The 72,089-nt window shown below is 36.6% G+C and overlaps 3 protein-coding genes, 1 long non-coding RNA gene and 1 pseudogene across 5 annotated transcripts; 3 read left to right on the top strand and 2 right to left on the bottom strand.

Moving 5' to 3' along the window:
• Window positions 1-464: 464 nt before the first annotated feature.
• On the bottom strand, window positions 465-8,800 carry LOC311091629 (uncharacterized protein). Its single transcript, XM_084127630.1, has 5 exons — window positions 8,247-8,800; window positions 6,686-7,707; window positions 6,538-6,607; window positions 5,239-5,413; window positions 465-869 (listed from the first exon to the last, which is right to left on the bottom strand). Exons 1-5 carry the CDS (start codon window positions 8,431-8,433, stop codon window positions 710-712), a joined length of 1,614 nt encoding a protein of 537 aa, XP_083983756.1. The 5' UTR covers window positions 8,434-8,800; the 3' UTR covers window positions 465-709.
• Window positions 8,801-34,907: 26,107 nt separating this feature from the next.
• Window positions 34,908-38,386, top strand: LOC311091626 (uncharacterized protein). Its single transcript, XM_084127628.1, has 4 exons — window positions 34,908-35,113; window positions 36,478-36,606; window positions 37,197-37,301; window positions 37,652-38,386. The coding sequence occupies exons 2-4, from the start codon at window positions 36,548-36,550 to the stop codon at window positions 38,004-38,006; spliced, it is 519 nt and encodes a 172-aa protein (XP_083983754.1). The 5' UTR covers window positions 34,908-35,113; window positions 36,478-36,547; the 3' UTR covers window positions 38,007-38,386.
• On the bottom strand, window positions 37,829-38,787 carry LOC311091627. Its single transcript, XR_014608131.1, has 3 exons — window positions 38,617-38,787; window positions 38,475-38,539; window positions 37,829-38,302 (listed from the first exon to the last, which is right to left on the bottom strand). It is a non-coding gene; the product is annotated as an uncharacterized lncRNA (long non-coding RNA).
• Window positions 38,788-38,950: 163 nt separating this feature from the next.
• Window positions 38,951-71,432, top strand: LOC311090436 (NACHT, LRR and PYD domains-containing protein 3-like; the record flags this gene model as incomplete). Its single annotated transcript, XM_084125693.1, has 14 exons — window positions 38,951-38,956; window positions 39,002-39,073; window positions 39,338-39,533; window positions 39,628-41,458; window positions 43,649-43,819; window positions 47,895-48,068; window positions 48,749-48,919; window positions 66,227-66,400; window positions 66,663-66,836; window positions 67,238-67,411; window positions 67,681-67,854; window positions 68,255-68,428; window positions 68,592-68,753; window positions 69,543-71,432. 14 exons carry the CDS (start codon window positions 38,951-38,953, stop codon window positions 69,628-69,630), a joined length of 3,741 nt encoding a protein of 1,246 aa, XP_083981819.1. The 3' UTR covers window positions 69,631-71,432.
• On the top strand, window positions 56,005-61,297 carry LOC311091257 (putative inhibitor of apoptosis; annotated as a pseudogene). Its single transcript has 2 exons — window positions 56,005-56,161; window positions 59,618-61,297. The product of its transcript is annotated as a putative inhibitor of apoptosis (transcript).
• Window positions 71,433-72,089: the final 657 nt, after the last annotated feature.

The following is a 72,089-nucleotide window of genomic DNA, read 5'->3' as shown; positions in this document are numbered from 1 at the left end:
ATAAGGGAAGTGAAGAAAGAATATTGGAGAGCATATTGTGAAGAAATTGGGAAAAATACTCCAATTGGGGAAGTATGGAGTATGATTAAAAAGATGAGTGGCATTAGAAGAGAATATGAGTATCCTGTGTTAAGTACACTGTAAAAAATTTCCTGTAGAAACTACAGTAACTTACTGGCAGCAGTTTGCCAGTAACTTACTGTAAATTAAACTTACAGTAAAAATACTGTATTCATATTTACAGTACCATTTAACTTGCTGTAAATTTATTTACAGTATAATATATTTTTACTGTAAAACAATGATAAAAAATTCTCGTTATATATTTTAATACAATAAAAATATTACTTTACACTGTGAAATTTACTGTAATTTGTTGTCCACTTTTACTATTTATTGTAAAACTGTACAAATTATTGTATTTCAACAGGTTAAAAACTAGTAAATAACTATAAGAAACAAAAGACTGTTTAACTTCTTTTATTGATTTAATTGTTCAATTGTAATACTTGAAATAACATTTTAATATTCTTGCAGATTTTACATTCAGCTTTCCAAAAACTTGAAAACATTTAATTTATACATAAAAGTTTTATATTAAGAGCATTGTAAAACAATTCATGAACAGATTCAGTCATAAGTCATTTTCAGTCAAAAAAATTTACTAATTCAGAAAACTCCTGTGTAGAATGTATTTGCTCTTAGTAGCTTAATAGTTTTGCCAGCTGAAATCCAGAAACTCCTTAATGAAGGAGGATACATGAGGGTTCAGGCCAGAGTTCTTCCTTTGCACCATCTTCCCACTTATTTTGCTGACCTGGAACTTTGAGGAGCACTTGCTGTTGTCAGGGTTAATCCTCACAATGAACCTTTACATAACAGAAAAAAATTGTTAGATCTTTTGATGTGTAAAAATGTCTAACAACACAACCAAATACTCACAACACAACCAAATACAGAAATGCGCTGCAAATGGCACAGAACACAATGGAAATATTTCCAGGGGACCCCAATAACTGATGAACCCGGATGGGGCATGCTTAGTGCTCAATGTCTAGTTTTTTTTTTTTCTTGCAAAACATACAGAGATGACATGTTTATGACATACAACTTTGTATACAATATACAACATTTAAAAAGAACATGAGGGTAAGATATTAATCTATACATCAGTAACATTGTAAAAAAAAAAAAGTAATGTTATGTTTAAATAAGTTTCATAGGTAAGAAATGTAAGGTAATGTAGGGTCCAAAGATGAAACAGCAATTTTTAAAGTTGAGACAATCACACAAAGATAAATAAAGCATATTATGAAAACTTTTTTGTATAAAATGTATTTATTTGCAACAGTTAAGTTAACAGCAATAATAAGACATTTAAGTCCTAAGAACAGCTATTCAGCTGATAGACACCATGCTGTTTTGTCATAAGAACAGCCCAGGTGAAAATAATGAGGAAATTACTTTGGCTAAATCCGAAATCGCCCCCTAAACACTCATTCACTCATTTCTACATTAGTCCACTAATACAGTTCACTTGAAGCAGTGAATGAAAACGAGTGAGTGAATTCGGACAGCCGTTAATTGAACATTGGCTGTACACAGCCGGGTTCGTCAGTTATTGGGGTCCCCTGAAAACATTTCCATTGTGTTCTGTGCCATTTGCAGCGCATTTCTGTATTTGTTTGTGTTGTGAACTTTTGCAGTGCTATGTATTTGGTTGTGTTGTGAGTATTTGGAGCACACGTGTTGTAAAACTGATGAAGATGTTTTCTTAATTTGCGGTTGTATGGAAGTAAAATAATGGCAACTGTTAAATAAAAAATGTCAACTGTGAAATAAAAAAGCCTGTTGAATTGCACTGGTTGAAAAAAATATGCATTGCATTAACCATGCTTGCATTTTAATGCATTGTATTTTTAGGGCTTGCATTTTTATGGGCTGAAATTCAACATGGTTTTATATTTAAGCTGTGAATATTTAAATTCAAAACATTTCAAACACATTTTCATTAATTACAATTCAATAATCCATATTCCTCTTCATATTTCACTTCCAAAATATTCAAACTGTTTAAATAAACAACCTATAATATTCAACTGGCAATTTCCAGTCTATTTTATTTCGCTTTACAAATTCGCTTCCACAAATTCAGTGGTTCAAATTTGACAGTAGATTCAACATTGACATCCAGGAAATGCAGGAAAAGCAGTAGATTACCGAGCATACTCTCCATCTGCTGTCGACCTCACCAGCAGGGGGTGCAAGCATGTGTTGTTGACAAAGACCAGAGCAACAGTTAGAGCAAGCCATTCATTCTTAAAAACTGATTTATAGAAATGTAAATGTATTTGTGATTACTATGAGGGCTGTATTCATGTGTAATTCAGTGTCTTCACAGTCCCTGTGTAGCCACATCTTTCTCTACGTGAACAAGATTATAATGTTATTCTCCCGATGCTGATGTACAGAACAAATGTTACATTTGAAGTAGACATATTTTTCTCTTGGTTGTTTAGTTGCCTTAACTTTATATCACGGAGATGTGCTGCAGTACTATTCCATATTCCATAAATTGCAGTACCACTACTCAGCGTGAAACTTTGCGCGTTAAGTTCATATTCTGTGTCCATCTGCTTGCCTATTAGCCATTTAGTACAGCCTTCTGAATAATGTGTGAGTTTGGTCTTTTATATCACTGTATTAGTCCATTAAACTACGTTAAGCGTTTTATATGTCCAGAAATCCTAAATTATTAAAAGGAATAGTACTGCAGCACATATATCCGCGATATAAAGTTAAGGCAACTTAACAACCAAGAGAAAAATATGTCTACTACAAATGTAACATTTGTTCTGTACATCAGCATCGGGAGAATAACAATATAATATTGTTCACATAGAGAAAGATGTGGCTACACAGGGACTGTGAAGACACTGAATTAAACATAAAAACAGCCCTCATAGTAATCACAAATACATTTACATTTCTATAAATCAGTTTTTAAGAATGAATGGCTTGCTCTAACTGTTGCTCTGGTCTTCGTCAACAACACATGCTTGCACCCCCTGCTGGTGAGGTCGACAGCAGATGGAGAGTATGCTCGGTAATCTACTGCTTTTCCTGCAGTTCCTGGATGTCAATGTTGAATCTACTGTCAAATTTGAACCACTGAATTTGTGGAAGCGAATTTGTAAAGCGAAATAAAATAGACTGGAAATTGCCAGTTGAATATTAAAGGTTGTTTATTTAAACAGTTTGAATATTTTGGAAGTGAAATATGAAGAGGAATATGGATTATTGAATTGTAATTAATGAAAATGTGTTTGAAATGTTTTGAATTTAAATATTCACAGCTTAAATATAAAACCATGTTGAATTTCAGCCCATAAAAATGCAAGCCCTAAAAATACAATGCATTAAAATGCAAGCATGGTTAATGCAATGCATATTTTTTTCAAGTAGTGCAATTCAACAGGCTTTTTTATTTCAAAAACATTTGGCATTATTTTTCTTCCATACGGTTGTTTTTTCTATATGCATGTGTTTTCTTAAAGGGATAGTTCACCCAAAAATGTAAACTCTGTCAGTAATTACTCACCCTCATGTTGTTTCAACCCCGTAAGACTTTCGTTCAACTTCGGAACACAAATTAAGATATTTTTGATTAAATCTGAGAGCTGGCTCACTCCTCCATAGACTTCTATGTTATTCCACCCAGAAAAGTTAGTAAAAAATCATTAAAATAGTCCAAGTGACTATAGTGGCTCAACCTTAAGTTTATCAAGCGACAAGAAAACTTTTTTGTGTGCAAAAAAAAATAAAAATGACGACTTTATTCAATTATTACTTTTCTTCAGTGTGGGCCTCTGAGTGAGTTCACGAGAGCAACTTCTCGCATGTGTTGTGGCGCTCACTTGAACTCATGTCAGAGGCCCACACAGAAGAAAATTAATAGTTGAATAAAGGTTTTTTTTGCGCAAAAAAAGTATTCTCGTCGCTTGATAAACTTAAGGTTGAGCCACTGTAGTCACTTGGACTATTTTAACAATGTCTTCACTATCTTTTCTTGGCTGGCAGAATGAAATTACATAGAACCCTATGACGGAGTGAGCCAAATTTCTCAGATTTCATCAAAAATATCTTAAATTGTTACGACGATGAATGAAAGTCTTACGGGGTTGGAACAACATGAGAGTGAGTAATTACTAACAGAATTTTCATTTTTGGGTGAACTGACCCTCTAAAGGAGAACTTGGTCAATTTTAACATTGAGCTCATTTTTTGTACATTTGGAGTGCTGTCAGTACAGAGAACAACGACAAAAATCTGTGTTGCCTACACCGAGTTATCTTTTTTTTTTTTTATTTGCACCCTGTTGACTTCAATAGGGCATGTTATAAACCTGCTTTTAGCCTCTTAACATCCTTGATGTGTCATTACAAGTGCACAGCCAATGTGAGTGATTCCTTCAGAGTGAACGCGTGTGAATCTGACTGCAGTAGATGTGAAAGATATGAATAAAAATGATAATAATTCAGCCAGCGATCATACCTGTATTTACATCCTGTTTTCGGTCGAAGTCCACAGTAATCGGTTGTCGAGTTCACGCGCATGATCATAGGTACTAAACCAATGCGCGTGAACTCGACAATCGATTACTATGGACTTCGACCGAAAACAGGATGTAAATACAGGTATGAGTGCTGGCTGAATTATCATTTTTATTCATATCTTTCACATCTACTGCAGTCAGATTGACCCACGTTCACGCCAAAGGAATCACTCACATGACCTGTACACTTGCAATGACACATCAAGGATGTTAAGAGGCTAAAAGCAGGTTTAAAACGTGCCCCATTGAAGTCAACAGGGTGCAAATTTTAAAAAGAGGATAACACAGTGTAGGCAACACCGATTTTTGTCGTTGTTCTCGGTATTGACAGCACTCCAACGTACTTACCACCTTCACGTCTTTCCTAACCTGTATGTTCTTCTTACTTTAGTGGAACACAAAAGAAGAATGTTGGTGACCCAACATTTTCTGTCCCTGTTGACTTCCATTATATGGACACAAAAAAACAATGGAAGTCAACAGAAACGAAAGCATTGGGTCACCAACATTCTTCAAAATATCTTATTTTGTGTTCCGCTGAATAAGTAAGTGATGACATAACTTGGGTGGATTATCCCTTTAATGTTTACCTAATATTATGGCATATTGCAAGATGTACTTACCTCTGAATGAACTCCAAAGTAGTGGCTGCTTCCACTTGGTACTCGATGTTAAGCACATAATAGCAGCCGAAGAGAACAGCAAACGCAGAGGAAAAATCTGGCAGGTCAGTCTTAGGAAAGAGGACTTTGCCTTCAATTGACAGCATCCATTTTTTGCTGAGTAGAACTGAATCCCCTAAAAAAAATTATAATAATAGTAATAGTAAAAAATAATAAATAAATAACTTTGCAAAAACATTTAACATTTGATTTTGGTGTCAGTGAAAATATGTAGATGGAGCTTTTCTTATTAGTTTAAAAGGATAGTTTACCCAAAAATGACAATCATCATTTAGTCACCCTTGTTATTCAAAACTTATTTGAGGAGATGTTAAAGGGTTCACCCAAAAATACAAATTCTGTCATTAATTACTCACCCTCATGTTGTTCAAAAACCGTAAGACTTTGTTCATCTTCGTAACACAAATTAGGTTATTTTTGATGAAATACGAGAGCTTTCTGACCCCTCCATAGACGGCAACGTCATTGCTACTTTCAAGGCCCAGAAAGGTAGAAAAGAAATCGTTAAAATAGTCCATGTGACTCCAGACTTTATTCAACAATTTCTTCTTGTCTGTGTCAGTCTCCTACACTGTTTATGTTGTAAATACAACACTTTCGGGTTCTATGTCAGAATGCCGGCTCACCATTGGCTAGCTCCTGCATCAGCATCACACACATGTGTTGTCGTGCCCAAATGAACAGCGTCGGCCAATAGTGAGGCGCCGTTCTGACGTAGAACCCGGAAGTGCTGTATTTACAACGTAAACAACGTAGGAGACTGACACAGACAAGAAGAAATTGTTGAATAAAGTCTGGAGTCACATGGACTATTTTAACAATGTCTTTCATACCTTTCTGGGCCTTGAAAGTTGCAATGACGTTGCTGTCTATGGAGGGGTCAGAAAGCTCTCTGATTTCATCAAAACTATCCTAATTTGTGTTCCGAAGATGAAAATTTTTGGGTGAACTAGCCTAACTCTTTAAGCAAAATGTTAAACATGGAGATCTAAGAATAAAGCAACATGTTTGTTTTTAAAAAACATCCTAGAGCTGCACGATTTTGGATAAATTGAAATGCAGTCCATTTAAAATGTTTTATGAGACGATGTCTCAATGTCCATTTAAAAGACGAATCATTGACATTTATTTATGAGATTGTGTGGGTGTCTGAATCGCGATCACAATCTTTTAACGATTAATCGTGCAGCTCTAAACCATCTCTTAAACATTGCTAAATCATGTATTAAAGGATCTTACCAAGCATGATCAGCCTTGGAGTAGAAGGAAGTGAAAGCCTGGTCTCTGCATCTGTTGGAGTTGTTGTGACCTACACACACACAAACACAAAAGTTTTACTAACTGTCAGTTACATACATTTTTGAATATATAAATGGAAAATACTCACATCGGCTAAAAGGAACAGTGATTCCTCCTTTTCTTTGAAGTGGGCCATCATCAACAGGACCGCTGCAAGGCCTGGGTCGACATCTCTGCCCTCTCTGTCAATGTCTTTGAGGACTGCTCTAACTTCTTTTCCCCACCTGGACTGAAGATTTTTGAAGAAGCAGATAATCCTTTCCCCTTTGGTGCAAAGGGAGTCATTAAATCTGGTGTCCGGATCAATCCCAGTCAGTTCCTTAAAATGAGCGCATAAGAATCTCTTTGTAAAAAGAAAAGGCCACCTTGCCTGAAGATCTGAGATACTGGGTGGAGGGCTGGCATTAATGCTGTGACGTTGTGCAATGAATGTAATTTTCATTAATTCCTGGACTTTGCTGCGCTCGGCTGCACGGGGTCCTTCTTGGGAAAATAGACTAAGAATCTCCTGTCTCTTCATCTCTAAAGAATCAAAGGTTTCCCTTTCAGGAAGTTCAGTAGGGTTCCAGTTCACACAACCATAGCTATCCAGTTTAGCGGATTTAGATGTTGAAGGTTGGCTATCATCCACTTCGTCTCCTGTTCGTTTAGGTTTTCTAAGTCGAGCCATTGTATTGTTCCGGTTAAGATGTTCCACCCTTGTCTTCAACTGACACAACAAAGAGTAGTAACCACAACCAATTAACTCTCCTTCCTCTGTTTTGTCACTGAAACTGTTTGGATACTTATGGATGATTGACTGTGCAACTTCTGAACATTGGCGCTTGGTTGGATTTAAACACACCTCTCTGATTGAATCCACAATCACCCTAACCATGTGTCTCCTATCTGAGGCTTCAGGTCGCTTTCCTTGTGCAAGACATGTTCTTAAATTTGGTGTCATCTTACCCCAGGGTATTTGAAAATCTGACACCCATGCTGCACTTTGAACTGGGACTGGAGTGGATATTGGACTCAGATTTGTAACTTGACTGGATCCATGACACTGCACAGAGAACGTTGAAGAGTTTGGACGGTTGCTTGGCTGAGAAGCTAGAATATTTTCATTACCTAAATGAAATATTGAACATAAAAAAATGAACATAAAATTTGAACATATGTAGTGTAGAAACGTGAAATTATGAGAATTCACTAACAGTAAATTAATTTTTTGACAAATGTACATATTTCTACTTCATAGATCATGCTTAAAACCCACATAAGCCGTTTTTACTACTGTATATTACAAACCTAAACGGAATATTGAACATAAAAATCAAATTTAACAGATGTAGTGTAGAAACGTGAAATTATGAGTATTCACTAACAGTAAATTAATTATTTGATAAATGTACATATTTCTACTTCATAGATCATGCTTAAAACCCACATAAGCCGTTTTTACTACTGTATATTACAAAACTAAACGGAATATTGAACATAAAAATCTAATTTAACAGATGTAGTGTAGAAACGTGACAAAGTATTTAATAACAGTAAATTAATAATTTAACAAATATACATATTTCTACTTCACTGATAATGAATATGGCTTAAAACCCACATAAACAGTTTTTTTACGATATACATATTATATACAAATGACTAACCTCTGATTTTGAAATAATGAATCAGTTTCCTGCAGTCTATTGGTGAAAGGAAGTCTTTGAGGTCATCTGAAGTTAAATATTGGAGGTCATCGTCTGTTTTCACACCAATTCTAGTCAATTCTGATATCAGGTGGTTAAGTTGATCATCATCCAGCATTGGGAGAACAACTCTAATGACGGCTTCCATCTTTTAGCTTCTCACCTAAGACAAACAGAGTGGTGAAGTGCAACAAAATTAGCATCAAATCGTTTGTATATTGGCAGAGGGTAATAGTCAGCTAGATTCTCTGCGTTTACACATAAATAATGGGGACTGGACTCTTGTTGCAGAAAGTGTAAACCCAGATCAACAACTGGCACTGATTTACACTTTTCAACAACAAAGAATAATTTTGAGAAGTGTATCAGAATCATTTCAATTTTTCCGAATGTGTATACATCATCAGTTTGATCTACCACAACAACCATTGATGTCTGGTACTTGGTTCCTTTGTATGTAGCAGTTAATGTTACAAAGGTGGAGTCATGAATGCCTTGCATCCTTACAGCTTCCTGAATGTGGGTGTTGTATAAGTGACTGCGAAACTCATCTGCTTCACCTACTTGCAAATTTGGAGGAAAGATGGAGCCAGCACTCAAATAGGCTTGCAATAGCTGATGTCTTTCAGCTAGTGTACTCCCAAGGTTTATGAAATTTCGTAATTTTCTTGCACATTGTTTAAAATATGTGTGCTTGCTTTCAAACCGTAAAGTCCATAGTCTAATCAGTGGTCCAAATTTAAGTGTGAGTTCAGGGTAGTGAAGTAAAAAATGATGTTTTGGTTTCAGTGGTGCATCTGGAAACAAGGTAGCTCTTAAGTGCAAATATTCTTCAATCAGACATTTCATGTAGGCTACTTGATCATGATGAATTTTTGGTGCACATATCATTTCAACAAGCTCCCTTAACTTCAAGCACAACTGCCAAATTTCATCATCAAGTGGATTTTTTATTCGATCCCCAATTAGTAATGGGAGCAATCGAAGCAGACACCAGTTCTGAGCTGCATGTCCTGTCAACTTTCCACCATCAGGTTTTATTTCACATGGCTTATTATTCATGTCACTTCCACAGAACTTAAAGCTAGATATGTTTCTGTTCAGCTGAACATAGCTGAAGTGTTTCCCTACAGTGACAAGCTGTTTTATGTACAAAGCCAGATCTGTTGAAACAACTCCCTCAAAAAGATCATGTGCCAAACACGGAGGAAGCCCAGGATCACACACATGAAAGTGTTTTAGGCAGTTAAACACAGAGTCGAACTTGACACCATCACACATTTCTTGCCCTTCAGACATTGCCACACTGTTTTGGTAACTCTGTTTTGTTCTTGTTGGACCTAAGTCTGTGCCTTTGCTTTCAAACATGTCTCTGTTTATGAGACAGTAACGGCAGAAATGTCTACTCTTACTGAAATTCTCAGTAAACCCTCCGATGCTATGTGACCCCAAATTGTCCCCAACAATGGCAATCACTGCTCCCCTCACTGTCTCTCCATTCTCCAGTACAATTCCAAATTCCTCCATGTCCTTGAGATCACTCAAAAGAGGTGTGAAAACTTGTTGCTGCCCAAAAAACTTAAAATCTTCCTCTCTGCAAAGCATGACCAATTGCATAGGATCAATAGATGATCTATTATGGGGACAGATTTCTGAAAGTGTCAAGTACACAGCAACTAGTTTGTGTTTTTTTCTTCCAGAGCCAAGAGGATTAACTACCTCGAATGCATCTTGATATAAAATTAGAGACACTACTGATGAAGACTCTTTAAAAAGAGTGTTTTCTTTAAAATTTCTCCCATCCCTTATATCCTCAAGTACATGGGGATTTTGTGATGTTTGTTCCTTAGCCTTATCATACTGCTCTTTAACAGATCCATTGTTCAGAAATGCCTTCAAAGTGTCTTTCACTGGTATGTACTGACAAAAGCGCTCTTTTCCTGATGCATCACAGCCTAGGTACACCTGCACAGGCTCCACATAATTGAAATGTTTTTTGAAAAAGGACTTCCGAGTCTGATCTGACTTAAAATATCCCTCATTATACATCTTAAGTAAGTTTTCTTTAGTTAACCCACTTATCATTTCATTTATTTGACAGTCTGGAATTTTTAGCTTTGTCAATTCTTCATTAACTTTGGACAAGGTATGCGTCATGCTATTTGTATGCACCTCCATGAACTCATCAATTAAAATCTGAATTGTTGTAGCTGGCAGAATCATTTCTGACTGCATCCTCAAATAGAATAAAGCCAAATTTGTCAGAAATTTGTTTTTGTCAAGCTGAATGGCTGAACTACTGTCTTGAAATTCCACATCATCAAAGCCTTCAATATTCACATCTGGCACAGCAACAGAAATCTCAGTCATAGGCCTATATGCACTTGCACAGACAGATTTCTCTACATGGGTTTTATGTTTTCTACTGAGGTGTGCTGAAAATGTCGACTTCACTCGAAAATATTTTTTACAGCCAGTAATTGGACATTCAATTTTTTTGCCATCACGAATATGCCATTTTAGATGTTCACAAAGACTGGCGAATTTGGTCGACACGAATGTACAGCCTTCAACACTGCATATAAAATTCAGATCGTGGTGTTCTGATCTGTCTGGGTTTTTTGCGGCCTTTCTGTGTTTGCGGTACATGTGAGACTGAAGGGCGGAGAGTCTCTGGAAAGTGCATGGGCATTCAGGAACTGCACACGAAAACCTGAAGTTCGCCTTGTTTTTATGCCCTTTGGCATGATTAATAAAGGCGTATAATGTCTCCACAGAGACGCCACAGTGTTTGCACAAGAACATTGCGGGTTTTACTCTAGCACTATATGACGTGCATAATGCATTTGTATGGGGTAATCGGCACGCGATAATAGCGGGAAAAAAAACGACTGACTTTAAACTAAATCCACAAAAGCTTTGTTGTTCGGCCAACAGTTCACATGAACACTCACCAGCTCCTGACGTGGTCAAACCCAAGGCAGAGACCCGTTAATGTCCATATTTTGACGGTGAAACGTTCAGAAAAGGGAAAGAAAGGAAATAAATATGAATGTTTGCACAGTGTCAACACAACTCTTTCTAGCTCTCTTCACAGCATAATGTGAGGTGACTGCGCGCCGTTAAGTGGCAGTGTTTTTTTTTTTTAGTTAAACCAAAAATATAATAGCCTATATGTAAAGTAAAATGAGGAATATTTGTACACACCTTTGAATCTGGCTGGTTCTTCTCGTATCTGTGCGTCTTCGTTTTCTTCTTTCTCCAAGCGGGAAATAAAAGCTTTTCTGTGATTGGTCAGGTTTCGCGCTCATTTTTTTTTTTACTGTATTTAGATTTACAGTAAATTAAAAATACTGTATTTTAGTGGCGCCAAGGGGATATTTTTCAAAATGTAACTTTAAAATACAGTAACATGCTGTATAATTGTCCTACAGTAAAATACAGTTCATTTTACAGTTAAATACTGTGTAATTTACAGACATTTCTAACAGTGTAGTGGGGAAGAAATAGCAATAAGTGATGAGGAGAAAGCAGAAATGTTTAGGAAAGAATTTTCAAAAATAAATAGTTCGAATAATTTGATGAAGGAATGTAAGGAAATGAGGGAGAAGTTATTAAAAGAACATCCATTTATTTTAGGGAAAAAAAGAGTAACAAATAGTATTCTAGATGTGCCTTTTTTATATTCAGAATTAAAGAGGGCATTAAAAAATACAAAAGCGTCAACTCCAGGACAGGATGAAATTAGCTATGTAATGTTAAAAAAGTTAAGTGAAGAATCTCTTAAAGTCATTCTAGAGTTTTACAACAGGGTATGGGAAGAAGGGGCGTTACCTAAGAATTGGAAAGAAGCTGTAATAATTCCTATTAGAAAACCAGGTAAAGATCCAAGTATTCCACTAAACTACAGACCGATAGCGTTAACAGCACATTTAGGTAAAGTAATGGAAAAAATGATTACAGATCGTTTAATGTATCATATGGAGAAGAATAATTTTTTTTCCCCATATCAAAATGGTTTTAGACAGGGAAAAAGTACAATGGACTCAATTATTAATTTGGAGTCAGATATAAGGAAAGCTTTGATAAATAAAGAAACTCTAATAGCAGTTTTCTTTGACGTAGAAAAAGCATATGATATGCTATGGAAGGAAGGGTTATTGATCAAATTAGATCAAATTGGAATAGACGGAAAATTATATAATTGGATTAAAGAGTTTTTAATGGAAAGAAATATTAAAGTAAAGATTGGGGAATATATATCAAGGAAAGGAATAATTGAGAATGGAACTCCGCAGGGTAGTGTCATAAGTCCTTTGTTGTTTATTATTATGATAAATGATGTATTTGCAACAATAGATAAGAATATAAATAAATCACTGTTCGCGGATGATGGAGCGCTGTGGTTTAGAGGTAGGAATGTAGAGTATATTGTTAATAAAATGCAAGCAGTGTTAAAAAGTGTTGAGAAATGGTCTTATAAATGGGGTTTTAAATTTTCAGTGGAGAAAACTAAATATATATTTTTTACAAATAAAAGGTCAAGTATTGATTTAAAGATGAAGTTATATAATAAAGAAATAGAACAAGTTAAAGACATAAGATTTTTAGGTATGTGGTTTGATGCCAAAGCTACATGGAGTGTACATATAAACAAGATGGAGGGAAAGTGTAAGAAGATATTAAACGTAATGAGGTGTATTTCAGGACGAGAATGGGGGGCTGACAGAGTGGCATTAAAAACAATTTATTCAACAATGATAAGAGCAATATTAGATTATGGTTGTATTGCATACGGAACAGCAGCTAAGTCACAGTTAGGAAAGTTAGAGCGAATTCAATCACAAGCGTTGAGAATATGTTGTGGAGCTTACCCTTCCTCTCCTGTTTCAGCGTTACAGGTGGAGATGGGGGAGATGCCAATTCACTTCAGAAGGAAGCAATTGACACTGGCATACTGGGTTAATCTAAAAGGGCAGAAGGATAGTCATCCAACAAAAGGTATACTTGAAACATGTTGGGAACATGGGAAAGGGAAAGTTAACAGTTTTGGTTGGATTATTAAGGATTTAGTTCAGGATATGAAATTAAATGAGTACAGTGTTATTCCAGCAGTAATATTACCAACAATACCATTATGGATATTACCTCAACCTAATGTAGATTTATTCTTATTGGAATCAAGGCAAGATAAAAATCGGAGGATGTTGGAGGCAGAGATGACAAAAGAGTATATTGGGAGTAAGTATGAACAATATGTACATGTTTTCACAGATGCGTCAAAGGATCCACAAAAGGGACAGGTGGGGGTAGCGTACATCATACCCAGATTGAAAGTGGCGAGAGGGGAAAGAATATCAGATCATGTATCTGTGTTTACAGGAGAGTTACTAGCAATTATGGTAGCAATTAATAAAATAAATGAAATGGGTTTAAGTAAAACTTTAATATGCTCAGATTCAAGTTCTGCCTTGATGTGCCTGGAAGCTCAGAAATCAGATACTAGACAAGATATTGTTTTGGAAATCCTACAGATATTGTTCATGATGCAACAGGAAAATAAGATAGTTCAGTTTTTATGGGTTCCGGCACATACTGGAGTAGATGGAAATGAAGTAGCAGACAAGTTAGCAAAACAGGCTATGGCAAAAGAAACTATAGATATGGAAATTAAATATAGCAAATTAGAAATCAAATCAATAATTAAAAGGGAGATAAATAATAATTGGCAAATGTACTGGGACAATGAGGAAAAGGGTAGACATTTACATTCAATACAACCAGTGGTAGGTAGAGGAAGGAAGTCAAGTGAAAGAAGGAAGACAGATTGTATTATTTCTAGATTAAGATTGGGACATACAGGACTTAATTCAACAATGCAAATAATAGGGAAACATCATACAGGTTTGTGTGAATGGTGTGGAATAAGAGAAACAGTGGAGCATGTACTAATTAAGTGTAATAAATATTCAGAGGAAAGAAGTAAGCTAAGAGAAGAACTGCAGATGGAAGGTAATCAGCAATTAACATTAAGGATAATTTTAAATTCAGTAGAAGGGGGTAGGTTAATAATAAAGTTTTTAAGAAGAACCAATTTGATCCACAGAATATAGAAGGGTTATAAATGTATACAATTTGTTTTATACAGTTAAAATTATTATACTACTATCATTTTTTTTTTTTTTTTTTTTTTTTTTTTTTTTTATGTAACAGCATCCCTCTCTGGAATGAGATGGACTTTGGCCGTAGATGGAGGAGCTGAACACGCAGCAACATTGAAAGCACGAGTCCTGATTGTTCTGGTAGAGGTGATCTAGTAGTGTATCTTGTCTCTGATCTATTACCCACAGTAGATGGCGGTAATGCTCTTTTTAAGAATGCGAACCGCCAAATAAGCACAAAGAAGAAGAAGAAGAAGAAGAAGAACATGATCAAGAAAATGGATGGTAATAGAAGAGAGTGGAATTATCCAATCCTTTTAGATGGTGAACAGGTGGCTATAACAAACTTAGAGAAAGCAGAAATGATGGTGAATACACTGAGAAAGGTACATAGTTCCAGTAATTTATCAGAAGAAGAAAGAAGGGGTAGGGAAGAAACAAGGAGTTTATATGCTGGGGTTATTCAAAAGAAGGGAAAAATAGAGGATAAATATAATGTTCCATTCACAATGAGAGAGTTAAGAAATGCGTTGGATAAGTGTAGGAATTCAGCTCCTGGTAAAGATGAAATTTGTTATAGCATGTTAAGAAAGTTGAGTGAGAAGGGAATTCAGAAGGTTTTAAGTGTATTTAATAAAGTTTGGGAGGAAGGAAAGATTCCAGCAGGATGGAAGGAGGCAGTTATTATTCCAATAAGAAAACCGGGGAAAGATCCTAGTAATCCAGTAAGCTATAGACCAATAGCGTTGACTTCTCACTTAGGTAAGTTAATGGAAGATTGGTGAATGAAAGGTTAATGCACTTCATGGAAGAAAGGGGGCTGATGGTTAGTTGTCAGAGTGGTTTTAGAAAGGGGAGAAGCACTATTGATTCTATTATATGTCTTGAGGATGATATAAGAAAAGCACAGTTAAAAAAAGAGACTGTTGTGGCAGTATTTTTAGATGTGGAAAAAGCATACGACATGTTATGGGTAGAGGGTCTTTTAATCAAAATGCATATGCTAGGAGTTAGGGGAAATATGTTTAACTGGGTAATGGACTTTTTAAATAATAGAAGTATCCAGGTGAAAATAGGGATGGAAACATCTAGAAGATGTTTGGTAGAAAATGGGACACCTCAAGGTAGTGTCATTAGTCCATTATTGTTAAACATAATGATTAATGATGTTTTTTCTAATGTTCAGCCAGAAATTGGAAAGTCACTATTTGCAGATGATGGTAGCATAATGGAAAAAGGGGAGAAATGTGAAGTATACTGTGAAGAAGGTACAGGAAGCTCTAACCATAGTGGAGGAGTGGGGAAGGAAATGGGGTTTTAGATTTTCTATTGAGAAGACTAAGGTTATGTTTTTTACTAGGAAGAAAGTTGATGAAAGTATACAATTGGAGTTGTATGGTAGGAATTTGGAAAGGGTTAAAAGTTTTAAATTTCTTGGGGTGGTCTTTGACACTAGACTTACATGGAGGGAGCATGTCTCAAAAGTAATAGAGAAATGTAAAAAGGTAATGAATTTAATGAGATGTCTGGCTGGAACAGAATGGGGAGCAGATGTAGGTTCTTTGAAGCAAATTTATATATATTTAATCAGAGCAAGAATTGAATATGGGTGTTTGGTTTATGGATCTGCAGCCAAGTCAGTTTTAGCTGAGTTAGATATAGTCCAAGCTAAAGCATTAAGAATATGTACAGGAGCTGTGCGATCTTCTCCAGTATGTTCATTACAGGTAGAGATAGGAGAAATGCCACTCTTTTTAAGAAGAAAGCAGCTGCAGGCTAATTATTGGATCAACTTGATGGGTCAAAGGATTGATCATCCAGTTAAAATAGCATTTCAGTCAAGCTGGGAGAGAGAGGTGGCAAGACTTCCTAGTTTTGGATGGACAGGTGAGGCATTGGCACAGGAAATGTCTATACATGATAAGAATTTTTGTCCAGGAGTACTGTGGCCTTCAGTTCCTTTATGGCAGATGGAGGTTCCAAAGACTGACCTAGAGATACTTGGGATTAAGTTAGAAAATCCAGAGTCAAATTTGGTACATGAGTTCCAGCATCATATAAGAGAAAGATATCAGGAATACATATTAATTTTCACTGATGGGTCTAAGGATCAAGAAACGGGTGCTACAGGAGCAGCTTTTGTTGTTCAGAGGTGGAATGTCCAAGCTTTTAAGAGAACATCAAATTTTCTAAGTGTATTTACAGTTGAATTATATGCAATCTTAATGGCAGTACAATGGACTGAACAGATTCAAAATCAAAAAGTGTTAATATGTAGTGACTCTGTGTCAGCTATTAATAGTATTGAGAAAGGATCATCAAAGAGTCGGCAAGATCTTGTGTATGATATTCTTTTGGCAATTAGAGATGTGAAAATTAGAGGGGTAGAAATATCATTCATATGGGTCCCAGCTCATGTAGGTATTGTAACAAATGAAAAGGTTGACAAGTTGGCCAAAGAAGCTGCTCAAAAGGAAAATATAGATGTCAATATAAACCTATCCAAGGGGGAGGGTAAAAGTATTGTGTGGCAGGAAACAATTTTAAAATGGCAACAGATCTGGGAACAAGAAAACAAAGGGAGGCACTTATTTTCATTGTCTAGTAGGGTAAGTGACTCAGTTAATGTTTTTAAAAGAGAAGGAATGAAACGTAAAGAGCAGGTGATATTTTCCAGAATGAGGATAGGTCACACGTTGCTAAACAGCACTTTATTTATTTTAGGAAAACACCAGAGTGGCTTGTGTTCATGTCAGGAATCTGAGACGGTACAACATGTTTTGATGTATTGTAGAAATTATGATCTCCAAAGACAAGTTCTTATCAGAGAATTGTGTGAATTTGGTTTAAAAGAAGTGTCTTTGAAAAGTTTTTTAGAAATAGGGTCAAGTGGGAGGGGAAAACATTGTTTTTTAAAAATTTTATTAGACACTGGGCTTTATAGCCGAATATAGTACGCTGAGATATTAGTCCCATAGATGGCAGCAATGCAACTTTTTTGGATGCCGGCTGCCGTAAAATCCCAAAGAAGAAGAAGAAGAAGAAGAACACTAAATGTTTTCTTTTCTTTATTTGAGCTGAAAAGAGCGTTGGTAGGAGCCAGAGCAACATCCCCTGGTAAGGATGAAATATGTTATAAAATGGTTGAAAACTTAAATCATCAAGCACAGTTGGTGATCCTGAAGCTATATAATAAGGTATGGGAGTTAGGGGTATTGCCGTCAGCATGGAAACACTCTGTTGTTATCCTAATTGGGAAACCAGGGAAAGATAAAGGCGAAACAACTAGTTATAGACCTATCGCACTAACATCTAATTTATGTAAAATAATGGAACGTACGGCCACTGACAGGTTAACTTACATATTAGAGAGTAGGAATTCGCTAATACCACAACAGAGTGGGTTCCGTAGAGGGAGGTCAACTATGGATCCGGTGATATGTTTGGAGGATGAAATTAGGAAGGCTCAGGCTAAAAAGGAACTGGTAGCTGCTGTCTTCTTTGATGTGGAGAAGGCCTATGATATGTTATGGAAAGAGGGTCTTCTTATTAAATTAGAATCCATGGGAATTGGTGGAAGAATGTTCAACTGGATTATGAATTTTCTGAAGGACAGGACTATAGAGGTAAGAATTGGAGTATCTTACTCCAATGTTTACTCTATAGAAAATGGGGTACCACAAGGAAGTGTATGTAGTCCTATTTTATTTAATATCATGATTAATGAGTTTTTTTCAGAGGTCGATGCTAGCCTTGGGAGGTCTTTATATGCAGATGATGGGGCAATATGGGTAAGGGGTCGTAATGCAGCATTTGTTGAAAAGAAGCTACAGACAGCAGTCAGCACTGTTGAGAACTGGGGAAACAGGTGGGGTTTTCGGTTTTCTGTGGACAAGACACAGGTTATTTGTTTCTCTAAGAAGCGTAAAAATCCTGCAATACAAGTTACTCTTTATGGGCAATCAGTCAAGCAGGTTCAAAATATAAGGTTTTTAGGTGTGTGGATGGACCATAAGCTGACATTTGGACATCATATACAGAAAAATGTTACCAAATGTAAGAAGGCAGTCAATGTTATGAGATGCCAGGTAGGAAGTGGTTGGGGTGCTAGTATGAACTCTCTTAAACATATTTATATTGCTTTAATTAGATCAACTTTGGATTATGCATGCATTGCATTTAGTTCAGCTGCAAAATCTCATTTGCAAAAGCTTGACCTGGTCCAAACACAAGCCCTCCGCCTATGTAGTGGTGCAATCAAGACTTCTTCAATCCCAGCTCTCCAGGTGGAGGTTGGGGAGATGCCTTTATCTCTGAGATGTCTTCAGCTTGCCATGGTATATTGGGTAAATTTGCAGGGGCATAAGAAAGGTCATCCAACCAAACCAGTGTTGAACGCATGTTGGGAACATGGAAGGAAGAAATTTAACAGTTTTGGATGGGTGGGAAATAGACAAGCCAAGAAACTGGGACTAGTTGAACTAACTAACAGCTGTACAGTGGCGTTACCTGCTATTCCTCCTTGGATATTTCCATTACCAGTTGTGGATCTTGAAATCGCAAAGATATTAAAACAATGCAAGGAATATGGTGGGATGAATGATCTGGTAAAACAATATCTATGTCTCAAGTATAATAATAGTATTCAAATATTTACAGATGGCTCAAAAGATCCAAATACAGGAAAGACGGGAGCAGCAGTATATATACCACATTTTCAGAAATCAATACTAAAAAGAACTTCAGACCATTTAGCAGTTTACACTGTGGAACTTTTAGCCATTTTACTAGCACTCACGTGGATAGAGGAGTTGGGTCTAATCAATATATCATCTGTTCAGATTCAATGGCATCATTATAAGTATTGCAAATTGCAAATCTGTTTGTAGGCCTGACTTGATTTATGAAATCTTTCATGGTCTATATAGATTACAAAATCTTAATATTAAAGTGTGTTTTATGTGGGTCCCATCTCACGTTGAAATAGAGGGTAATGAAGCAGCTGATCATTTTGCTAAAAAGACTCTTAAGTCAGACCTGCAATGGACAGTTACATTGAGTAAAATGGAAATGAAAAGTGTCATTAAAACAGGAATCAATAGGTTATGGCAAGGACAATGGGAAAAGGAGACCAAAGGTCATTTTTTATATAAAATACAGAAACAAGTGACAACAAGGAGGCAGGGTGGTTGGAAGCGAAGGGGAGAAACAGTGATCACAAGGTTAAGAATTGGTCATACAGGTCTCAATCATAATCTCAGTCGTTTAGGGAAACACGCAACAGGACTATGCATTAACTGTGATAAGAGAGAAACTGTAGAGCATGTATTACTAGAGTGTGAAGCATACAGCACAGAGAGAACTATACTGTTAGAACAAGTCAAAGAATTAGGTTATACACAATTATCAGTAGAGGGTTTACTTTCTTTTTCTACATCAAAACCATCAGCATGGCCAGCTATCATGAGATATTTAAAAGAAACAGGTTTATTTGATCGAATTTAAGAACAACCAAGAATACATTTTTTATTTTTTTATTTTTTATTTATATATGTTAGCATATACATCCGCATTGAAGCTCCACACCCCAAACAGTTGGTGGCGGTAATGCACCAAATTGGTATGCCAACCGCCAATAAATTTAAAGAAGAAGAAGACATCATTTAGAGCAAGTGGATTCCACAGTGTAAGCAAGGGTAAGTTTCTCTCTTCTTAAATATTCTATTTTTCATGTTTTATCAGGGTTGTTAGAGAGGGGTCGACATACAACATCAGTCCTGTTACTATTTTTTAAAGTGTACATATAAACAATTATTTATTAATCTTGATATTACCAAAATCTAGAAGTAATAACATTTCAAATTACATACCATGTGCCTTTCTGACATTGACCTGTTAGCTAGAAATTAGCACATTAGCATCAAATCATCAGTCCTGTTACCATCAGTCCTGTTACCTATACCAGAGCAATAGGGGGCATAGATTCTAGCCAAGCTGGATAACTAGGTCATAGATGGTGTATTTGTTAATTGCAGGGGAAAACATTCAAATGCAATTTAAGGATTAGGACAACAACTCAGGGACATAGACATTTATAAAGGTTATTTTGTGTGTTTTTGAGCTAAAACCAGTGACATATGAGTCAGCAGCATATGAGCATCAAGCACATGCCGCTTAGTTACCATTGTTTGTTTCTGCATTATGTTACAAGCCTGGCTCAAAGCAAGCAAGAGAGTAAGGGAAAGACCACACATGGAATTGCGATATATATTAGATTTTATTAAATAAACAGAATTTAACAGAATAGATGTTATACAATCAGTAATGAAGTTGGCTTTGAAAAATAAAAGCAATCAGTGTAGTGCGGTGCAGTGAATAAACAAAACAAAATCCTAAACGGTGCGGGAGAGATGGAACGGCGGCAGGGTCTCTCTCCCGATCTCATCTGAAGCGTTTTTAAAGGCCTAGACCAGGAACTGATTAGCACGACTCCAAACACCTGTGCCCAGCTCACCTGTAGGAGACAGACGCAGCACACAGACAGGAGGAGGAGCCAGGCAAAGCCGTGACAATTGTTTTTTTATTTGTATACTTATGCACCTTACTTTGTACTTTGCCTTATTTGCATTTAATTAACATCACTTAATTTGTTATACACTTTTACAGTTGTTGGGAGCATGTCATTAACTGCAGCTGAGAAGCAATGGCGCTATCGCGCTTGTAGAGACCAGGATCCAGGGATCAGGAGGAGAGAACGTTTTTATATGTCCAAAGTTGATTTGTTTTAATAAAGATATGTTTTCTTCTATCATTGTATTTTTCTATATACAGTACTGCACTAACTTGTACCCAGTATCACGCTAAAGTATGTAATAGTCGATCCTGAAATATCGATACTGGTGTTGTATCTATTCTAAAGGATCTATCCACTCATAAAAAAATGTCGATCCTAAGGTGTTTTTTTTAAACCAGTAATTTTATTTATTTAGCACAAATTTATTTTATTCATTTTAAGTATGCATTAAATTGATTAAATGTGACGGTAAAAGCTTTTACATTGTTACAAAAATATATATATTTCATCTAAATGCTGTTCTAATAATTATGATGCTGAAAATTCAGCTTTGATCACAGGAATAAATTACATTTGAACAAATTCAAATAGAAAACGGATCGCCTGTTTTTAATTGCAATAATATTTCACAATATTTGTTTTTACAAAGATTTACTGTATTTTTGATCAAATAAATGCAGCCTTGGTAAGCAGATTAGACTTCTTTCAACATTAAACATCTCACCGACCCCAAACTTTTGAAAAGTAGCGCACATGTAACATTTACTATAATTATGCTAGTTTGTGCAATTAAATTTATTTTGACTGATCGTTAAAGTTCAAATGGACTGTGTTAATAAATCTGTCAGAAGAAAATGTGCAAAAGTTTTACCTATTGGGGTACAACAGTGGCAGTTTTTAAAAAAAATGAACAATGGTTTTACTACGGTAACCATACACACGACTAATTACAGGCGCATCGAGAGCACAAATCACAAATTATTTTAGAGGTCATGAAAATGTATTCAGATTTAGCATATTAAGGATGCATTCACCTCATATATTATCATGACACACTGCTTTCCCCTAAAGGAAAGTACATTTAAATCCAAGTGCCTGCTTTTAAAAGTAAAAAGTATCGGTATCTGCGTTATTGAACCCTGTATTTACTTGGTATCGGATCAATACCAAATTGTGCAGTATCCAGTGTACTCTGTTCTGTGGTGCGCAATCTCCACTATCTCTCTCTCCTATTTTATGCAGTCCTACAACATGCTGTCGTTAATAACATGGTCACATTGTCTTCCTCTCTTCCAGAAGCCTGGTGTCTTCAATTAAGTATTGCTTTTTTAAATTTAAAACTCGTACTGTTTTGTTTGTGTGAAAGAAGTACTTCTCAAAATCTTTGTGTGTCTCTGTCACTCTCTCCCGCTTACTCTATCTATGATAGAAATGACAGGCCAAGGGTCAACAAGGTGAAATTGTATGGTTTGCCATACAGAAATTAATGTGGCCTGCAAAACTTGCAACACATGCAAGGAAGAACAGCCACATAAGCTGAGGCTAAAAAAAATTGATCAGAAGAGGGAGAGCTGGGTGCATATGCAGAAAAAACATCGGACCTACCATTGGGCTGGACTGGGCCCAATAGGGGGCCCCGCTCATTTACGTTTGATTTTTTTCAATATGTCAGTCATTTAATTTTTCATTTAAAGTTTGTTGATTGGTCTAGCATTGTTACCTGGCCCTGCCCTGCATTGAAAAATGTCATTTAATTAGCTAAATTAAATGTCAGTGATCTTGAGGTTTGCTGATTAGTTATTGGCAGTTACGTAGTGCCTCGTTTACTGCCGCTGAAGAAACCTGTCTGCATTAGGCCTGGTTCACACCGGACGCCAAAGCGACGCGTAAGCAGCGCGGAACGGAGGCCGCTTCCTTTCGGCGCCCATGTTAACCTATGGTGTCGTTCACACCAGACGCGGAGCGCCGCGGCGTGCCGCGGCCGGCCCGCGCCGTGAAGCGCCAGTTTCGGCATCTGGTCTATTTTTTGCGCGAGCCGCGAGTGATCCGCGTCAATTCCGGCAGGAAGTCACACCAAGAAACACGAGACAATCCGGTCAATTGTCAAAATATAAGCAATTTTCAAAAATTAAAATACCGCGAGTGACAAATGCGATCATATTTGTGTATCTAAACAGACTAGAAAGATGAAAACAAACAAAGAAAAAACACAACAAAATAGATTTAATAAATTTGAAGAGAGGATGTATATTTCAACGGTACTACTGTCTTTCAACGGTACACTACTACTGTCTACCATATTCTCTCTCTGGCTGCGTGTGTGTCTCGACAACGGATTAATAAAAGAAGTGAACAAACTTCTTGGTTACAGAAACATGGTGTATTCATTTTATAAGGTTATTTACTTACCCATGATGTAAAAAATAGCTCTGAATAAACAACAACTGAGCAGAAGCGCTTGTCGATCGCCGCGGAGAATACGCGTCTGGTGTGAACAGGCAGGCGCCGAACCGCGTGTGATTTTCCGTTCCGCGTCGCTTCCGCGTCCGGTGTGAACCAGGCGTTAGACAGTGATGTAATGGCGGACAAACGGTATCAGAGTGGCGCGCTTAAAAGAAAACTAAAGAATGAAAGACAGCAACGCAAAAAGGAAGTTCTCAGTAAAATGAAAAGGATTACTGGATTTTTTACACCCATGACACCACAGCCTGATGTGCAAGCGGAGAATCCAGAGGACAACAACCCGAACCCGCTGGAAGAAACGGTTGGAGACGATTTGAATTCACGAGCAGGGCAGCCCATCAATGAATCATCATCTCTTCAGTCAGAAACAGCGACCGAACAATGTCCAACTACAGATTCTTTATCCACTGATCCTGCTCGCTGGGGTAAAATTGATGGTCAATCCCTTTTTGAGTCTGGCTATAATGGCTGGAAACATGCAACCAGACGCATTGCCGAGCACGAGAATAGTGACAGTCATAGAGAGGCTATGTTTAATTACAGCAACAGAGCAGCAGCTGACGGAGTTATAGATTCTCAACTTAAAAAGCAGTTCGAGTCGCAATGCAATTATTGGAGTGAAGTTTTGCAAAGAGTGGTTGCAGTTGTAAAATTTCTGTCAGAGAGGGGATTGGCTTTCTGAGGCTCCAGTGAAATATTTGGTCGAGCTGACAATGGGAATTACATGGGAATCCTGGAACTGATCAGTGAATTTGACCCATTCTTGAAATCCCACATACAGATATATGGCAATGCTGGGGTAGGAACCCCCTCATATCTCTCATCAAAAACATGCGACGAATTTATCGAGCTAATGAGCAATAGAGTGATTTCTGAAATCATTGCTGAAGTGAAAGTGACACAGTACTTTTCCATTTGCATTGATTCAACTCCTGACATGACGCACATTGATCAGCTTACATTTATCATAAGCTATGAAGAGCGATTCTTAAAATTTCTCCCTATATCTAGCCACACAGGGAAGGCACTCTGTGATGCAGTGCTCACAGTTTTACATGAGATGGACAAAGATATCAGTAACTGCCATGGACAGTGCTATGATAATGCCGCAAACATGTCAGGAGTGTACAACGGGCTGCAAGCTCACATCAAAGACATTAATCCACTAGTAGAGTGGGTGCCGTGCGCCGCGCACACGCTTAATCTGGCTGGAGTTTATAGTGTAAACTGCTGCACAGAGACCGCCGATTTCATTCAGACTTTGTTCAACTTCTGCTCGAAATCCACAGCTAGATGGAAGGTATAGGCAGGTTTGCAGCCTAATGAAAACCGCATTGAGACACTAAAATCTCTCTCTGACACCAGGTGGGCTGCGCATGCACAGGCCACCAAGGCACTGTGCAGAAATTATGCCAATATTCAAGAGTCACTGATGAACATTGCAGAAGACAGCAAACAGAACCCAACAACACAAAATGATGCTTGGTCACTGCATAAAAAAATGAACAGGCTTGAGACTGCTTTTCTTTGCACTATGTGGAATTATGTTCTCCAACGCTTTCATGGGACAAGTGTTGCACTTCAAGCTGTGGATCTGGACCTGTGGAATGCTGTTGATTTGGTGAGGTCACTGCGGGAATATATTGTTGGTTTGAGAGATGAATTTGATGTGTTTGAAGACCAAGCAAAAGCAATGTCTCCCACCGTTTCAGCAACATACAAACAACACACAAAGACAAAGAAAACGCAAGACTCAAGTGGGTGAGACCTGAGGTTCACTCGTCAGGAAGAGAACGGTTCTCATCTGGTGTGTTTCTAGTTGTGATGGATAGGCTGCTGGCTGAACTTGATTGCTGTTTTCAGTCCTATAATGACCTCAACAGCACTTTTGGTTTCCTGAACAACATATCTACCCTCTCTGCAGAACATCTTCATAAAAAAGCAGCAGATCTACAGAAGAGATACCACACTGACCTGTACAGGGTTCCCACTCTAAACCAAATGTCAAATTCCAACATTAAACATCTCACCGACCCCAAACTTTTGAAAAGTAGCGCACATGTAACATTTACTATAATTATGCTAGTTTGTGCAATTAAATTTATTTTGACTGATCGTTAAAGTTCAAATGGACTGTGTTAATAAATCTGTCAGAAGAAAATGTGCAAAAGTTTTACCTATTGGGGTACAACAGTGGCAGTTTTTAAAAAAAATGAACAATGGTTTTACTACGGTAACCATACACACGACTAATTACAGGCGCATCGAGAGCACAAATCACAAATTATTTTAGAGGTCATGAAAATGTATTCAGATTTAGCATATTAAGGATGCATTCACCTCATATATTATCATGACACACTGCTTTCCCCTAAAGGAAAGTACATTTAAATCCAAGTGCCTGCTTTTAAAAGTAAAAAGTATCGGTATCTGCGTTATTGAACCCTGTATTTACTTGGTATCGGATCAATACCAAATTGTGCAGTATCCAGTGTACTCTGTTCTGTGGTGCGCAATCTCCACTATCTCTCTCTCCTATTTTATGCAGTCCTACAACATGCTGTCGTTAATAACATGGTCACATTGTCTTCCTCTCTTCCAGAAGCCTGGTGTCTTCAATTAAGTATTGCTTTTTTAAATTTAAAACTCGTACTGTTTTGTTTGTGTGAAAGAAGTACTTCTCAAAATCTTTGTGTGTCTCTGTCACTCTCTCCCGCTTACTCTATCTATGATAGAAATGACAGGCCAAGGGTCAACAAGGTGAAATTGTATGGTTTGCCATACAGAAATTAATGTGGCCTGCAAAACTTGCAACACATGCAAGGAAGAACAGCCACATAAGCTGAGGCTAAAAAAAATTGATCAGAAGAGGGAGAGCTGGGTGCATATGCAGAAAAAACATCGGACCTACCATTGGGCTGGACTGGGCCCAATAGGGGGCCCCGCTCATTTACGTTTGATTTTTTTCAATATGTCAGTCATTTAATTTTTCATTTAAAGTTTGTTGATTGGTCTAGCATTGTTACCTGGCCCTGCCCTGCATTGAAAAATGTCATTTAATTAGCTAAATTAAATGTCAGTGATCTTGAGGTTTGCTGATTAGTTATTGGCAGTTACGTAGTGCCTCGTTTACTGCCGCTGAAGAAACCTGTCTGCATTAGGCCTGGTTCACACCGGACGCCAAAGCGACGCGTAAGCAGCGCGGAACGGAGGCCGCTTCCTTTCGGCGCCCATGTTAACCTATGGTGTCGTTCACACCAGACGCGGAGCGCCGCGGCGTGCCGCGGCCGGCCCGCGCCGTGAAGCGCCAGTTTCGGCATCTGGTCTATTTTTTGCGCGAGCCGCGAGTGATCCGCGTCAATTCCGGCAGGAAGTCACACCAAGAAACACGAGACAATCCGGTCAATTGTCAAAATATAAGCAATTTTCAAAAATTAAAATACCGCGAGTGACAAATGCGATCATATTTGTGTATCTAAACAGACTAGAAAGATGAAAACAAACAAAGAAAAAACACAACAAAATAGATTTAATAAATTTGAAGAGAGGATGTATATTTCAACGGTACTACTGTCTTTCAACGGTACACTACTACTGTCTACCATATTCTCTCTCTGGCTGCGTGTGTGTCTCGACAACGGATTAATAAAAGAAGTGAACAAACTTCTTGGTTACAGAAACATGGTGTATTCATTTTATAAGGTTATTTACTTACCCATGATGTAAAAAATAGCTCTGAATAAACAACAACTGAGCAGAAGCGCTTGTCGATCGCCGCGGAGAATACGCGTCTGGTGTGAACAGGCAGGCGCCGAACCGCGTGTGATTTTCCGTTCCGCGTCGCTTCCGCGTCCGGTGTGAACCAGGCGTTAGACAGTGATGTAATGGCGGACAAACGGTATCAGAGTGGCGCGCTTAAAAGAAAACTAAAGAATGAAAGACAGCAACGCAAAAAGGAAGTTCTCAGTAAAATGAAAAGGATTACTGGATTTTTTACACCCATGACACCACAGCCTGATGTGCAAGCGGAGAATCCAGAGGACAACAACCCGAACCCGCTGGAAGAAACGGTTGGAGACGATTTGAATTCACGAGCAGGGCAGCCCATCAATGAATCATCATCTCTTCAGTCAGAAACAGCGACCGAACAATGTCCAACTACAGATTCTTTATCCACTGATCCTGCTCGCTGGGGTAAAATTGATGGTCAATCCCTTTTTGAGTCTGGCTATAATGGCTGGAAACATGCAACCAGACGCATTGCCGAGCACGAGAATAGTGACAGTCATAGAGAGGCTATGTTTAATTACAGCAACAGAGCAGCAGCTGACGGAGTTATAGATTCTCAACTTAAAAAGCAGTTCGAGTCGCAATGCAATTATTGGAGTGAAGTTTTGCAAAGAGTGGTTGCAGTTGTAAAATTTCTGTCAGAGAGGGGATTGGCTTTCTGAGGCTCCAGTGAAATATTTGGTCGAGCTGACAATGGGAATTACATGGGAATCCTGGAACTGATCAGTGAATTTGACCCATTCTTGAAATCCCACATACAGATATATGGCAATGCTGGGGTAGGAACCCCCTCATATCTCTCATCAAAAACATGCGACGAATTTATCGAGCTAATGAGCAATAGAGTGATTTCTGAAATCATTGCTGAAGTGAAAGTGACACAGTACTTTTCCATTTGCATTGATTCAACTCCTGACATGACGCACATTGATCAGCTTACATTTATCATAAGCTATGAAGAGCGATTCTTAAAATTTCTCCCTATATCTAGCCACACAGGGAAGGCACTCTGTGATGCAGTGCTCACAGTTTTACATGAGATGGACAAAGATATCAGTAACTGCCATGGACAGTGCTATGATAATGCCGCAAACATGTCAGGAGTGTACAACGGGCTGCAAGCTCACATCAAAGACATTAATCCACTAGTAGAGTGGGTGCCGTGCGCCGCGCACACGCTTAATCTGGCTGGAGTTTATAGTGTAAACTGCTGCACAGAGACCGCCGATTTCATTCAGACTTTGTTCAACTTCTGCTCGAAATCCACAGCTAGATGGAAGGTATAGGCAGGTTTGCAGCCTAATGAAAACCGCATTGAGACACTAAAATCTCTCTCTGACACCAGGTGGGCTGCGCATGCACAGGCCACCAAGGCACTGTGCAGAAATTATGCCAATATTCAAGAGTCACTGATGAACATTGCAGAAGACAGCAAACAGAACCCAACAACACAAAATGATGCTTGGTCACTGCATAAAAAAATGAACAGGCTTGAGACTGCTTTTCTTTGCACTATGTGGAATTATGTTCTCCAACGCTTTCATGGGACAAGTGTTGCACTTCAAGCTGTGGATCTGGACCTGTGGAATGCTGTTGATTTGGTGAGGTCACTGCGGGAATATATTGTTGGTTTGAGAGATGAATTTGATGTGTTTGAAGACCAAGCAAAAGCAATGTCTCCCACCGTTTCAGCAACATACAAACAACACACAAAGACAAAGAAAACGCAAGACTCAAGTGGGTGAGACCTGAGGTTCACTCGTCAGGAAGAGAACGGTTCTCATCTGGTGTGTTTCTAGTTGTGATGGATAGGCTGCTGGCTGAACTTGATTGCTGTTTTCAGTCCTATAATGACCTCAACAGCACTTTTGGTTTCCTGAACAACATATCTACCCTCTCTGCAGAACATCTTCATAAAAAAGCAGCAGATCTACAGAAGAGATACCACACTGACCTGTACAGGGTTCCCACTCTAAACCAAATGTCAAATTCCCTGACTTTTCCCTGACTTTCACTGACTAAAAAGATGAATTTCCATGACCTATAATGAACGGCAAAACAGGCTGCTGTTTTGCGGAGCACCGAGCTGTTTTGTTTTGTAGAAAGCCTTTCTTTAAAGTGAATTTCATTTTGTATAAATTGTATCTTAATTTTAATAATTTTTTCATCAACCAATTGCCTGTATTTAATAAATGAGAAGCAAATATATAGCAGACAATATAATCCTGGAGGCGCCGGCGCGGTCACATGCATTGCATGTGAAATGGAGCGCATCTCATCATAAATTAACCGAAACTCGGTGTATGCCTCACATACATGAGAAATACACCTGAAGATAGCTTGGAATGTCTTTAAACTAGGGCTGTCAACTTCGGTTGATGCCATCTTGGTCGACTGACATTATCATTGGTCGACCAGTCGCATAATTTTTTTTTCACCAATAAAGAAATTTTCATTGATTTACCCCTTGATATTTATTCCTTTATATGCAGTTATATATTACTGTATTCTAAATATAATCAGCCTATGTTTTATCCCCAACTTTAAATGCTTTAATTTAGGCTATTTTGTAACAGCGCCACAGTTTAGAGCACCACGTAGAACACTCGGGAACCGCACCTGTGGCTGGCTGCACTGCTGCTTCGCGCTCAGTAAGGAATATAGGTAGTAATCTCTATGTGTTTGTCTGTCCATTTGCATTTTGATTATTTCGAGAACCGTTCATCCAATCAACTTCACAAGGGAGTGCAGTGTCGCATTTGGTGCAATATAGACAGACACGAGAGACGCGACACATTCAGAATTAATAGTAGGCTAAACAGTGCGAGCAGGAAGCGGCGCACCTCATGAGAGCAGGGCTATATTCTCCGAGAACGGACACTGCACTAGTGATATAAAACGCACACAGTCTGTTAACTTAAGCAATACTTTTAAGGTAGTCTAATATTTTTCTGACTAACAAATTACTGACACAGTAAAGGGTAGATTTAAATAAAGAAAAACTAAATTTAAATAAAGAAAACCGAAATTTAAATAAAAAAAAACGAAATTTAAATACAGAAAAAATTAAATTTAAATAAAGAAAAACGAAATTTAAATAAAGAAAAACGAAATTTAAATAGGCCTAAAGAAAAACTAAATTTAAATAAAGAAAAAACGAAATTTAAATAAAGAAAAACGAAATTAAGTTAGCCTAAATTAAAAAACTTTAGATTGATAATAACAGGTAAAAAGTCTAATACATTTTGTTTTTATTATTCTATTTTCCACAATGTCAAAGCAACAGCAGCAATACAAGCTCAGACATGCACTTTGGTCCATACAAACTCCGCTATTCTGCGCTCTAGCCAGAGAACACTCCCGTTGCTGGAACACTCAGGCGTCGGTTCTATTTCTAGCATGCACGCGTTTTCCACATTTTGATAAATGGAAACTAAAATTTAAAGCAACAAACTAAATTCCCTGATATTCCATGACTTGGACAAAAAATATATAAAATTCCCTGACTTTCAATGTCTGGAATAGACCTTTTAAAATTCCATGACATTCCAGAAATTCCATGACCCGTGGGAACCCTGCCTGTAAAATGAATTTTGTGAAGAAATCTTCCAGTTCAAAGAATTCATCTGCCATGATGAGCCATCATCTAGAAAACTACACACCATCTTCCCAAACGTGGATGTCGCTCTCAGACTTTACCTGACATTACCAGTCATAAATGCAAGTGGGGAGCGCAGTTTGGAGAAACTGAAACTAGTAAAAAATAGACTAAGATCCACAAATGTACAGCAGAAATTAAATCATCTCTGATGTCAATTGAGAGTGACCTTCTACGTAAAGTGGATTTGACTGATTTGATCAAAGACTTTGCTGCAAAGAAATCCAGAAGATGCCACTTCTAAATAGTACTATGTTAATATCTTTAAAATGAGATGACATACATGAAGTCATAACCTGATTACCTTTCTCTCTCTTTCTCTACCTTGCCTGTTGTTGTTTTAAATGATCAGCCTCTGGATTCTGTTGTTGATGTCATGCTTTCTTAAGATATGATAGTGTACTATTTTTATTTTATTTTATTGACTGTACATTTCTAATTTGTGTGCATAGTTTAGATTTTTCACTACAACACTCACCTACTCTCTTACGTACTACACACACACACACACACACACACACACACAATTTATCTTGCACTTTGTTCAATTAGTTATTTTGCTATATTCTTGCAATTGAAGGCACTTCCTATATTATAATTGCTATCTTATATTAGCCTACCACAACATTTTAACTAAGTTAGGCATGTTCTATGAGTTTTTATTTATGTATTTTTGATAGAGTACTAAATGACATCAAATGATCTTTAAAATGCCATGGTAATGAGAAAATGCTTATTTAATTTTGTTATATATTATACTCTAAGATTGTAATTTGTGATGTAGTAGACATACTGTAGGTCAAAGTCTGCCTAACACTACCTATATGTACACTGGAGATGTATACAATCTATACAATATGTCAGCACTTACCAATAAGTTTTTTTTAAAGATTTATACACTCATAGATTTAGCTATTTATATGTAATACAAATCATTTGTTATGATTGCAACCTTACAAGGCATTTGTTTGTTTTTCAATATGTTTTCCAGGTAAATAAGTGTTTTATTCTCATTCTGACCAAGACATTTGTGCATTGCAATAAACACATGATCACTTTGAACTTTTTTAATCATTATTTATTTATTGGAAAAAAAAATTCAAGCTTCAATCAGTGGTCATATAAATAAATTATTACGTTTTTTTAACATGTAACACTGTCTACAGTACCAGTCACCTTTTGAAAGTAGCTTTGTACTTCAAATAACGATTGGATCGATTATATTGTTACGCCACCAGATGACGACAAATAACTTTTAAAAAAACATTTGTCATTGAATCGTTCATTCAGGAGATTCGTTCAAAAATGCTGTTTCATCTATGAAACAAGTGTATTTGATTGAGGAATTGAATCATTCATTCAAACCCAAGTTTTTTTTTTAAATAATTAAGATTAATTAAAACATTTTTAATAGACTTCAGCAATTAACATAAATTGTTATTTTGTTTAGTTGTTTGTTCAGAATCGTGATCTCTATTTTTATTCTCAGTTTATCCAGAATTGTGTAGCTCTAATACATAGCTTGTGTGTGTATCATTTTGTTCTATTTAAAGTAATGTATAGAAGGTAGGGCCCGAAAGTGACCCAAGCCCAAGGGCCCCCACCACCCTAAGTATCAGTGGACTACACAAAAAATCACATACTCAGAATTATAAACATAAGTATTTTTATAAATCAATAATTTCAAACAAATCTATTGTATTGGATTCCACATAAACAAAACAACGACACTCACATTTACACTCCAGTTCAAAACAAAACAGTAAACACAATGTTTAAGATAGGGTCATGCAAGAAATCAGTTCCTAAAGAAACCACAAATCCAAACAATAATTGTTCAAATATATGACAGCAAAAATGTTCTATTCAAATGGGCTTCTTTGCAGTAGCTTGCTTGATGTAGTTTTTCATTGTTGCATTTTTTTCTTGCATGATGCATCTCACATCTTGCATGGTGATGTCAGGGAACTTTGACAGAGCATAGTCTGTGAGTTAAAACACACACACACACACACACACACACACACACACACACACACACACACACACACACCAGCATCTGCAGTCTCACTGTATGAGGACAATCCACATGATCTTCATCTCCAGAGCTGCTCTTCAGAGTCACTTCACAAGCTTTTCCCCGTTTCATCTGAGGAAAACTACTGTCAAATACACACTGAAACTAATTGATTACATTTAAAAGAAAGTTTTAATTCATTTCAAAAGACGCCATATTTGATGATACATTTGTATTACAGTTTTTTCGATTGCTAAACGACAGTGGGCACAACTGGAGTCACATGTGCAAAACTCTAACTACAGTCTGCACAGCAGCAGTTCATGTGGACCAGACTCTAGTTCGTTTTTCATTGCTTGAACACAGTTTTCAAAACTCTACACACTTATCCCATGACTTTAACCACAACCTGCACAACACTGTGGATTTACAGCACTTTGTTCAAACGCTAACACACTGCTGTCAAAACTGTGAACCACACATTCAAAACAGAATAGATTTCAGCCTTGTGCCTTTCAAACACTGCTGATTGCAATTTCAGCTGAAAGGCTCCCATACACAAAATAAATATATTTGAAATATATTTTTGGAATATATGCAAATATTCTAAATTGGCCCAATAAATATATTTTAGTTAAATATATGTAAATATATTTCACACTTACTGTAACATCATATTTTTGTTATATTTCAGAATATATTTCAAAATGATAAATATAAGTGACCAACAATGCAAATATATTTCAATGTATTTGGAATATATGCCACATATATTTTCGACACTTTACGTAAAATATATTTCAATATATCGTTTTTCTGTATGGGTGGAGGTGGAAAGTGTTTGGTCACCACCCACATGACCAAATGTCTCTTTTGGAAGCCATGCGTGCCGGATGTGAGGACACGACTGCCAGGGATGGATAAGGCACTCCAGAAGGTTCTTCCCCAGGTGCATGGCAAGAGAGAACATTAGATGTGATGTTGATGAAAACCTGTGGCCTGATGCTAGAGAGAGGCAGGATTAGCCCCTCAATTATTTGTTTGAATTACATTACATTACATGTTCGTATGTACTTTTAGTTCCTACCTTTTTTTTTCTCATTACTGTAATTCCGTAAATTACTACAGACTATTGAAGCAAACTGCTTATTTTCATTTACCTTAAAGAATTGTTATGTTCTAAAAAATTTAAATAAATCATGTGAAAGAATGTCACTCTTTTCTTTGAAGGAAATATTACTTTGTATGAAGTCATTGAAATTGTTCAAAATGTAAAGATGAAAAGTTTGTATTTTCTGTATTGGTGTTTGATGCTAGTGTTTTTACTCTCAGTGTGTTCTGAGTGACAGTGTGTGTTATCTCAGTGAGGGTTGTGCAGTGTTTGAGCTGTGTGTTAAGAGTTGTGTTGCTTGGAGTGAGTTTTGCAGGTGATGTGAACTGTTTAGCTCAGGTGACTGTTGGTAGTGCAGACTGTAGTTAGAGTTTTGCACATGTAGCTCCAGTTGTGCTCACTGTCGTTTAGCAATCGAAAAAAACTGTAAAACATATAACATAGAATCCAGAAAAATATAATAAAAACACGCTTTAGGGAAAAATAAAAAAAAGTTGGGCCCTAAATTAAAAGGTAGCTTACTCTGTGGAGTTTAATTGTGAACAAACAAATCATGATGGTATTTTTGGCCATATCGCCCAGTTCTAGCTGTGAATCATGAATCATTTGTGTCCTAATACAAAACAAAAGGATTGAATGTATAATAAATGCAAACCTCAGGATGTCAGTCATATACATTATCCAGCATCTTAGATAATAGTCCAGAAACAGGGAATATAACAGATGCACTGCTGAAATGTCTATTTAAGAGGTTTTAAACAGGATTTAGAGATGTGGTATAATATCCCGCTCCAGTGCAGTAGGTGTCGGTGTGCAACTGTTCAGCTGTTCCAAACCCTCCTGTAAAACACACGAAGAAGAGGAAAACGAAAGTAACAACACCTGTTGACACCTAAACCTGTTGCTGACTAATAACACTCGCGGCCATTTATGTGTTTAATCCACAATCCATCGAGACCAAGAAGAGATTCTGAGAACGACGCGCGCGGACTGACAACAAGCATTACTGAGTTTAAAATACTGATGAATTATCTTCTTAGTGGACAAGACTGCAAGTAAGTTTAATACATTCTCCATTACAGTCATTTGTAATTATTAGGAACTTTATATTGTATATTAAGCATGATTTAAATGTGAAGTTACCAGGGCTGCCAACTTTTGAGTTTAGCTTGGAGTAAAAATATGATAAATATGTAATATAGTGCTCAGCAAAATCTCCTCTCTAGCTATTTTTTCTATTCAATTAACATGCTATGGTAATTAAATGGCTTTCCTGAGGTAAATGTAACGTTATGTGTGACATAATTGTTCTCCTGCTGTTATATTGACCTCTTTCCGTGGTTGAAAAACACTAACTGGTCGATATTATGTATACTTTAGGTAAGTTGTACTGCGTCTTTAAATAAAAAAGTAACAGATGATCGGTTCACGTGCACTTGAACTGAGGCGCTCAGCGATCTGTCACGTCACATTTACAAGCGCCAAACGTATTTTTGTCTGAATTTCGTAATAAAATTGACGGAATCTAAGAGCTGAGAAGTAGTTTAATATTAAAAGTAAGTTACCTCTTTGCTCCGCAATTTTTCTGTGCGTGAGAAAATGGATGTGTGGCGTGAGAGCGTGTGAAAAGTGTCAATTGCGTGAGTCTCACGCTCAATGCGTGAGAGTTGGCAGCCCTGAGTTACAGAAGGCTGTTCTTCTGCTACTCCGAACAGACGAAGAATCTGCCAGAAATGACAATCGTTTGAAGTTAAACCACAAAAAACGTTATTGATAAAGGGTTATTGAAAACAAATATGTTTTTGAAAGTTCTTACATTTCCTCGTTTTTGTTGTTTTTGTGATGTGAAATGAAAGTATTTTTGAAGCAGACATTTACAGTAGACAGACAGATGAAGCCTGACGTCAATGAACAACAATCTGCTGTTATTAAACTGAATATTTCAGTTCATATATAGCAATTATGATTAGTAGTTATACAGTATTTATTTTATAATTTTAGTTACTTCTACTTAATCGGATATTTTAGGATCATTTGAAAGTAATGAAATCAACCATCATTGTGAACTTGAAGTAATGATTAAATGACAAACGATTCAACAATTAATAAAGATTGTGTAAAAATGATTGTAAAATGATATTATATTGTAATAGAGAATTCAACAAATTGGGTTCAGTTTTCCCAGCACAGTGTAAATTTCTGTTCCCCAATGAATGTATATTTAGAGTCAGTTAAACTCATTAAACAATCAGAAATGATTAAGTCCATTCGGTTATTTTACACGGCAATATATTTGTCTGTAACTCACTTTATTTTATAGATTGTTTTTGCTGTTGCTGTTGTTGCTGATAACTCCGCATTCTTCATTATTGTCTTAGATAAGATGTTCTTCATCTGTGTAAAATGGTGTCATTTCCAGGTGATGCTGAAGGATTGAGTGTTTCCAGAAAGCAGTGCTGATCAGTTTTCAGTGTCAGTTTAGCTGCAGTATGTCAGAGGAAAGAGGAAAGGACTCTCTCTCTCAGATGAGTCTCTCAGAGAAACACAGGTAAGACTGCGTCTGTTTTCATCAGTTTAAACTCGACTGGACTTTGTGTTTTCCTGTCAATAACCAAACTTTAAGAATTGTTCTATATTTGCAAATGCTTTGCACAACTTTTGAACTTCTTAAATTAACACTGGAATTATCTATAAAGCCCTGTTTGCTCTATAGAAAATATCACAGTTAATAATTTGTTAATAACCTTCTAGACGTTGAATTAATCCAAATAAATTACTTTAGTTTTTAGATCATAAAATTATTGATAGACATTAGAAAAACAACTATATTTTTTTATTTATGTAACTATACATTTCTGCTCTCTTTTCTGTCAATAAACAAAAACTTGACATGTTTTCATAAATGATGGTCAAGTATCTTTTAAATCCTCAACATATTTAATCTCACTCATGTATATTAAATAAATTGTTCAACTAATGTGAGCCAGTAAAATAAAATTATTGTTAACTATAAAACTGTTGATTATGTGAGTGTGTGTATTTCTGTGGAGGATTAGATTAAGACACAGATGTGTTTCACACACAGTAGATCCTCCTTTACTGAAGTGTTTTCTCTCTCTCTGTTCTTTGTGTCATCAGTGTAAGATCAGGCTCACATGTGTCCAGCTCTGTGTCTCTGAAGAGTGATCGGTCTAAAGGAGAACCACCAAACTTCAGTGAAAAAATACCATCATCTAATAAAAGGTATTTTGTGTGTTTACAGTACATTATATTGTTGTATTATTTTCCCACAGTGGTGTATGTGATTGAACTTGACTGAGTAAAACTACAAGTCACAATAAAACTCAATTCCTGGGAATCTTATGAAACTCATTCCAGTAACACAATTACACAGGCAGCCACAAGGAGGCATAAATTCACTATGGAAAATAGATCATGCAACTAAACATGTCCATCCATCCAAACATGGTCATAAATGGACAAATGCACAGCTATACTGCATTTGATTACTATTTGCAGCATTAAACCTTTTCAAATGAGACTAAAGTATCTCCTGTAGTAAAGTGTTTTCTCTCTGTTCTTTGTGTCATCAGTGTAAGATCAGGCTCACATGTGTCCAGCTCTGTGTCTCTGAAGAGTGATCAGTCTAAAGGTAGACCACCAGACTTCAGTGAGAAAACACCATCATCTAATAAAAGGTATTGTAACCCCATCATCTCACAAGGGATGAGGAGAACTCAGAAAGGGCCACAACCACAGTGTGTTTTGTTGCAAAATATAACAAAGTTTATTATACAAGATTCACAAAAAGCACATGGGGTAATCAGAGATGGCAAAGAGAATAAAAAAACAAACAAACAAAATTGTAACCGTTACAGACAACAGGGTTCCCAATCCTATCCAATGGAAATTGCTCTGAAACTATGTGCACACTCACAAGATCAATAAACACACTTTCACTCCAACCTCCACAAGTGTAAAGTAAATCAAAGCACTACCATCTGTTCCCAAAACCTTACAGAGTAAATCACATACCAGAAAATGGGAACCCCACCGTCAGTTGTAGGTCCACAACAAACAAAACAAAAACAAAATAAAACAAAAACAAAAAACAAACAAAGACAATTAAATTAATCCCTTTACCACTTCCATACACAAGACCCAATTCAACATTAAAGTCATCTCTTCAGACACCCATTAAGCCACCAATGCTTTCAATAAAGTAAACGGCAATCATGCATCATCTGTAAAGAAAACAAAGAAAGAATACACATTGATATTTGCCCTATAAAATATTTACAAGGATTAAATAAAACCTTAAAACCACTAAAACATAAAAAACAATTTACAAATATAAAATAAAAATAAAACTTAAAACCAAATCTCCCTATTAAATAATTCAATTAATATCAGTACCTGTATTCTCAAATATATCTGCTTAATTCTCTGAGGCACCAATCAACACCATTCCCAAAAGAACACTAAAACAGAAAACAAATACAAACATATTAAAACTAGACAAACTCACTATGGTCTCATAAATCACAACAACCCTTACCTTCCCACTTCAGTTCTATAATCAACTTGGTTTTTCATCTGCTATTACACAGCCTTGAAAGACACCAAACAGCTTTTCCTGTTTGCCACATGGTACCACAAAGAGGAAGTCTAACCAGTTTGGTTTCCCTTTATAGTGTCTTAATTCATGGGATTTGTAGTCCATCCAATTTGTAGTCCTTCTCCTACCCTATTACAGTATTTTGTGTTACTAATTTTTTGTCACACATTGACTGTGTTTAAAAGTTGTATCAGTGAATACCAATCATGAAACATGTTTAGATCAAATATTTGTCAGAGTATTCACAGCTAATGCTTATTTCTCTTTCTGTAAAATGTCAGTTAGTATTTTATTTTACTAATGTGATTACAGGCTTCAATATGAGACATTAAACTCAGACGTTCAGACTCACGGGAACCACAAGAATTTCAAAGACAATCTTCTAGGAATCTTCCAGGTAGGAAAACACTTTTTTATAAGTGTTTAATATTTCTAACTAACAAATATGTTATTGAACAAAGAAATTTAATAATTTTTTTCTTGATCACTTATTTTTCCTTTTAAACACATTTTAGCTCAACATTGTTAGCATGTTAGTCTTTTAAATGGATTTTTTATGTACATGTATTATAATTATTGAATAAATAGTGTTGACCAAATGTAGATGTACAATTTGCCTTAAATTGTGTTACTCTGTCTTTTCTCTTACTTTTGTTTGTAGGATCTTGAGAGAAAAATAATCACATTTCTGAAGAATGAGCTGGAGAAGTTTAAGAAAATATTACAAAAAGAGAACACACAACACTTTGTGAAGGACTTTAATGAGAACAGATCCAGTATCAAAGAATCAGCTCTTGATCTCACACTACATTACCTGAGAGAGATGAAGCAAGATGAAGCTGCTGATGCTCTAGAAGGTTAGAGACTCATGATCATCTGTCTGATTTTCTTTTATAAATGTAGGAGAGAAAATGAAGACTAAAACTATCTATTGTCTGTTCCTGTGTTTAGATGAGCTGTTCTTCATTCCTCAGCTGAAATGTGGCCTAAAGAAGAAGTATCAATGTGTGTTTGAAGGAATTGCGAAGCAAGGTGACTCCACACTTCTGAATAACATCTACACAGATCTCTATATCACTCAGGGCGGCAGTGAACAGGTCAATACTGAACATGAGGTGAGACAGATTGAAGTTGCTTCCAGGCGTCATGAAGCACAAGAGATACAGGTTGAATGCACAAATTTGTTTGAAGCTCCTGAACAAGACAAGGAGATCCGAACTGTACTGACAAAAGGAGTTGCTGGCATCGGGAAATCAGTCTCTGTGCAAAAGTTTGTTCTGGACTGGGCTGAAGGAAAAGAAAATCAAGATATCCGCTTCATATTTCCTCTTCCATTCAGAGAGATGAACTTAAAGGAGAAAGAAAAACTGAGTTTGATGGACCTTATAACTCAATTTTTCCCAGAGACAAAAGGACTGAACCTTACAAGAAGGAATCAGTTCAAAGTGCTGTTCATCCTTGATGGACTGGACGAATGTCGCCTTCCTCTGAAGTTTGATTGTAATGAGACGTGGCGTGATGTATCGTCACCAGCCTCTCTGGATGTTCTCCTAACGAACCTCATGAAGGGAAATCTGCTTCCTTCCGCTCTCATCTGGATCACCACCAGACCAGCAGCTGCCAGTAAGATTCCTCCTGACTGTATCGACCGGCTGACAGAGATACAAGGATTCAGTGACGCACAAAAGCAAGAGTACTTCAAAAAAAGATTCACTGATGAGAATCAGGCCAACACAATCATAGATCATGTTAAACAATCAAAGAGTCTCTTTATCATGTGCCACATCCCAGTCTTCTGCTGGATTTCAGCCACGGTTCTCCAGAACATTCTGGAGGAGAAAAGAAATAATGATGTGAAAAACACTCAGGCTGATGCGATCTCTAAAACACTGCAGGAATCAAACACTGAAGACGCTCCCAAGACTCTGACACAAATGTACACACACTTTCTCCGCTTTCAGATCCAGCAGAGCCACCGAAAGTATGATGGAGAATACGCACCAGATGTTTCCTGGGATAAAGACGCCATCCTTTCACTGGGGAAACTGGCATTTCATCAGCTGGAAAGAAGCAACCTGATCTTCTATGACACAGACCTGGAAGCCTGTGGTATTGACGTCTATAAGGCATCAGTGTACTCAGGCATGTGTACCCAGATCTTTAAGGAGGAAACAGGGATCGTTCTTGGTACCATGTACTGCTTCGTTCACTTGAGCATTCAAGAGTTTATTGCAGCCCTTTATGCACATCTGTTTCTAGACATCAACAAGACAAGTGTGTTTGATCATGAGTCTACAGAACAGGAAAACAGAAATGAAACCATGATTGATTTACTCAAGACTGCAGTGGACAAGGCGCTCGAGAGTGACAATGGACACCTGGACCTTTTCCTTCGCTTCCTCCTCGGTCTGTCACTCCAGTCCAATCGACGACTCTTACGAGGTCTGTTGACACAGCAAGACGGCAATGACCAGAGCAACAAGGAAATAGTTCAGTACATCAAGCAGAAATTAGAAGATGATCTTCCTGCAGAGAGATCCATCAATCTGTTCTACTGTCTAAATGAACTGAACGACCAAACTCTGGTGAAAGAGATTCAGTCCCACCTTAGCAAAGGAAGTCTCTCATCTGGTGACATTTCACCTGCCCAGTGGTCTGCTTTAGCCTTTGTGTTGTTGACATCAGAGGAAGAGCTGGAGGAGTTTGAGCTTCAGAAATTCAAGAAATCAGACGAGTGTCTCATTAGATTATCGGCAGTCATCAAAACCTCCAGAAGAGCTCTGTAAGTCTTTTAATATACTTTCTCATGTTTAGCTCACATCTGAAAAATGCATTTATCTACATTACTCTATAGTGATTCCCCATCATAAACATGAACCTATACCTGTAAAGCTTGTGTGTGTGTGTGTGTGTGTGTGTGTGTGTGTGTGGAGACAGTTTATCAAACCTTAAAGGGGTGGTTCAGGATTTTGAACATCGGACCTCATTTCCAAGTTAGCCTGTGTGTTATTTATCAGTGGAGACAGTTTTCAAAAATGTTCACCCAGTCCTTCCAGTTGCATAGTTCGCCGGTGCTAGGCTAGCGCGATTCAACGGTATATGCTAGCCTGCCATTAAAAACAGTTTTACCCACTCCACAGTACACCAAAAGCAAATCAGTTATAACGCCAGACTACCAATGTAAATGTCTGTTGAGAGAATAATGTTAGAAATCAAACTACCCTTTCATCGCATTGCAATAGTTATACATTGTTCCCGTATTTATTAGCACAGTCTACAGCAGCGGCAGAGTGATATTAAGTTACCTAGGCAACCAAGAGAGCCGGTTCACATGACAATCTCGCAAGTGTATTTACCTGTTGTGTTTACTTTTCGGGCGCAGTACTACTAACCGGAGGAAAGTAAAATTCCGCCGCTGCTGAGAAACTAGTCCCTGTAAATGTAATGCGATCATTGAGATGCAAGAGTAGTTTGATTTCTAACATTATTCTCTCAACAGACATTTACATCGATAGTCTGGCGTTATAATTTATTTGCTTTTGGTTTACTGTGGAGTGGGTAAAACAGTTTTTAATGTCAGGCTAGGCAGATACCGTTGACTTGCGCTAGCCTAGCACCGGTGAACTATGCAACTGGAAGGACTGGGTGAAAAATGTTGCAAACTGTCTCCACTGATAAATAACACCTAGGCTAACTTGGAAATGAGGTCTGATGTCCAAAATCCTGAACCACCCCTTTAAGACAAAATATAAAATACCATGTAAAAATGTTTGCATGTTTGTTTTGTATCATATGATACACCAGACTTGTATGACTTATATAGAATTATATATATTAGCTCATACTCATACTTGTGGAAGAAAAATACATATTTTATTCATATACCCAAACTGGGGGGAAAAAATGTAATTTGGTACAGATGTTATTTATATTGCCAAAAAGTAAGATGAAATTCTGAAAGGTTATAGCATAAAATATTGAGTTTTTTATAATACAACCTACTTAAAGTACATATATATTACCACATCATATATTAGTTGTCTTTCTGTTTCACCCAGTAATCTGATATTTTAAATGCTTATTTCTATGAGTAATTCTGTAGTTTAATGTAATAATAATGTAATGCAATATGTAGATTGAGAGATTTACAAATAAAACATTTATCAAAAGCCTGTTGTATCATATTTGATGTACACATTTTAAGATGTTTTTTCAGCAAAAAAGTTTACATTTTTTTATCGCTCTAAATCTCTTTTTTCATAAAATTTTTTAAATATATATTTCTAATTTAGTAATTAAGTAAAATAACTATAAATTTCACATCAGCAATTGTTATGGATGCTTTTTTACTATCTTTAAATTAATGATATATCACCCATTGGCCACCCTGCTCTCTAAGATATCGGCATCAGCCATCGGTTGACCTTAATCTTGAAATATTAAAAACAAATAACATTTCTTAGGTCCTTAGGTTTAAGTAATCTTAGCTTTACTTAAATCATTAAAGATTTTATGTCAAAAAGACATGTACATGTGAATGAAGGTGCATGTACATTTTTAGAATTATAGTGAAAGGCCTTTAACTTGCCATAAAAGTGTGAACTGTCTCATATAATGGTGTCGGTGCAGTCAAGTCAATAATACTGTTGAATACTAAGTGTCCCCAACTAAGCAAGACAGAGGCAACAGTGGCAAGAACCTAAACTCACTCAGGTGACATAAATACTAGATATAAAAGCTTTACACAAATATTTTTTCAAACATGTTTAATTTTATCTAGGATATTTGTCACTGAATAAAAAACACTAATGTACAGGAAATAGTAGTTTGTGAAGATGAATGTTAGTTTAACTCAGCCTCTTTGCTGTATGTGCTGTTTATGTAAACAATAAATGGAAAATGTATTTAATATTTGTATATAGAAAATGTATTGTGTGTGTTTCATCTAATTCTGTGTTGTGACTCATTGTAGGTTAAATGATTGTAACTTAACAGACAAAAGCTGTTCAGCTCTGGCTGCAGTTCTTGGATCAGATACCAATCTGAAAGAGCTGAATATGAACAATAATATTCTGCAGGATTCAGGAGTGAAGCTGCTCTGCACTGGACTGAAGAATATAAAGTGTAAATTGGAAATACTGAGGTAAGTTGAGCCACGGGAGTCACATGACTGGAGTGAGGTGCGATGACTGACAGGGCGATGTCGGAGGCAAAAGCACGAGAGAACTTTTGTGAAAAATTCAAAGATCTTTTATTTATTTGTTACAACGTGGGTATACCATATCAATCCTGTCATTGTGCTATTTTATTGTTGTTGTGTTTTTTTACATTGAGTAATATTGATGTGACATTCAATAAAAAAAAGGAAAGATCTAACATTAAATAGCAGAATAAGAGCTACAGATCTTGAGGATCATTGGCAAATATCTTTTCTTGTAAAATAAGTGTTCCACACGGCTCTGGGGGGTTAATAAAGGCCGGAAGCTAGTTATTTTAGTCAATAAAGTTTTAAATTAGGATATTTCTCTTACACGAACGCATCGCTTCACTCCTGAAGGCCTTTATTAACCCCCCAGAGCCGTGTGGAGCACTTCTATCATGGATGGATGCACTTTGATGGACTTGAAAAAAATACTGCCATTCACTGCCATTATAAAGCTTGGAAGAGCCAGGACATTTTTATATATAATTCTGATTGTATGTATTCATCTGAAAGTAGAATGTCATATACACCTAGGATGACTTGAGGGTGAGTAAATCATTGGCTAATTTTCATTTTTGGGTGAACTATCCCTTTAACACCTGGTACTGCACTGTAATGCAAATAATTGCAAGGGATTATAATATTTAGTGGATAAAGTATTTTCTATATATGTATATTCTACTTCTTATAAGTTAACACATCAATTGTGCTGTTTTTGTTTATAATAATTTATACTTCAGTGATGTAATCATTAGTTGCATACATAGTGTTGAGTCAGAATTCAGATGATTCTGTCAGAGCTGGTAAATCTGCCACAGAATGGAGGGTGAGGTCTTGTAAAAATCACTTCTCTTAATATTTTATGCGACAGGATTAATGTATTTTAGTGCTTTCGAGGGAGCTGTGTATCTTTGATTCTGCTTTTAGTTTTGCAGGTAGTCTAGTCTAACACTTCCTCTAGTTTATGAGTGTTTTACACCACTGTGAAGGTATTTTGGTCCATTTGTCCCACTCCTCCTTACAAAGCTGCTTTAGCTCAGTGACATTTGTAGACTTTCCAGCATGAGCTGTGTTTCACGTACTTCCACATTTCAATGGAGTTGAAGTCTGGACTTTAACCCTCTGGAGTCTGAGCGGTTTTCTGGGCCCTGGAGGTGTTCTGACATGCACTGACATTTGTGCTTTTTTCAGTTATTTATAAACATGTTAATGGCAAAGGTGTAAATTCACTCTATATAGCACAAACAGGGCTACCAAAATATGTGATCACCATGCATGTATATTTTTGAATTTTTAAGAGAATAATGTTTATGCGTGGTTATTGAAAAAAATAAAAATGAAAGTTGCTGAAATAAGACCACAAAACTCATAATAAATATGTGTCAATAATACTTTTGACTAATGGATGTTGTCGCTTCGAGTTCTAGCTTCAAAATTATGTGAAAATAGTCTTGCTTAATAACACACTTGCTTACATAAAACAATACATTGATTTAAATTGATGCAAAACAGGTTTTGCTTGGAAAGCCAATATGCGAGGGGGGCGTGAACGAGGAGTGGTTTACACCTTAGAATACAATGTCCCACCCATAATTAGCCATTCATTCAGGTGTGACACTGACTGAGCCACAATGCAAGGACAAAAGATATATTTAGAAGAAGACTTATATTGACCATTTAAGATTTTGCTTACATCTATCTTGTAAATATGTTTTGCTATTTTATTAAAAAGGTTACAATTACAACAATAATTACAATTTCAACAATATTTCAAGTGTACTCTTTCTTTGTAAAAAAAAATTATTATAGGCCTACATTTTATCTATGTATTCAGTAGTTTGAATATAGCCAACATTGGAACAGCTAACATCTTAGTTGATGACTTTATTTTTGACAAAAATAGTATTTTATATAGAAATTGCTAAACAAAAGCTTATTTGATGTGGCAGTATATTCTACAGTAAAAACTGTACCCAAATCTAGTCAACAAAATGTTGTCTTTCATATTTCGCCTGACTGTAACGTTGTTTTTATGAAATATTAGGGCATATGTTAATTTGCAGTTTAATACGTTGCTTATACAAATAGCCTACATTTTATTTCAACATATTTCAGTCGATTTTTACTCATCTCAGTATAGCAATACAGTTTGCTAAAACATCATCATTCATTCACACATGCGATTTAAATTTAAACTGTCTTTTTGTGAGCTGTGGTAAAGAGCGCGCATCTCTGCCGTTAATTCATTCATAAACAGAAACCCGATTCACGTGAGAAGGAAAAAAACTTACTACAGCATTCCTCAGCTCGCTCCTCGATATATCCGCACTTCTGAGGTACATTTTCCATTATTATTATTCCTCACAGCGCTGCGAGACGGTGTAAACAAGTAATGATCTGAATAAACTTGTGTTTCTCGAGCTGATATGGGGGCGTTCACAGGATTGCGCTGTGGATTGCCTCAGACATTTGCGTTTGAATAGCGTGCGCTCTCCGTGGGCAGAGTCACATTACATTTGAATCAGCTGCAATGAGCTCGACTGGAATCGCTCTCTTTTAATACAGATTTCACAAGATGAGAATATTTGTTTTTTATATAAATTACTTCATTTAAAAGAAGAGAATTCAAGCTTCATACCTGTGTGTCTGTATGCCTGTTTGACTGAGTATTCGCTCAGTTATTGTTCATTTTCGGACGCGTTTCAGAATGGACTTTACTGGCAGAGAGAAGGCAGAACTCGCTTCATGTTTATTTTTCTTTATTTGGCAAAAAGCAGAACACTTTGTTTTTATTGTGAGTATACACAAAAATAATACACATTTAACAGAATCGATTGATGTATGAAACTCCTATGGAAAATCAAAGTCAACAGAGTATTTATGAGTTTCTTTTACACTGATAAAAAAAAAGCGAGCTGGTATCGCCGGCGATACCGTCGACCTCAGGGGGTTAATTAGGCCATTCCCAAACTTTAATTTTTTCATTTTCCGACCATTAACAGGTTACTTGTTGTGAATCATTCAGATCACAGACTTTCAGACCTGTACAGTTGTAAGACTAGATAAACTGGAAGAACTGGAAGAGAGGGCAACTCTCTGAGGAAACAAAGGAAATTAACATTTGAACTCTCTTGCTATATTACCATTCCCATTCGAGATTGTTTTCCCGAAGTAGATTAAACAGATTCGTATTTTACCGCAAGTTTTGCGTCAGATTAGTGACGACTAATATTTTGGCCCTAATTCAAGTGTACATGTTTTGCAAAGACAAGAAGTGAATTTCCGTTTAGGCCAATGCAAAGCTAATATAAGACAAGTAAAGTTGGTTGACTTATATCTGTAGTAGTGGCCATACCTCTACTGAAGTAAACTTAACTTTAATTTCAAGTGTATGCAATCATGGGGGCTATACCAAAGTATCTTTGATTGTGTAAGCGTGAATGTGACCGATCTCAGGTATATAGCAATTACCTCTGTTTAGTGACCGAAGCTGGCGAGATTGTGATCATGAGACCCACGTTAAACAAGGCGAGAGGACCTCTGAGCGACATAGCTTCCTAATATGAACTGGTAAAATATAAGTAAAGAGTTAAATAGAACAATCAAATATATTGCTAAACTATTATATAATTGACCAATAACCAATTGGCAATCTAACTTAAATTTGAGGTCATGCTAAAATTAAGTCTGATAAAAGCTTAAATGGAATTAAATTACTTTGCCACGCGGAAAGACAGTAACACGCAGAGACCTTCACCCGTTCTGGCGGAAACCCCCATTTGGACCGATAAACGGGCTTACACAGTTTTAGATAATTGTAATCTCGAAAGTGATGTTGATGTCTAACATATTAAATATTTCTGTGCATTTTGTTTGCCTCCATATTCAGGTCTCAGTTTTTGCAACTAACTTTCAATGCATTTGTACAAAGAACAACATAAAATTCAAGTTTAAGGATTTATATTGTTCGGGGTTTAACTGATTAATCAGCTTAATGTTTTCCTATCTGTTCTAGACTCTTTAACTGCAGTGTGACAGAAGAAGGTTATAAAGCTCTGGCTTCAGCTCTGAGATCAAACCCTTCACACCTGATAGAGCTGGATCTCACAGGAAATGATCCTGGACAATCAGGAGTGAAGCAGCTCAGTGATTTACTGCAGGATCCAGACTGTCAACTGAAGACACTGAGGTGAGAGGGGATCAAATAATTAACTAAATTAGTTATATGGAGGCTAAATATTCATAACTAATATATTATTTTAACTATACAATTAGCATGACAATTTTTTGCATCAAAATGATCAAGATCAGATCAGATGCTGCAGGTTCTGTCATGATGATGATAACCGTCAACACAGTTTAGTTGTGATACGAGCTAAAGGTCAAATAGACATTATGGGTCAGTATATGGGCTGTTATTCTGGAGTATACCTTGATAAAATGAACAGTTTTATTTTTGTGCATACTTCTCATCAAAATTCTAGATAACCTTTTAGTGAAATAGTTTTCTGAACACAATAATTTTCCATCAAGCCCAGATTCACTGCATCTCTCTACAGCAGGTCTATGAGTCTCCAGATGTTCACAAACATGCAGTTTCACAAGCCAGTTTTCTCTGTGAGGACGTTTCTCACTCCTCCTGCTTAAAAGCCAGAAAGATCTTAATTTCACACTCTGTATTCATACTGAAAACCATGATCTAGTGAGCTTTTGCCCTTTTGCTCTGTGAGATGTTTCTGTTCTTATGAGTTTCTTTTACATTTATATTTATTTGTGTATTTAAATGTTCAAAGAAAAAAAAATTATTGTATCAATCTTTTTTGTAATGCAACAGATATTTAGTAGAGAATTGAATTGCCTCTTCTGCAGGTTTTTGAGTCCTGCTGCAGAGGAAGCCTGTCAGTATGTGAATAGAGTTGTGGGTATAAACCCGTTACTCCAGAGAGAGCTGAATCTGAGTGGACATAAACTAGGAGACACACGAGTGAATCAGATCTCTGCTCTACTGCAGGATAAACACTGTCAACTCAACACACTGACGTGAGTATTGCTCATTTATTTATAATATTACTTCATTTTTCAGGGCTCCAGACTAACTTTTTTTATTAGGAGCGCTGTAGCCCCTGACTTAACATTTTTGGAGCGCAAGCAGAAAATTTAGGGGCACACCTTAAATCACCTTGCAATGCAATTGTTCACATTTTCCCCAAAATAACTGTATTACTGACAAATGCTTTGATAATAAACAGACTTAACGTACAGAAATTACAATGTGTTTTATTAAGTTCACAGAGCTCCAGACTAACATCTGAGGGCAGCAGCACTAAGTTCTACAGAAAGTATTTGGTAGCACTGTGGGATGACAAAGCACTGAGCCTAATTTGAGGTGTATAGATAAAGTTAACTTTAATTATTATCATTCATAATGTCTTAATATTAATTCAAAAGCAAAATGAGTGACCAAAATAGATATCAGGGAGTGAAAATAGCCAATAAGCGTCCTCTGTTTACAATGGTAATTTAATCTATTTTTTTTAAATAAGTGTGAGTTTTCCTACTTCTTGAAACTTTTAGTTTTATAAATAGGGACAATCTTTAAAAGATGGAGAAAAAATGTTTTGGTCAACACATTAAAAATAACATTTAAATATGATTTTATAGTTTTGAATTGCTGGAAAAAGATGTGTAGGCTACTGTTATTATAACCATAGTATTCCATAGTTACAGTTAGTGTTACTACATTAAATCCATTGTGAATGTTGCTGATCTGTGGACCTAAAGCCTTCTATAACTTGTTTGTTCATGGCACGTTTCTCCTGGTTTCCACGTCAGTGCTGTTTGATCTGATATGGTTTATAACAGAGAATTCTGCGTCGAATTTGAATGTTTCTCACTGGATCTCGCAGCGATGTTATTAATTCTGTTGCAAACTGAATGGATTTCTTCACTGGATCTCCACGATGTAACGGTGTCGCGTGATCGAGATCGGCCCGCGACTGGCGTAAGAAGCTCTGCGCTGTCTATTATTGGTTCGAACCATTAAACGGTCCGTGAAGCAGAAATGAGTAGCGCAGTTTTTTCCGCTTTCATTTTGTTTTAATTTATTAACATGTCACGGCATACTCTATGCTTGAGGCTGAGACTATGTCTAACTAGCGTATTGTGTTTAAACTGCAAAGTGCCAGCACTGTCTGCAAACTTCGTGTTCGCCGCAGTTCTGGGGAAGCGACTGCAACATTCGCAGTTCATTAAGTTCGTCTCCTTACAGTACCTCAACCAGCTGAATTATCTCCGCCAGTCTTCCCGAAAATGGTAGGTTCGGGCCTTTATCAAACCTCTGACTCTGAATCATCATCATCCGACTGTGTCTGTGACATTGATATTTGTCTCAGTTTCCTTCCCACAGACGTTTATGCACGCTCGATTATCTCTAGGACCCTCCCCTCCACACATTAGCCAGTTACAGTGGCCATTCCCAAATCTTCTCACACTCATCATTGGCCTGCCACACATTCCGGATTCATTGACGCGCCCCTTCCACGTTTAACCTGTAAATTTACTGGTCGCACATGTGCGACTGGATGTAAAATTCAGTCACACACTCTCAAATTTTGGTCGCAGAATGCAGTCTGGAGCCCTGCTTTTAGTAGTAATGTTAGCTGAAGATAATAATATTTCCTCACAGAGCAGGTTTTTCTTCAGCTTCACACAGAGCCACAACAATTCAAAGTAATAAAATTAAATGGCAAATTAAAAACACACAATTAAAACGTAATATCAAGCTTTAAATATTTGGTTAAGACAGACAGTCAATAATTATTTCAGTTACTGTAGAGGCAGAACAATGTTTTTTGTGACATCAGAATCAGAAATGTTCATAACTGCTTCAATTCAATGTTCGTATTTCACAAAATGTAAAATGTCTAATTGTGGTGCAGCATATACTGTAACTTGTAAAAATTGAACAAGAGAGAGAGTATAGAGGGACACAATGTGTCACTTTTGAGTGATTGATGGCCCTCTAAGCCACGCCCCCTTTTGACCGTGGGAATTTTCCCACGCTAGCTCCTCCCACTTATGGGCTGTACGTACACCCTGGGAAAATCGGACTTGTGCCACGCCTCCTTATGGGTTGAACATCTGAAGCGTGGGAAAATTTGCCATGTTCAGTAGTTCTAAACGGTGTATATTAAAACTTTTTAAGAAATAAAGACATAGTCAGAGATGAGATCAGTGTTTTTTATTAAAGAAGACATATGTACATTCATTACATATTAAACGTTAAAACATCAATGAAATAAGTTTAAATAGCATTTTTCTCTAAAAAGAGTTATTAAAAAATGAGTTAGTGTTATTTTAAGATGTTAAAACATTAAAACAAGTTTTTTCATTTACAAAAAGATCATTTTAAAATGTTGACTTGTAAGCATTTAACTTTCACACAGTATTTTGTAAAACTTTTACATAAAACACAAACATTGTTAAAAAGCCTTGTGTTTTTTACATACCCAATTGTTAAAAACTCAGAGTGTAAAGATATATTTAACTTTCACACAGTATTTTGTAAAACTTCTACATAAAACACAATCCTTGTTAAAAAAGCCTTGCGTTTTTACATACCCAGTTGTTAAAAACTCAGAGTTTAAAGATACATGAGTGTTTCCTTGTGTTGGAGCAGAGTGGAGAACGTCCATGAAGTCCGAAGGTTTGACAGGAGTGACATTTTTCTGAAGGTTACAGAGAGACACACACAAACCCCGCCCCTACCCCCACCCACAACAGATGTCACCGTGGGAATATTCCCACACCCCCTTCAAGCTCCCAAATAGAAAAAGTGACCGTTCGGTTTGCCATTCAGACGTAAATGACCAAAGAAAACCAAAGCAACGGGTCGAAGAGACCACACCCCCTAACACACCCCTCTCAAAGCTGAGAGGTCAATTTCGATTTAAGGGTGTGTGTAAAAAATGACGTCACGTGGGAATTCCCCCTCCCTCCCTCCCTCCCTCCCTCCCTCCCTCCCACCCACAACGTCACAGTCACATGAGCTGTTTTAAAAAGGAGCGCAAACTTACAGTGAAATGCTATTTGTTTTTGTACATCTTTTTGTAAATCACTTTGACCATCCATATGAAATGTCTAATTGGCACAAAGTTATCCTATGTTTTAAAGTTTAGGCCATAGAGTTTTTAAGGTTATACAGCACAAAAAAAACAAAACAAAACAAAACACCCAGAGGATTACATTTACATACTTTTTTGGAATGGATGTACCCGAATGTTCGTAGCCTATTTCTGAGGATGAGCGTTTAAAATAGCCTACTACGATTTGAAATTCATGTTTCAATGGAAGGCTTACCTGTGTTGGAACAGATTTTTTTCTAAAATCACGTAGCTTTTTTTAAATGGAGCGACGCATTTGGATCTGTTGATTGATATACGCACCAATAGGATTACCGGTTGCAACGAATGGATACCCACAGAAAAGCATCGATTGGCTGAATAAATTTTGTGATTATTTAATCCTTTCTATGCAAAGTACTTTTAATTGCCAGTGTATAAAATGTGCTATATTAATAAACTTGCTATGCCTTGCTTCGCCTATGTCACAGGAGAAATTATATTTAATTTACAACTGCTCTCATACAGGCTAGAACTGGCTCACACTTACACAAACACCCACCCCACCCCCACCACTTTTGGCCTGAGCCCTCCAACGTGGAAAATTCCCCACGATCCACATTTCAAGTTGTACTTTTCACAATCACATACAAAAAAGACATTAAAACAATGTATATCGTTAAAATACAACGGCTCGTAAACACACATTTGTAAAATGTTAAAAAAGTTTGAATTGCAATCATGTTCTAGAATTAAAACATGTATTAAAATTATATCAACCAAATAGTTTTATTTTCTAACATACATTTGCAGAAAAGTTGTACTTTCACAATTACATAGTGTTTTAAAGACATTAAAACGTTGCATCAATTTAAAATACACGTCTTTAGCGTTCATAAATTTTGTAAAATGTTAAAACGTTAATGTGCTTTAAACTTTAAAAAAAAATGAAGCAATGTATTGGGTAACAGATCAGAGAGTTTGTTTTTTAATTAAAGAAAAGTTTTGTTTTCCACATACATTTAAAACTTTTTAAAAACACTGTATAAAGTTAAAATGCAATGGTTTAGTATTCGCACATTTTACAACGTTATCTGAAAAAAGTTAGAATGTGGTCCTTCACATAGGCCTACAGATTTAAAAAACCGTTCAAAACAACATCAACTAAAATACAATATGCTACTAAAGTTTAGTTTAGTTTTAAGTTCCGTATCACTCATCGACGGTAGAAACATGAATGAGTATAGATCATTGTGTGAAGCCGAGTCTCCACCCACCTTATCACTAGATTTATTTATAATTACACTAAATAACATTTATAAAAAATAATAGTTGTTTAAAAAAATAAAAACTCATGTTTTAGTTAGTTTTTGACTTTTAGAGAAGTTAACAAATATTCACTAACTTACTGATTTATTCACTCTTCGATAGGATAATCCACCTAACCCAATGGAGAAATCTGATCATTGTTTGAGAATGCGTTTTGAAGTAAAAAATAATGAATCTGTTCAAAACTATGTGCTTTAAACTTTAAAACCGTGAAACGTAAGCGGTAGGCAAACAGTTTTTTTTCACAGACATGTAACACTCTCACACACAACTTTAATAACCTTTTAAAAATATGCACACCTTTAAAATACAAAGGTGTATAGGCTAGTATAAAAAGTTATCATAATAATGTAAAACAAGTTAGAATGTTTTCCTTCACATACAGATTTTTTTTAAAACTTAAAACCAAAAAAAGTCAACGTTAAATCATTTAAAGTTATAGAATGTCTTTCACGAACGACTTTTAAAGATACCAGAAAAATGGTAAATTATGTTTTTTTAAACAATGTTTCAAACGTGAGCATTAAACATATCAAACAACAACAACAACAGTTAAAAAATACATAAAACGAATAGATTATAAGCAAAACTTTTTAACATAAACTTTTGTTTAGTTTTTAGCTAACAATACCTCTTAACGCTGTCCCGCAAAGCACATGAATGAGAAATAGTCTCCGCCCACCTAAAACTCCGCAGGGCATGAGAATACACATGCGCAGCGCTAGCCTATAGCTACAGATTTAAATCTTGGTAAAAAGACTTATCAAAACAACGTTTTAAATTTATATATTTTTTTTATTTAGGCTAATTTAGTTATTAATTCACTATTAGATATTTCTAGCCTAATATTTTCAAGCATCTGTCCACACACACACACACGGATGAACGTCTTAACTTTTACGACATCATAGAGAGAGAGAGCATCACTTTGTACCATGCTGTGTTATGCCTAGATAACGAGAAATTATCTCTTGTGAACTCTGAATGGCATTGTGAGCTTTGGGTGATAGGCCTACTGTAAACTTTTGGTTTTCTTTACAAGAAATTGATGAAAGCTATTTTTAGAGTCGACATGAAATCAAAACTTAACCTATTTACTTTGTTAGCGCATATTACTAGTCTTGTGGTGAACAATTAATCCGTGCAAGTTAATACACAGGAAAAATTGTTGGCCATGGTAATCTTTAATCAAAGTCTGAAAAGCGACTTCCGGTCTAGAAATGGCGTTTCTTTTCTGATGACGTCAGTTTGACGGCTTAACCACTCCTTAAACCGTCTGCTATGAGCAGAGATGGAAAGGAGGAGCGTTAGAGTAAAACCCTACCCTGGTGAAAAAAAAGTATACTTTATTATATTTGAAATATATTCCCTTTTTCAATAGTACATTGCAAATATATTTAAAAAAAAATACTATCTTTAAATATATTAAAAGTATATTAGCATCATGCTTTTTATCTATTTTTATAATACAACTTTTAACACACTTTAAAATAATAGTACTTTAGTATATTTTCTAAAAATATATTTAAAAGCAAGCATACTTTTAACATATTTCTAACAAGTGCACTATAAGTTCATTGGTAATAAATATATGCTTAATTACACTTTTAAGAAATATGCTAAAAACAAGCATACTTTTAACATATTTCTAACAAGTGCACTATAAGTACATTGGTAATAAATATATGCTTAATTACACTTTTAAGAAATATGCTAAAAACAAGCATACTTTTAATATATTTCTAACTAGTGCACTATAAGTACATTGGTAATAAATATATGCTTAATTACATTTTTAAGAAATATGCTAAAATCAAGCATACTTTCAATATATTTCTAACAAGTGCACTATAAGTACATTGGTAATAAATATATGCTTAATTACATTTTTAAGAAATATGCTAAAAACAAGCATACTTTCAATATATTTCTAACAAGTGCACTATAAGTACATTGATAATAAATGTATGCTTAAATACACTTTAAAAAAAAAAATGCTAAAAACAAGCATACTTTTAATATATTTCTAACAAGTGCACTATAAGTACATTGGTAATAAATATATGATTAATTACACTTTTAAGAAATATGCTAAAAACAAGCACACTTTTAACATATTTCTAAAAAGTACACTACAAGTCCTTTTAAGTTTTTGTGTATTTAAAGAAAACATACTTATGTTGATCTACTTAAAATAGATTTGAGTATGCAGTGTACAAATGGCTACTTTTGTAATTGTGATTTAAGTATTTTTAATTTAAGTTTATACAATGTTAAAGATAGGCACAATGTACAATAAACACAAATCCATTACAAATTTTACATCAACAATCACACCATTGGAACACACAAGAAAATGTGTTTTCTACTGTACAGAAAGTGGCAGCTACTGGATTGTGATGTCACAAGTGGCCGTTTAACATGCAGCCAAGTAAACACTGGCTATATTGCATGGCCAAAAATGGAAGTTCACTCACTAGGGTAGGTAATCCTGTTCAGAAACACTTTTTTTTATACTGGGTGAAATGGTCCTTCCATCCTGAGAGTAGTCAATACATTATGTGTTCAGAAAAAGGAATGAAAAAAATCAGACCTCTGTAGCAGCTGCAGGACAGTAAAAACTCTGACCAATCACTGCCATTCGGTGCGAATGTAAAGAACCAATCAGATGCCTTCATGTCTCGTGCCCGAGCCCCACTGCGTGCGCTGCCCTGCGTGCACTCATCACATGTCACCGTTCCGGAAACATTCAGCTCACTACACCGAGTAAGCAGGAGTTTGCGGCACAATGGAAGAGAAAATGCAGCAAAATCTACCAATGCCAGCTTTGCTGGTAACTGCTCGCCCTGATAAAAAGCCTAAAAAAAAGAAAATCGGAGGCAGAAAAGGCTGCAACGAAACAGGCACTGGATAAAGCCAGAGAACAAACTTGCGTCATCATTGCAGCATTTGAATGGTGGAGACAACTGAGGGAGCAAAAGTGATGAAAAGCGATGCCGAGGTTGCGTTCTTTCTGCTGAACAGGTAATTATTTGTTTTGCTTCGGGGGGATTTGTTATTTCCATGATATATGTTACGTTAGGCCACGTAGCTACTTTTGTAGCTAGTGCTAACTAGCAATGCTAACATTAGCTTCTCTGTCGGTGTAAGCCAGTTGCGTTACAGGTCTGCTTATCTGACTTTTAGGACATGCCATTTTGAACATATTGCACAGCCATAGTCGCAAGTGTCTGCATTATAATTGTGATAAAATGACGTTAATATTGCTTATAAACGGGACAACTGTGGTGATGTGGCATATGTGTTTTGTTAGCTACGAGAAGAAATGTTTGTTACTGTGTGAAATGGAAACAAAGTTTTGTTGTCATTCTTTGTGTGTCTTTGAGATGCAGTAATTATTGTCAGATGTGTAATTGTGATATTCTTCCTAAAGGTAAATCACTGCCAAAGGAGTAGATCACCACAGCAGACGACGCCTCATGCAAAGCCTGACCTGTCAGCCATCCCTGGACACTCCTTTTCTTATATATATTTATTTCTTATTTATTATATGTAAATACAGATTGTTTATGACAATCAAAAGCAGCGAAAGTACAGATACTTGTGTAAAAAAGTATTTTTCTTAGGTCTCTCTTGTTCGTTTTAAAAAAAAAATAAAACAAAAAGTGTTATACCACATTCATTGTCATTATTCATTTAGCATGTAAGGAGGTAAGAAAAGTAATAGCTTGTTTATGCTGAAATGGTAAAGGAAAGGCATTTATCGTTTCAAAATATTTATTCCAACATGACAAAAATACTCTGCTTTCCTGTGACCTGCAGCTGACTCCGACTGTGGATGCGCGTTCATGTTTGTGGGGGCGTAGCTTTGGACGGAGTACTGACGGGAGGGGGTGGAGCTTAGAAGAGGTGCCGCTTTCAAATGTTGCTAGCTCTCCAACATTGCCTACTATAGCTTTAAAGTATATTGTACAAAGTATAGCTAAGTAATATTTGTTTATTAATGTGCATTTGTTATTGAAGACAAAGTGTGCTATTTGTAGTATTTGGATTAAGCCAAAGGTATTACGGAGAATATCATTTTTACTCAAAAATAATAGACTTGTATATTGCTCGTAATGATTTTGTAATGTACTTGTAACACAGATAAAGTACACTTTATTATCACTTATCAAGTATGTAAATAGTCCCTACACAGGCATATACTTAAAGTATACTAAGTATACTTGAAGTTGTTCCAATTTAGCACACAAAAGTACACTAAATAGACTTAAAGTTATGCTTTACTACAATTTAAATACAACTAAAATATACTTAGTACAAAATTAGTTGTTTCAAAATAGCACACTTAAAGTTAACTAATCCTTAACACACTTGAAGTATACTTATAATTAGTGTGGCTGCAAGTATACTTAGTATATATTTTTAATAAATTTACGGTATATTTCTTGTATGTTTCGAAGACACTTGTAATTAATTTGTAATGTACTTGTAACACAAATAAAGTACACTTTAATACACTAATCAAGTATGTAACTAGTCCCTACACAGGCATATACTTAAAATATACTAAATATACTTAAAGTTGTTCCAATTTAGTACACAAAAGTACACTAAATACATTTAAAGTTATGCTTTACTACAACTTCATTACTACTAAAATATACTTAGTACAAAATTAGTTGTTTCAAAATAGCACACTTTAAGTTAACTAATCATTAACACACTTGAAGTATACTAATAATTAGTCTGGCTTCAAGTATACTTAACATATTTTTTTTTCACCAGGGTACCCTCTGTTCAATATTCCCTTTCACTTGGAAATACGTCACAACAGTAGAGAAAAGTCGTTTTGCAACTTCCGGTTCACGGTGACTTTAAAAAACATTAATACAACTCTTTGCTTTACAAAAACTATTACACTAAAACAAGACACAACATAGGATATTTCATTTACCCCTACAGTAGTCATATAGTTATTTATTTATTTTTATTCTGTATTTTTACAGACTTAAAACCATGATGCTTCAAAGTATGGATTAGAAGTAGGCTAGTTGAAGACACAAACGATTTTGAACATTTATACATTTGTGTGTTGCAAAAGCTGGTCTATCTTCTTTAAATAAAGATTCACCTTTATTTATGCTTTAATTTCTTTAAAACAATCTGGTGACCTGCATTATTTCTGTGATTACTTAATTAGTAATATTGCGAGAAGTTTCCTCACACGTATAAAATCTCTTTAGATGTGTTTGTGACAAACACAACATCTTCACAGAAGACTTTTTTTAAATGTATGGCCGATCCTTTTTCTTCTGACAAACTTGCATTTCATATTAACTACCTGAGGCATTTAACAACCACAGGAAATGCATGTTGATAAGTTTCAGGCATAGTGCAACCATGTAGCCTAATGTTCGGGAAATCTAATATTGGTGTAATCTTTGCGAGGTCTCACTCACAATGCACAACTTTGTGTTGGGTGATCCAGGCATACCTTTACTAAAATAAAATATTATGGAAGTCATTTTTAAACTGTAATTATACCATATTTTATATATTAATATTATGGCTTCATCATGATTTAAAGTTTTTTGTCTGTTATTAACTAATACCTTTATCTTTTAACTAACACTTCAACATCCTGCACAAATAAAGAAACATATGAGCTAAGGAGTTAAGGAAGTTCATTAATTCCAAATAAACAGATAGGCCTAATGTAATGTTCACAATCTACAATATGTTAGATATTCTCCTACTTTGTATGTGTGTAAATAGTTGTGCTTAATTCTTTGGGTGTATTTTTACACAGCCTATGGACTAACTTTAAAACATAATCTTTATACAGGAATCACACGTGTCCTTACAATCCATGTAAGATTCAAAAGACCAAATCACTAAGAAAAGAGCCGTTTATAATACAAAAAAGTTTCCAAATGATGGTTTTATTACTCCGCTAGATTTAGTCATCTTGTTCAGATAGCACAACGCCGTTTCACATGTTGTATGTTGGACTGTATGTGTTTTAGGTGAAGACATTTCTTTGAGAGCTGTCTATAGAAATAAATGACAATTAAGAATTTAAGTGATAGTCTTTCTGTTTGACTAAATTGATACTTCATTTAGTCCAACTTTCCCATCTATCTACGAATTACACAAAGTGCATGCTGTTTTACACTTAAACTATTACAACAGAATCACATCTGACTATTGCACTGAGAGAGGCATATTCATCCAAGCTCGAGACTGTTAAACAAAGTTCCACACTTTGGTAAAACCTCAATTCTAGAGGTCAACTGGGTTAAAAGTAAATTCATCATCATTCATCATCAAGTAAATTCATCATCAAAAGTCCTCCATCATGAAGGACTTCGCACACAACCCGGACAAAACCTCCTGTCGTCCTCTCACCCTGCCTTTTCCCCGCTTCGCAACGTAGCCATCCTACAGCCCCTGCGACACCCGTAACATCAACCACCACGGCATCCGTTTCAGGCCAAACGGAGGAGCAGGTGGGTTACTTAAACCTGGCCCCCTCCAGTCCCTTTTCGTCCCGTGGAGTTGAGGATATGTCTCACCAGCGACCTCCGGTTTGTCACAATCCTGACATGCGTCGGGAACAGGAACGCCTTGACACCTTTCAGAATTGGACTCTTGGTACAGTAACTCCAGCCGAGCTTGCCAAAAGTGGTTTCTACTACCTTGGCCAGGGCGACAGAGTGGCTTGCTTCAGTTGTGGAGGCCAGCTTAGCAACTGGGAACCGGGAGATCGGGCAGTATCAGAGCACCAGAGGCATTACCCCAACTGCCGCTTTGTTCGAGGTGACCATGCAGATAATGTACCTTTATCTGGCGGCGACCTTTCCAATGTATCTAACTCGGCAATGCAACAGTGTGAAGAAAGGTTGCTCACATTTGTCTACTGGCCCTCAAGAATAACTGTTCGACCAGACCAATTGGCTAAGGCTGGTTTTTACTATGTTGGTCGTCGTGATGACGTGAAGTGCTTTTGTTGTGATGGTGGACTCAGATGTTGGGAGCCTGGTGATGATCCATGGAGAGAACATGCCAGGTGGTTTCCAAGATGTGAATACCTGTTGCAAGAAAAGGGCCAAGAGTTTGTTCATCAGATTCAAGCAAGATTTCCAAGACTATTTGAACAGCTATTGACTAATGGAGACAGCGACTCGAGAGAATTTGTTGATCCAGCTGTTGTACACCTGGGTCCTGGAGAAGACCGTTCAGAAGATGCAGTGATGATGAACAATCCTGTGGTGAAGTCTGCTTTAGAGATGGGATTTGAGCGTGGCCTGGTGAAGCAAACCGTACAGAGCAAAATTCTCGCAAGTGGAGAAAATTACAAAACCGTTCAAGAGTTGGTGTCTGATTTACTGAGTGCAGAAGATGAGAAGAGAGAGAAGGAGCGAGAGCTTCTTGCTGAGGAAATGGCATCAGTTGGTTTTACTTTTCTTAAGAAACATCATCATGTCATGTCACAGCAGCTAAAAAGTGTGCAGAGCTTAATGGACCATCTTCTAGAGGAGAACGTCATCTCACAGAAAGAGTATGACATTATTCGTAAGTGCACTACAGTCAAGCAGCAGACAGGGCAGCTCATTGAGTTAGTCCTGTCGAAAGGAAATGCAGCAGCAGAGGTCTTCCGCAACTGGATCAAGAAGAATGATGTCTGCCTGCTGAGAGAACTGATGGCCCAGACAAATGAAGCTGCATCACCGAGTCAAGATCTTTCAGACTTGCCTATGGAGGAACAGTTAAGAAGACTTCAAGAGGAGCGCACATGCAAAGTTTGCATGGATAAGGAAGTGAACATTGTCTTCATCCCCTGTGGTCACCTAGTTGTGTGCAAAGAATGTGCGCCTTCTCTGCGCAAGTGCCCCATATGTAGAGGATTGGTCAAAGGCGCTGTCCGTACTTTCCTATCATAAAGTGAAGATATTCATCATCTAAGTAACAACAGTTTTTGGATGTGCAAATTTACACCAACTCTAATTGTTTCACATATAACTGTTGATTGTTAGATGATTTATCTAACAATTGAAATTGACGATAGGTTAAAATATTTTTATTTTTATATGTTAAATATTCATTTCCCTCCTTTCACGTAAAAATACCACGTATCAACTGTAATTCATTAGCTTAACCATGTTGTTTAGTGACACACACAAAATAACCGTGTAATAATAACAAAATAAGTGTAATAGTTAGACGAGTTTGAAGTGTAATACTCATCTTTCACGTCAATGTTTCGTAGACATAGCAGAAAGATGTTCTAAAATAAATATGATTTGTTTAGTCTTAAACACTCTCATACTAGGAGGACCGTCATTTTATTCTCTTTATGCAATATTTGTTCATGTTTTTTCATACATTCCTATATGAACATGTTTGACCACGCTCTGTGACTATATAATTTTTTTGCAAAAACTGTACAAAAAAAAAAGATGTAAACAGCGTAATATGTAAAATGTCAATTCAAACGCTAAAACTGATCACTATAGTGGCTTTTCTGTATTTGTTTTAAATGGCTCATGATGATGAATTTACTTTTAACACAGTTGACCTCTAGAATTGAGGTTTTACCAAAGTGTGGAACTTTGTTTAACAGTCTCGAGCTTGGATGAATATGCCTCTCTCAGTGCAATAGTCAGATGTGATTCTGTTGTATGTGATTGTGAAAAGTACAACTTGAAATGTGGACCGTGGGGAATTTTCCACGTTGGAGGGCTCAGGCCAAAAGTGGTAGTGGTGGGGGTGGGGGTGGGGGTGGGGGTGGGGTGGGGGTGGGGTGGGTGTTTGTGTAAGTGTGAGCCAGTTCTAGCCTGTATGAGAGCAGTTGTAAATTAAATATAATTTCTCCTGTGACATAGGCGAAGCAAGGCATAGCAAGTTTATTAATATAGCACATTTTATACACTGGCAATTCAAAGTACTTTGCATAGAAAGGATTAAATAATCACAAAATTTATTCAGCCAATCGATGCTTTTCTGTGGGTATCCATTCGTTGCAACCGGTAATCCTATTGGTGCGTATATCAATCAACAGATCCAAATGCGTCGCTCCATTTAAAAAAAGCTACGTGATTTTAGAAAAAAATCTGTTCCAACACAGGTAAGCCTTCCATTGAAACATGAATTTCAAATCGTAGTAGGCTATTTTAAACGCTCAGGGAGGGAGGGGGAATTCCCACGTGACGTCATTTTTTACACACACCCTTAAATCGAAATTGACCTCTCAGCTTTGAGAGGGGTGTGTTAGGGGGTGTGGTCTCTTCGACCCGTTGCTTTGGTTTTCTTTGGTCATTTACGTCCGAATGGCAAACCGAACGGTCACTTTTTCTATTTGGGAGCTTGAAGGGGGTGTGGGAATATTCCCACGGTGACATCTGTTGTGGGTGGGGGTAGGGGCGGGGTTTGTGTGTGTCTCTCTGTAACCTTCAGAAAATTTCACTCCTGTCAAACCTTCGGACTTCATGGACGTTCTCCACTCTGCTCCAACACAAGGAAACACTCGCAAGGCTTTTTTAACAAGGATTGTGTTTTATGTAGAAGTTTTACAAAATACTGTGTGAAAGTTAAATATATCTTTACACTCTGACTTTTTAACAATTGGGTATGTAAAAAACACAAGGCTTTTTAACAATGTTTGTGTTTTATGTAAAAGTTTTACAAAATACTGTGTGAAAGTTAAATGCTTACAAGTCAACATTTTAAAATGATCTTTTTGTAAATGAAAAAACTTGTTTTAATGTTTTAACATCTTAAAATAACACTAACTCATTTTTTAATAACTCTTTTTAGAGAAAAATGCTATTTAAACTTATTTCATTGATGTTTTAACGTTTAATATGTAATGAATGTACATATGTCTTCTTTAATAAAAAACACTGATCTCATCTCTGACTATGTCTTTATTTCTTAAAAAGTTTTAATATACACCGTTTAGAACTACTGAACATGGGAAATTTTCCCACGCTTCAGATGTTCAACCCATAAGGAGGCGTGGCACAAGTCCGATTTTCCCAGGGTGTACGTACAGCCCATAAGTGGGAGGAGCTAGTGTGGGAAAATTCCCACGGTCAAAAAGAGGGCGTGGCTTAGAGGGCCATCAATCACTCAAAAGTGACACATTGTGTCCCTCTATACTCTCTCTAACAAGTGCATTTTAAAAGTCTGTGATCAGTATCTGCCTGTAATAAGATCCACTGAACGCTAGTGATGGGCACTTTCGAAACACGCTTCATGAAGATACGAAACCTTTACGAATCTTTTGTTTCGAATCAGTGGTTCAAGGTGTGTATCAAACTGCCAAAGTCACATGATTTCAGTAAACGAGGCTTTGTTACGTCATAACTGTTTCGAAACGTTTGGAAATGTCAATGGTTCACCACTGGGGGGCGATGATCTCTGTGAACCCATGAATCAGGCAGATTTACTGAGATTGAACAAGTGTCTGTGGGTTTAACCTGATCTCTGATCAGTTTTATACATTTGTAGAGGTTTTAATTAGACATAAGTATAATTAAAAGGAATAATAGTAGTTAATTGTTTCTTATTGGCCTGTTTAGCTGAGCCATCCATAAAATAAACAAAACAAGCACTGAAAATTGATAAAAGAGCATGTTGTCACATTCACCGTCTGTCATCGTCTTGTCTTCACTACACTTCCCAGTATCCTCTGTCCTCATCACCTGCACCTGCTCCTCATCACCCTCATCATCATCATCACCATCACCTGTTCATCATCATCGTTATTATCATCACCTGTTGTCCTGTCATTATCTTCTGTGTATTTAAGTTCTCCCTTTTCACTCTTCAGTTGTCGGTCAATGTTTGTGTTGTTAGCACTCTGTCTGTGCACGCACACTGTTTCGAGTATTCTTCAGTTTAAATAAATATTGAGTATTTTGGATCTTTGCCTGGAACTTCATCTTCTTCTACCCTGAGACGTTACACATGTATTATACAGACACTTGGTATTTAATCATATTAGATGATTAGTTAATTACATTTGATATATTTTACTTTCAATAAAACATTTGTAATGGGTTTGTAGAAGGTGTTTTTATGCAGTTTTTGGCCAGCGTGTGTCGTTTCGAAACTACACGCTTGCATGCTTAGACTAACGCTTCAAAACAATGAATCATTTTGTGAAGAAATTGGTTTAATTGATTTGAAGCTTTGAAAAGCTTTGTTTCTCCCATCACTACTGAACGCAAGTGCAGCTTTATTCAAATAAACCTGAACAAAACTAAGGCACCTTGATGCATTTTAAAAATATAACCCTATATAACACACTCACAAGAACGAGGGAGAATTGCGGAAGAATGTTTAAAAGATCTAATAATATTTTCATTACATTTATGAGCACTATAGTCTCTGAGTCTGAACAAACGACACGCGTCAGTTTAACACAGAAATAATAAAGACAGTTACACTTTTGTCCATTGTTCTTTTAATTGTCGTCTACATCATTCTTCTACCTCACATTCAGCCAATAACATGCTCCGACAGCACACTTCTACCTCACATTCAGCCAATCACACGCTCCGACAGCACGCTTCTACCTCATATTCAGCCAATCACACGCTCCGACAGCACGCTTCTACCTCACATTCAGCCAATCACACGCTCCGACAGCACGCTTCTACCTCACATTCAGCCAATCACACGGTCCGACAGCACACTTCTACCTCACATTCAGCCAATCACACGCTCCGAAAGCACACTTCTACCTCACATTCAGCCAATCACACGCTCCGACAGCACGCTTCTACCTCACATTCAGCCAATCACACGCTCCGAAAGCACACTTCTACCTCACATTCAGCCAATCACATGCTCCGAAAGCACGCTTCTACCTCACATTCAGCCAATCACACGCTCCGACAGCACGCTTCTACCTCACATTCAGCCAATCACATGCTTTGAAAGCACACTTCTACCTCACATTCAGCCAATCACACGCTCCGAAAGCACACTTCTACCTCACATTCAGCCAATCACATGGTCCGACAGCACGCTTCTACCTCACATTTAGCCAATCACACGCTCCGAAAGCACGCTTCTACCTCACATTCAGCCAATCACACGCTTTGAAAGCACGCTTCTACCTCACATTCAGCCAATCACACGCTCCGAAAGCACGCTTCTACCTCACATTCAGCCAATCACACGCTTTGAAAGCACGCTTCTACCTCACATTCAGCCAATCACACGCTCTGAAAGCACGCTTCTACCTCACATTCAGCCAATCACACGCTCCGAAAGCACGCTTCTACCTCACATTCAGCCAATCACACGCTCCGAAAGCACACTTCCACCTCACATTCAGCCAATCACACGCTTTGAAAGCACACTTCTACCTCACATTCAGCCAATCACACGTTTCGAAAGCACGCTCAGATACCGTGACGTTGCTTCCACTTTACTCGGAAGAACCAAATTGCTCAGAAAAACACAAAAATAACAATAAATAACAAAAATAGAGCGCTTTTATTATTTCCAGTGATGTGCAGCCTGTACATATCTGTTCACATCTCAAAAAATGTATTTTAGGGGGTTTCATGACCTTTAAAAAATGATAGGAAATGAATGTGTAAACTAACACACATAGATCAAGACAACATTTGTATTGTTACAATGCTTAAAATCACTTCAACAGTTTAAACTAAAACACTTTATGCACAATATCTGACAGTGAGTCTGAGTTCACATTATATTTCTGCAAACATGTTCACCTTAGTATTTCGTTAACTGGTGAAATAAAGATGAAGATCTCTCTTCCTCTGTTTTATTTGCTGATGAAGATGATGTGACTTTACAGAATAAAGAGTTTTATTTTCTTCTGTCTTATTTTCTTCTCTCTCTGCTAATGTAGGTTTATCTACTGTGATATGACAGATGAAGGTTGTTCTGATGTGACTTCAGCTCTGAAATCAAACCCGTCACACCTGAGAGAGCTGAACCTGAGCGAAAATAATCTAGGAGACTCTGGAGTGAAGCACTTCTGTGCCGTACTGAAGGATTCACACTGTAAACTGGAGAGATTGAGGTCAGTCACATTCACAGACAAGAAACAAATTTTTAAAATCACTTCAACAGTTTAAACTAAAACACTTTATGCACAATATCTGACAGTGAGTCTAAATTCACATTATATTTCTGCAAACATGTTACCTTAGTATTTTGTGATCTGGTGAAATAAAGATGAAGATCTCTCTTCCTCTGCTTTATTAGCTGATGAAGATGATGTGACTTTACAGAATAAAGAGTTTTCTTCTGTCTTATTTTCTTCTCTCTCTCTGCTAATGTAGGTTAAGATACTGTGATATGACAGATGAAGGTTGTTCTGATGTGACTTCAGCTCTGAAATCAAACCCGTCACACCTGAGAGAGCTGGACCTGAGCAGGAATAAACTAGGAGACTCTGGAGTGAAAAACCTCAGCGATATACTGATGAACCCACAATTCAAGCTGGAGAAACTACAGTTAGTATCATTATACTGTACAGCAATTACAGTGTGACTGAAGTTTATTTATTTGAAGACAGCAGGGCTTATGTTTCATTGTTTATAGCAGTGCACTTTCTGGGTTTTCCCTATTGCTCACATTTTTATGTGTTTTTTATCTAGATAGTAATTGTTTAATTTCCAGCATTTGATACAATGCACTGATTGTGTACATGCAGAAATCTGCCTTTTCAACAGAGAATAAAAAAGAGAGACGTCAAATAAATAGTTAAAAATGAAAGAGAAGAAACAGTGTCTTCCAGCACACAGAACTAGTGTGACTGGGTTTCAGAACAGACTATTGGAAACTAAATGCTGCTGTAGCTCTTCAATAAGATGATCATCATAGATGTGAACTATTGTTATTTCTCTGTCTTCAGTCTGAGTGATTGCAGTATTACAGAGAAACAGAGTCTCATCCTGACTTCAGCTCTGAAATCAAACCCGTCACACCTGAGAGAGCTGGACCTGAACAGGAATTATCTAGGAAACACAGGAGTGAAGCACTTATGTGCCGTACTGAAGGATTCACACTGTAAACTGGAGAGATTGAGGTCAGTCACATTCACAGACAAGAATCAAAATGCTTAAAATCACTTCAACAGTTTAAACTAAAACACTTTATACTCAATATCTGACAGTGAGTCTAAATTCACATTATATTTCTGCAAACATGTTCACCTTAGTATTTTGTGATCTGGTGAAATAAAGATGAAGATCTCTCTTCCTCTGTTTTATTTGCTGACGAAGATGATGTGACTTTACAGAATAAAGAGTTTTCTTTTCTTCTGTCTTATTTTCTTCTCTCTCTCTGCTAATGTAGGTTAAGATACTGTGATATGACAGATGAAGGTTGTTCTGATGTGACTTCAGCTCTGAAATCAAACCCGTCACACCTGAGAGAGCTGGACCTGAGCGGGAATAAACTAGGAGACTCTGGAGTGAAAAACCTCAGTGATCTACTGATGAACCCACAATTCAAGCTGGAGAAACTACAGTTAGTATCATTATACTGTACAGCAATTACAGTGTGACTGAAGTTTATTTATTTGAAGACAGCAGGGCTTATGTTTCATTGTTTATAGCAGTGCACTTTCTGGGTTTTCCCTATTGCTCACATTTTTATGTGTTTCTATCTAGTTAGTAATTGTTTAATTTCCAGCATTTGATACAATGCACTGATTGTGTACATGCAGAAATCTGCCTTTTCAACAGAGAATAAAGAAGAGAGATGTCAAATAATTAGTTAAAAATGAAAGAGAAGAAACAGTGTCTTCCAGCACACAGAACTAGTGTGACTGGGTTTCAGAACAGACTATTGGAAACTAAATGCTGCTGTAGCTCTTCAATAAGATGATCATCATAGATGCGAACTATTGTTATTTCTCTGTCTTCAGTCTGAGTGGATGCAGTATTACAGATAAACAGAGTCTCATCCTGACTTCAGCTCTGAAATCAAACCCGTCACACCTGAGAGAGCTGGACCTGAGCTGGAATTATCTAGGAAACACAGGAGTGAAGCACTTATGTGCCGTACTGAAGGATTCACACTGTAAACTGGAGAGATTGAGGTCAGTCACAAAATGCTTAAAATCACTTCAACAGTTTAAACTAAAACACTTTATACTCAATATATCACAATGAGTCTGAGTTCACATTATATTTGTGTAAAATTCTTCACATTCATGATTTGTTTGTAAGATAATCTCTCTTCCTCTGTTTGTGTCTTTCTAGTCTAGTCTACTGTGGCATTACAGATGTTTCTTCTCTAACTCAGTCTTTGATGAACTCAAAAGCACTGCAGTTTTTAAAAGAGCTTGATCTGAGACAGAATAAGATAGGAGACTCAAAGCAGCGGCTCAGAGACGTGATACGAGACTCAAACTGTGTCCTGAGGTGAGGAAACATCACTGAGATATTAAAGAGATCTTCATTTACCTCTGAAATGAGAACAGACCTTTCAAACATTCATTAAAGGAAATTATCATTACGCTTTATTGCAACAAAGGTTTTGTGTGAGAACAAAATGTGAAGTTATTGAAATGTTTAACACAAAGGAGGAAAGAGAACAAAAGCTCACTGTCACAGCTTTATACATCAACACCTGCTTTATTAACTGTGTCAGCAGAAGTGAATCATTTCAGTGTGAAAACAGACTTGGTCAGACTGTAGGAAAACGCTGCACTCCTGCTAAAATCAGTGCAGTTCCAGCTTCAGCTCACAGCGTCCAGCTCACATGAGAAATGTCTCTGTCTCTAGTGTGTTTTACTGTGACAAGCAACACGTCACACTACTTTACACTTACTTTACTCTCAGTTATTTACTAAGAGCCTACAAACATGTTTAAACTAGAGGACAAACGGCTTTAACTAAAGGTTTGTGTTTGAACTCAAAATATCATTTGTATTTGCTCCCTGTGGTTTATTCCATACGCCGTACACTCATTAGTTTCTCCTTTACAGAGACTCAATAGGAGTCACACCGACACACACACACACACACACACACATATGAACATGAGTCATGCTTTACATCTATTACATTTAAAACACAAATATCTATGCAAGATCATGTAAAGGCAGTAATTAATCTGATTACAGGAATTCAATTTAACTTATTTTATTTTTACATTTGCACTTTGTTCCTCTGAACACTGATTGTTTTCTCTTCTGTTTCACTTTACAGAGTAAATGAAGATCGATCATCAAACATCCCTGATGAAGATCAATCACCAAACATCCCTGATAAAGATCAATCATCAAACTCTGATTGATGCATTATATCATAGTGTGAAATGATCATGAGAGGAGCAGAAACCATCAGGTGATCCACAGAAGAGTCTCACTACTGTCTATGAGTAAATGTGTTTCATACAGGTGGAAGAGACTCAGACTTCACAATTAAATAAAGCAGCGTGTGTGTTAGCATGCGTATTAGAAACATGTGATATTGAATGATTCATGTTGGTTTATTATTCAGCCAAATGATGGTTTAGTTGTAATTAAAGGTGGAACAGAGGAAGAAGCTCAGATGAGTGTCAGCAGAAATCTTCAGTATCAGGCCTGCAAATATAATAATGTTAGTCTGCGGGCTTGAAGGATGAGGCCTTCACATTGGGACACAGCTAATATATGCAGGTGATAATGATGGTGATGGATGAGTGCACAGCTGAACATAATTAGTGTCCGGAACAACAGATGAATGACTTAAAGGCGGGCATACACTGCGATTTTCGTCCGATTTTGAGCCGAATTCTGACTTGTGCGACTCTTTTTCGGGTCGGGCCGATTTTCAGCTTTGTCGTGCGTCGTTTGTCGTGCAGTGTTATCGTGTACCGGTTGTTGGAGGGACCCGCAGGTTGTGCCAATAGACGATCAGAAGATGATCAGCTCGGCCTTATCAATAGGATTTGACATTTCCAATTAATGTATTAAATTATTATTATTATTACTACTTTTATTATCAAATTAATATTACAATTAATTTGGCCCGCAATAATTTTAGTCTATAGCGCATCACCCCATAACCGACGAGCTGCGGGGAAAAATAAAAGATTACTTAGATTAGCTTACTCCTCATTTCAAAAACAACTTGTTTTACATGAAATGCTTCTCCTCTCATTTCTTCACTACTTATGGACCACAAGAGAAATATTAAGAAGAAATTGACAATATTCAGTTTGGGGAATAACACATCTTAACTTGTAGACTATTTTCCACTGACTTATAGATCTTTAATAACATTTTAATCTCGATAAAGAACAATCATAAAATTATTTTTATGACTCTGTATTCCTCTACTGTAAATAAGAAAATCTTGTAATGCCTGCGACAGACTAAGAGTTCAGCAATCCTATAAGATCATTATAAATCACACTGTACGACATAGATCTACTAAACTTGGGTACGACATGTATGTAGACTGTACGATGATGACACCTATTGAATCGTAGGCTACGACGCAAGTTAGTGTAGAAGAATAAAACATCATGTGTCAGTGCTGAACAAACAGAGCAAGATGAATCACACTTTGGCAATTGTGTTTTTTATGTGCGCTGAAAAAGAGGAGGAAGCGAAAGAGGAGAATTTGGACGGGGTCATGGCTAGGGGAAAGAGGACAACTTGGCATGACAATTCTGCAAACGGAGCTTGAGGAAAGTAGTTTTAAGTTTTAGAGCCAGGTGGCGCCATTTCATGTTGCATTTTTATGGGCTAGTCAGTAGACACAGGTCGTAGCAGCAAACACACTGTGAGATGATCATGCTGAATTTATGACTGTCAGAAAATTATTGCAGGCTATTTTTGGTTGTGCAACCGTGAGAACAGCCGTCTTCTCACTTTTCTAGAGAAGCTGCTTCAGGAAGTTGGATATGGTGGAGATCTGGAAATCACAGCAAACATGAAGGTCATTGTGTCTAAATTGCAATTTAAATCACTTGACAGATGTAGATCTGTGTGTATGTATATATTTGTATTCATGTATTTCCCCGAATGATTTGTATATGCGACCGGAAGATGTTTGCTAAATAAGTTTGTGGTGTCTTGTAATCCCAAATAAAATGTAACTAACTAACTAACAAAGCCTACCCTAATTTCTTTTTAAAATGTTTTTTTTTTTTTTTTTTTTTTTTTTTTAAATAAAACAGAATTCAACAAAGTAATAATATTAACCAAATTCTCAAATGTAAATAAATATTAATAATACAACCTTACAAAATTCTCAACTTTTTGTCCTTTGTTGATAAACGTTTTAATAACAGTTTTATAAGAAATTCCTTTAATGCCGGATCCAATCCTCCATGTAAATCAAAATGATTTTTGAACATTTACAAAATTATTCATAGATGTTATCCTGTAAATGCAGCCGTTAGTAGATATATTCATACTGTTTGTGATAAATGCACTTCTTGTAACGCATCATTAAACATTTATTTTTTGTATTGCACCTTTTTCTATTTCTTTTTGGGCTGACTTTAAAATAGACATGACAAACTTTTAATTTAGAAACTCATGACATTTTTCTTTGTTTTCAAAATCCATATTTTTCTGACAATCAAAATTATATTATTATTCTTTTGGCAAAGTCTTATATTCATAAAACAAAACTAACTCAAAAGAAACCCATCTATTACGTTTTATAATATTGATCTCACAGTATACATTGAAACTCTTTCAAACACGAGATCACAAAACAGAAAAACTCAACACTAAAATGGCCAGCAGAGGGAGCAGT

The sequence above is a fragment of the Abramis brama genome, assembly GCF_963993115.1.
Source record: "Abramis brama genome assembly, chromosome: 10".
Taxonomy (NCBI): Eukaryota; Metazoa; Chordata; class Actinopteri; order Cypriniformes; family Leuciscidae; genus Abramis; species Abramis brama.
This window is presented reverse-complemented; position numbering and strand designations above follow the sequence as displayed.

Coding starts and splice junctions, on each gene's coding strand:
- LOC311091629 (XM_084127630.1), bottom strand. CDS start 8,433: ATGGAAGCCGTCATTAGAGTTGTTCTCCCAATGCTGGATGATGATCAA. Junction 7,708..8,246: donor TCATTATTTCAAAATCAGAG/GTTAGTCATTTG, acceptor TATTTCATTTAG/GTAATGAAAATATTCTAGCT. Junction 870..5,238: donor ACTTTGGAGTTCATTCAGAG/GTAAGTACATCT, acceptor TGTTATGTAAAG/GTTCATTGTGAGGATTAACC.
- LOC311091626 (XM_084127628.1), top strand. CDS start 36,548: ATGTCAGAGGAAAGAGGAAAGGACTCTCTCTCTCAGATGAGTCTCTCA. Junction 36,607..37,196: donor AGTCTCTCAGAGAAACACAG/GTAAGACTGCGT, acceptor TTGTGTCATCAG/TGTAAGATCAGGCTCACATG. Junction 37,302..37,651: donor ATACCATCATCTAATAAAAG/GTATTTTGTGTG, acceptor TTGTGTCATCAG/TGTAAGATCAGGCTCACATG.